The sequence below is a fragment of the Sphaeramia orbicularis genome, chromosome 1 (assembly GCF_902148855.1).
Source record: "Sphaeramia orbicularis chromosome 1, fSphaOr1.1, whole genome shotgun sequence".
Classification (NCBI taxonomy): Eukaryota; Metazoa; Chordata; class Actinopteri; order Kurtiformes; family Apogonidae; genus Sphaeramia; species Sphaeramia orbicularis.
This window is the reverse complement of record NC_043957.1, coordinates 32,273,022-32,345,110: the sequence shown is the minus strand read 5'-3', so window position 1 is coordinate 32,345,110 and position 72,089 is coordinate 32,273,022. Positions and strand designations below refer to the sequence as shown.

The window sequence follows — 72,089 nt, the reverse complement described above, 5'->3', positions numbered from 1 at the left end:
ACAGCCTTTGCCAAGCGGGGGTATTTTATTGACTTTTCTCATTTGAAATAGAAACAAGAACAAGAATAAACCCTCGATGATTATTACCTAATGCTATTGGAAAAATTACTCCACTAGTGTGTTGGACAAATCGTATGACAAAATTTATGACTGTACAGGCTTCTGTACATGACAACTGCACATATGGACCATGCCCATGTGCACATATACTCGGTGCAGTATACATAACTATGCATCTGCTAAAGATGCCTCTCTGCTCAGAAAGCAACTGGCTCTGTGCACTTAAAATGTTCCAGGCACGTTTTTTTTTTTAAATCTCAGTTATCTGATTTAATAAACATTACAACTAATCAATAAAACTGTTCAGTCGTGAACATATTTTTACAGTTGGAGTACATTTTTTTCCATTTTGTGTTAATACAAAACAACAGTAATGATAAAGGTGATATTCTGGACTCTAAATGTTACCAAAACAGTTTCATGCAATACTGTATGTCACTATTGATATAGATTAAGTGCTGAAGCTTCTGATATTATGGCTGTTGTGCAGATAAGAAGACAAAACAAAGGGAATTTTAGAAGGGTATAGTTCTGTGCAGGTTTAAAGAAAATGCAAAAGTGAATAATTAGCTTCATCAATGCTGAGAAGCAAAATAGGGAATAAAAATTTTGTAAAGCCGTTACTGTACATTTATTTATCATTGAACAATAATCACAGCCACAAAAGGAAATGCATCTCAAATCTAATATGGATAAGTAAAATAAAATAGATAGAAAAATGTAGATGTATTTTTTACATTACTGGCTTACAAATACTGTCCGGCAGAGCAGGAAGCACTAAAAAGAGCAACGATTCAACAAATTCCATCCAGAGTTAAAAGTCTAAAGGATCAGATAAAAGCTAACTGATTTAGATTTAAATACTTCAACCACCAAAGCAACAAAGTAAATAAGACCTGACGTGACATGGCCACCCATGGATGCCAGTAGTCTGAATAAAGGCATTTGACTTCCACGGCAACATTGCAGAAAGAGGTCAAAGGTTATTACAGTGAAGCAGCTGCAGGAGTTTACGCTCCAAGAATCTTTACTGAAGTTTTTAAATAAAACCGCAGTGTAATCTAAAAATCTATAAGAACTACTAAACACTGTCTGAAGTATCGTGAAAGTAACTTTGTATGTGACATGTAATACTACAGCCTTTTTTTTCTCTTCTCTTCCCGCCCATTGCTATTTCCTTAAAAAAAATAGATATGAAGCTAACAGAGAACAAGGAGCCTCCTACTCGTGTCAACCCTGTCAGAGGAAAATAGCAGCACAGTGGCAGCAATAACAGCGTCTGATTCACATATGAGTCATGACAGCAAATATGGGGATTAATTATGCTGAAATGAAACTGCCCACTTCTCCAATCTACATGACCTAAAACCTTGAATAAAATATGAAAGAACTTGAAAATTCAAAACAGGATTGATGAGAAAGGATGTGTTTTTGTCTAAATTCAGTTGATGGCATATTGGCAATTTCCTTATATCTGTCAGCTTTAATTCAGATTTCAGTGTTTTGTTTACATTCAGACAAATGTACACATTTCACTATAGCCTCTAAAAGTTATAAGGAACAGCTTATCTTTTATCTCCCTCCTGTCATTTGTTTCTTCATGCTCTACTTATATTTATTGTACATGGGTAAACCAAAAAGTATTTAGTCATTTAAGGTGCATGAATGACCTTTTAATTCTAGATTGTATTTATATTCAGACATTTAAACCCTGCCAGGACTTGGGACAGTGATGAAAAGTTGATCCTGGTGGACTTGACTGATCGTGTCCTATAGTCTGAGCTACGATGAACTCCTGCTACAAGATGGAGACAGTCGGCTTTTTTTCATCCTTAAAAGAGTCACTTGAAATAAAATATTCAGAAATTGTCAAAAAATGTTAAGAGAGTGAAGAAGCAACCCATCGGCTATAAGATACACACTGTCCCATAACATTTCCTATTATCATTTTGTGCCTCATGATGTGTAGTAAGTCCCTGTAGCTTCCAGTCTGCCCTCAGTCTGACATGAGACAATTTTTTTTAAATTTTAACCTTATAAACCTCCTTTTAAATTAAACAAGTCCTCTGCCCTGAATGGCCACATAGGTATATTCTCCCTACTCTGTATTAAAACCAAAAGTAGCATTTGATGAAGTAGAAGCTCCACTGGCTGTGAGTGAAATGACAGAAAATGCCAGCAGCCTTATGAATGAATTTTTTGTTTGTTTGTCTGTTTGTGGGATAACTCAAAAAGTTAAGGATGGATTTGGATGAAATTTTCAGGAAATGTTGAAACTGGCTCAAGGAACAAATGATTAAAATTTGGTGGTGATCTTGGGGGGGGCTGATCTGCCTTGGCGGAGGTCTGCGCTCTCCGAGTGCTTTTCTAGTTTATTTTTAAAATGTGACAGTTTGTATTAATGAACGTATTAATGAGCAATACGGCTAATTTCCATCTCAAGTCCCATTGGCAGTTGGAAAAATAAAAAAACAGCATACAAATAACATAATACCATAACTGAAGTAAGACATACAAAAAAAAAAAATAAGCAAAACACATAGTTTGCACATTAATTATATTATAAATATCCCATTGTCGCCACGTTTCCAGTGACAGTATCAGCTTGTCTTGCCTCAACTCAGCACAGCTTTTGTCAGAAGACAGACCACCAGATAATATTTCCAGTTTGCCAAGGTTCAAAGTGAGCCAAAGAGACACTAAACCTGATGTAAAATCATGCAGATCACAGACTGGCGGATCCAGAATCATCACTGTGTCAGTATGTATGTGTGTAATCATGTCACAACATGGAACACCAAGCTAAGGAGGTGGGAAACATTACAAGTTTTCAAGTAGGCTCTAACTTAGTAGAGGGAAAAGGTGTCAGTAGTTCCATTCAGCTTGTGAAAAATCTCCAACCAGTCTTAAAGTGTGAATCAAACAACGCATAACTTGTCCTTCAAAATCATGTCCTGTCACTGAATATATAGTTTTTATGTCACTGAACAACAGAAAGTTACTATGACTGATCAAATGATTGTTTAGTATGTATATGCAAAAGGAAGACAGTCTCCTTGGAATGGATAGAGAAAAAATATTATTACAAATATTAATTCTGTTATATTTAATGGTTTCTATTATTATCTGAGAAGTGACACACCTGCACTGACAAATAATGTAATTATGATCAAACAATCAAAACTTATTAGTATCCTAAAATGCATTAACTGTGATTACAGAACTATGTGTTAATAACCCTGATAATTCAGCTTCTTAGTAGCCATCTTACCTAACAATGTGAAGAAGATGAACTAGTATTTACAAAAGTGTATGAAATCTAGTATCTGTTTGCTGCCAATAAAATGATTCAAACAATTGTAATTATTCCTAGTAAATGAAGAAGAAGAGGAAGAAGGAAACACATTAGAAAACCACCACCACACCGCTTGACTCATATTACAGTATCATTTATATTTGGCCCCCAAAACTAAGCCCTGAATCTGTAATGATTTTGGGATTAACTGACGTGTCTCCATCAAGGCTGTCCGAGTTATGCACAAATCCCATGGGTAAATATATTCAGAGGAAAACATTTGACAACTTTTTCTCAGTGCTGTGTTTTTAATGTTGACATAGTGTATAAAGTTATTTAAGCCTGTTTAACTGTGTCTGTTCTCATTGTTCCAGATAGTTAGCCCTGCTAAGTCTACCAACTCAGCACCTGTAAATCCTCTTCCAGTGAAGTATAACTTTACAAGATCTGAAAATGAGATAAAAAGAGCAATGACTGCAGCTGTATGTTGACATTGAATTATAAACACATTGCTTAATTATATTTGCTAGGAATAAACACAGCACTAAATTTTGATTTAAACTGAAAAAATGCTTGTAACTTATATTACACATTTAGGCAGAATTAGTTGTGTCATTTACCTTGACTTGACCTGTATTACCTGCACAAGTGGAGGTCCACATGGCCATTCTAACTACGAGACCCCTGCCTGGTGCCCTGCAACTGTCAGCCATTTAACATTATATTAGGCACAGTTGGTGCCACGTGTCAACACAGTAATGAACACATGCTTAAGGTGCTGCTGCTGGAGGCACACGGCAGTACGACTGCAGGAGGTGACACATAAACATACATTTTTACATAAAAGAAAATGAAGAAATAATGTTACTATGAAATAAGGCTATGCCATTATTTAACAACCTAATACTGCTTCAAACTGTAGCAAAAAAAACGACGTGATCACTGTGAGCTATTTGAAGCTGTCTCATTAAGATATTCCTGGTGTTTCTAAACATATATTTTCAGTGCCAACAGATGTATATGTCACACATTTTCTTTTCTTTGTGATATATTTTCTTCTATATTAACCACATATCCTGTATGAGTGAACTATGAACTACTGGGGAAATACAGAAATTGTTTTAATGTCTTGAAATGTGTCACGGTTGTTTTGCATTTGTCAAAACTGCACATCACAACTCAAGCGTAACTCACAAAAGACCATTGAAGATGTGATGCCAATGATTATATAACTGCAACCTCACCGTACAACATAATTCCTGAACTGGATTAAAGAAGGGAGAAAAAGGTGGAAGGAGCACAAAGTTCAAGTTGCAACTGTCAAGCAAATTAGCAGACAAAAAAAAGTCCATATTATGGTGACTATATTTAAACATGCCTGACAGATTTTCACTGAATGACTACTGTACATGTGTTGACTTACACAATCAAAGGAATCATATGTACTGTATGTTGGAAACAATTAAACTGAAGAAAGATTCAGTTTGGATCAGCAAGATATTTTCAGTTGGTGTAAATACAAACAATTATACTTTCTTGTTTCAAAGATGTGCAAAACATTTGCATTTGAGAAATTCATATCTGTCCTGTGAATCTGTGAATACATGTCCAATGCAAATGTTTGCTTTGAAAAATAAAATCATTATACTCCAAGAGGAGGGTCTAAGGATGGGGGATGCCTTCATCGACTGTTTATTTGACTATTGTTTATTTTCATATTCAACAAACTCTGTAAAGCCCTGTGAGGACACCTTGTTGTGATATTGGGCTCTACAAATAAAACTGAATTGAACTGAATTGTGCCAAAGAAATTGTGGGGAAAACCTAATATCTCTCCAAGTAAAATACTCCAAGCAATTATTTTGGAAACTCTTGTTCAAACAAATGCCAGACATAGATCTGACAGATGTCAAAGGGGCCCTCCACTGTCTCAAAGCTGTAAAGCCCGCTCACTAATCAATCGGGAAATCTAAGTCTAGACAAGAGCCACACGAAGAGCAGGACAGCCCAGCAGATTAGCTTTGTTAATGACATTTGGTGGAATAGACCTGAAACTGTTCACTGATCAGGAAGTGAAGTACATGACTTTACAGCAAGAGGAGCCACTTGTGACATTCCGTGTGAGAAAAGTAATAGAACATTTGGTGCATTTATGTATTTTCATGTAGCCGTGGATTTGCAGACGCTATGATCTAAAAAAAAAAAAAAAAAAAAAAGGGCTGTAAACTCATTATTAGTAAAGCCAATAAAGCAGAATGAATAAAAGAAAGACACAACTCTGCAGGTTCCATCTTTCCTGTGGTACTTTCACATATTCCTGTTATTGATGTGGAGCCGCAGAGGCATTATGTAAAATATACTAAGATCAAATTCCTGCTAAACTGGGAATTAGAGAATTTTCAGTGTGTGCAAAATGCTGGGGTATTTTGTTGCCATCACTGGAGCCTATAGGAGGTCAACTTTCCCTTCTTTGACATGCTGACAGTGATATACAGCTAGCAGATGTGAAAGAGAGTGAGATGAGCAAAGTTAGGGGAAAAATAAGCAAAGGCTTCACCTCTTTTGAGAAATTTTTAAAAAAAAAAGTTTAACTATTTTTAAATTATGTCGTCAGTCACAAATTTGAGTTTCTTTCCCTAAAAGAAACCTGTAAGAAAATCCCTAGATGCTTGAGTTTTGTCATTATTGTGTATTATTAATTTATTTATTTGCTGGGTATGACCAAAGATTTAGCAGATTTAGATACAGTAATTGTAAAGCTTCTGGGGGTCTCATGGTGTTTTGGGGGGGTGGGGTGGGGGTATAAGTTCCTCATCATGTACGCAAAGAAGGCTTTTATTAAAAAATACGGAACTGGCCTGATAAAAATTATATAATATATGAAGGAATGAGTTTGCATGAAAATGTTAACAATTTTTATCATACAAACTATAGTAAAAAACTGGATTAAAAAATAAATAGATGTTCCCACAATTTATAATTACTTCCTCTTCAATAACCGGATCAACAAACTGTAAATTCTCGAGGTGTTTGACAAACCTTGATTCCAGCGTCTGAATCCTCGAGTGTCTTGTCATAGGTGAACTGTTACTGCATTTGTAATGTGACAAACAGGGGGACTTGTGGGGAATTAATTGTTTTATAAATGCAGTTGGTGAGAATTGTTCCCAGTTAATGAGGTCTCCTTTCAATAACATGTGCACAGCTCTCTGTCAAGTTTCAAGCAGCAAAGAATACTGTGTAATTTCCTGCCTATTGAAGTGTTCCAGCTGTTGTTTCAGTCATGCTATGGTATAGATGTATATGGAAAACTCACACAGAACAGGAAATTAAAACCAATACACCAGTTCATCTGGTACATCGCCCTGGATTTACCAAGTAGTTTATGTACTTAACCGTGAAAAGAAGACAGCTAAGTGCACACTATGTCATACTGAGGTGCGTACACATCAAACTATTAATAAAACGAGTCATAGAGAGAGTTTTATATAACATTTTGAGTGTGACAGGACTATATTAAATTTTTGCTGAAACGAACTGTCTTAAATTACACACTGACTTTACATTATCAGAATTTTGATCTTAAGTATTGAGGCATAATGTTGGGACTGTTGACTGTTGCTGAAATATACTGCATTTTTCTATATACAAAGATATAGATTTCAATTTAACCAATTCAGGATTAATTTAAGAATTAAGGATTATATGGACATTAAGGATAAAAAAAACAAAAAAAATAAATGCACAAATTCTAATATAATAAATTGCTAAAAGAAAGACATCTTGAAAAAATGTGTACATTGAAGCATTGCCTACTTTAAACAGAACCTCGGAAATCTTCAATTTTCCTACTTGGTGCCACACAGTGTACAGATCTTTCCCTTTTTTGTGACGTCTAAGGACTTTTTTTTATCTTTCATCTGAATATATTTGCCTACATGTGCGCACTTTTGGTCTCTCTATGCTCAAAGGAAGACCAGCATGAGAGGGATTTTATTGCATGTATATAAGCGGAACATAAAACACCAGCCGAAAACAATGGATGGGTCAACTCATCTGAAGTCCTGCACTTACGAAAAAATAAAAAACATATTGAATTTAATCAAGTAAATATCAGTTTGTGATATGTCTAATATTTCTTATTAATGTAAAGGAGCCATTAGGATTGATTTCATATCTAAGATTATGCTACAACAAAGGTTTTTAAATGGATCACACCAAATGTGCTAAAAATTGGTCCCAGAGTAAATTAATTAATTTTCTTGGATTATGGTTTTAATGGTGATAGATTTTTAGTGGTCCTTAACCTTACCAAGCACTGCAGCCACACGGTAACGGACTTGTTTTCTCAGCAGCAGCCCTGATATGGTTTAAATTACTTTACCAGGTGCATTTTTGTTAATACTGCACATCCTAAAGAATATCTAACTTTGTATAATAATTGTTTTTACAAATGAAAAACGGCTTAACATAAATATATTTTCACCTAGCTGTTAAGAAGTTGCCTGTACTTAACAACTACATAAATTAAGTTCAAAATTTTCAATATATTCATGTAAATTGTAGTATGATAAGAAAATGCCCTTATGGATTAACATTTTTCAGATATTGGAGTTACCAGTTAGTGTTAGCGTAAACTACATTTAGGCTACTACAATTCATTATCATCTGTCATTAAATATGTTTTCATCTTAAAATAATATTTAAAAAAAACAAACAAAACATGCTAGTGAACATTTGACATTTAAAGGAATCGTTTTAATATATGTATCTGTATTTTGTCATTATTTAATTTCAAGAAGGTTGTGTAATCTGTACCTGCATCTGTATCTGAAATACAATCAAGTGTATCAAGACACTTCATTTTCAAGAAAATATAACCAAAGATGTGCTTTAGTTTCAGACAACAAAAAGCACTGCTTTGTATAGAATCTATTAACTTTCTATTCATTTTTTTTTCATAATATCTTAAGTGACGTAGTGTGAATGATGTTTAAATTTTTTATCTCATTGAACGGAAATAGTTAAATTATATAAATACACACAACTAAAACGTTATAACTTTATATCTTGTTTAAACTAAACCAAATTTATCCAAATTTTACACTTTCTGTATATAATTCTATGTACTTTTTATTGACTAAAGACTAAGACTAAAAATACAGTCCTGCATGTAAAACTCATCTGAAATAGGATTATATTCATGTAAGAGGAAATGCACAGTTTAACCTTTTGGAACAGTGAGCGATAATAGTTTTACTGACATAAAATTTAAACCAGATGCACAGCAGAGATTTCATGCAGGCGGACATTCCTACACAGATATAATGAATCTTCCAGCACTATTTCCCATCAGCACAGCAGTAGGTTTGCAAACGCCATAAGTCAAAGCTACCCAAAACAAATGAATTTCTCACACAGCCATGTGCCCACTCTCAATACACTGCCTCATTTTATGGTGGATATTAATTTAATCTTACCTCTTCGCAAGTTCACCAGATGTTTCAGGGGGGTATCCGCCACTTTGTCCTTTCCCCAACATTTTTGTATGGCTTTTCTTGACTCTCTCAATGCAATTTGTCTGTTCCTAAGCTTGTTGCATGACAAAATAAACTCCCCAGCACCACCTGCAGCCTTAGCACCCCTAACCACCCCAAACACCCCCCCTTCCTTCAAAAATAACTACCACAGTCCAAAGACAGCAAATCCTGATGAGGCAACTTTCCCTAGCCTGCTCTCTTTTTCCCCCCTCTTACTGCAAAGGGCAGATGACAGGAAGGCCAGGCAGCAGGAAGAGGGAGCCGGCTGCTGAGCCCTTTAGGAGGGGCTCCACCACTTTGCTACTTCTGATCAACAGCAGCAAAGACAGCAAAGCCCCCTTTAGCCTCTTCTATTGCTCTCTCACTTCCTTTAAAACATGCTACATGCGTTTCTAAGACTTTTCCTCCATTTCCGCCTCTCCAGAAGATCAGGGAATCAGAGCACAGCCTCTCCACAGGGAAACAAGGAACTGACTGAGTGGAGGTTTAGAGGGGATAACAGAAGAGGTGGGCTCAGGGGACAGTGAGAGGGGGGAGTGAGGGGCCAACTGGGAGTCCCTGCCTGGGACAGCTCCACACAGCACAACAACAGGGACAAGAAAGTCCCTCTGGCCACTGCTGATTATCACCTCCACGTTCACACACAAACACATATCCACAGACACACACAGCCTTACATAGTCTGGCCAGAGACGGGATACACCGGAGTTCTGGGAATGCCATCAGTCACTCAGTTGGTGTTGGGATCAATTTAGCTGCTGAATCACTGGAGGGGTCCAGTCTCAGATTATTCACATTTTGTAATGGTCTACCAGGCTGGGATTTCACATCTGTGTGCCAAAAGGTAGGGCATGCTTGGTAATAAATCACCATTAGGGGTAGAGGAGTACTGAGTGAGAGCATATGTGCGGTCTTTGAATCTTTGAAGAGTAAAGCAACACCTCGAAGGAAGAAGAAAGAAACTGCTGTGGACTAGGTGGATTTTTTTTTCTCTTTATTTTGTTACCAAATTTTATTATTTTATACACACACACACACCTACACACACACACACACACACACACCTACACACACACACACACACATATATACACACACACACACACACACACATATATATATATATATATATATATATATATATATATATATATATATATATATAATGGCATACTGTTTGAGAAATTGAAATTACTACATATATAATACAAAAATCTGAATATATGGAAACTGGTGTTTGTACACCTGAAGTAAGTTACAAACAGGAGCTCAGAACAATAGAAAAGTACAACAAAGTGTAAACAATAAGTGTGAACAAAATTAAAGACATCCCTGAGATAATAAAGCAGTGTCATCCTTTGTGGGTTCTACTGCCTCTCCTTCTTATCCTTTGGCCAATTTGAGATAAGGAAGACAACTGATCTAATTTTTGCCGTCATGAGGCCACTTCTCTCTGATAATATTAGTCCTGTCTTAGAGAATACTCTTTCAGATGGACCCGAAGTTCCCACTAAACACTAAACCGAGTCTCTTAACCATGGCTTTGGTAAGGCTGGGGTACACAAGGGCCCGGCTTTATCACCTCATAGGGGATCTGCATTTTTAGAGATAAGATGCTCCTCCAGTTAATCCTGCATCTCCATTTTTTCCCCTCCCTATCTCCTCTTCCCTGATACAGTAGTAAATGTGGCTTCAGTCCAGTCAGTCAGACTCAGGCAGCGCTTCCATTACAGTTTTCCACAAAATAAAAGCGATATTTCTACAATTTTGACAAAGTACGTTTGCAACTTGTAGGTGTTTCCACTGAAGAGTGTTTGACTTCTGATGTATGATTCTACAGTAGTAAAGTCCCATCTTGCGACATGTCGAAATTCTCGTAGTTTCATGCAAAACCTCCACGGTGTTGGCACTGCAGTGTCAGTTCATCTATTGCTATTGCAGTGACTGTCTGAAACAAAAGAGGGGAATGCATAATCATACCAGGAAAAGTCTTTATTTACGGCAGTGGCCATGCAGAATGGATTTCTGGGAGAGAACTGTACATCAGGAATTCACCAACGAATTGTGGATCCAGAATTTCCGAATGACCCCAGCTATGCTTAATGACTTGTGTGATGTTATTGAACCTCTCATGGTACCAGACTTGTCATGCCCTCAGAAAGCAGTTCCGACACAAAAGGAAGTGTCTATTGCCCGATACAAATTAGCACCTGTTCTGAGACCAGGGTCATAGGTGAGATGTTTGGTCTGAGCAAAACCACCATACACAGATGTGTGAAAATGTGCAAAAGGAGTTTCCATTACACTTTTGCACTATACCTCTATATCGATACATTTCAAAAAACACCTAATGAGAGCATAAAAACTCTTTTGTGATCTTTGACAGTTTTCGTGATATTTCGGTGTTTCCATTACCAGTTTTCTATTGCGTGAATTTTACATTTCTGAAGGTAATGGAAACACAGCTACTGATAACTTTTCCCGTAAGTTAGCTGCGCATATAGCTGCACTCAAGTGAATAGGGTGTGCTGTGGACAACTCAAACTTGGAGATATCATTAGTCATTCAAATGAAGGCAGCGTGGACAACCCAGACTCAACTGGCACACAGGTGACACATGAAGACAGCATGGGCAATTTGAATTTAAGAACAGCATGCAAATGAATGGCTCATCACTGTGAATCGTTCCCCCATCATTCACTTAAAAGAGCCATTCAAAAGACTCGACTCGTTCACAAACGTCACATCTCAACTTCATTCAATATATTCAGACTTTCAATCCATATATTCAGACTTTCATATTATCTATATAATAAGTATGTACGAGTATGAGTATTTTACACACACTCAGTATCAGACCAATCATTCCTAATATATATCCCTAATATAATATGCATCCCTAAAAAAAAATTACAAAAAAATTACAAAAAAAAAAAAAAAAAAAAAAAAAAAAAAAAAAAATATATATATATATATATATATATATATATATATATATATATATGTATATATATGTATATATATATGTGTGTGTGTGTGTGTGTGTATATATATATACATATATATATATATACATATATATATGTGTGTGTGTGTGTGTGTGTGTGTGTGTGTGTGTGTGTGTATATGCTACTAGAACATTGCTAATTGTCAAAACAGCCATCCTCCACCAACCAAACTATCTTCAAACTGTACAACACAAGGCCATTTCCCAGTCAACCATGCTCTATCTTCACATCATTTCTTTTACTGACAAATGGCGAACTTACATGTAAGATAATATGTGAAAGATTCTTTGCTGTCAAGCAGTAGAAAACTCTAGCTACATATGTGCGTGTGTGCAAGCACATGCACATATTCATGTGACAACTCTACACAACAATCCCTCCATTTATTTTTGGCCCCGCGAGAAAGCAGATACCACTGTAGCATGAAGTGGTTTCTATAATGGTGCAAGTCCAGATGACTCAGTGTGAAGCATGGCAGTAACAGAGGTGGACTACAATTAAACAGTTTGTCCATTGAACTCCTCTTGTAAAGCCATCAAAATCAACATCAGCAATACAACCGTAACATCTACAACTGTGACTTCCAAGTTTTTTTTCAATTCAATATAGCAATACATACCGTAGTCCTGTTGCTAATCCATCTTTAAAATTCACAGTGACACCCATGCATCTGAGCATTAAACATTAAACAGTGAATGTCAATGCAAACATACTTTCTATCTTCGGCTCTGTTTATGGAAGTTGTGGTCGATCTTATAGAGCACCAAAGTCCTGCTCCACTGTGTTGCACCCAATGAGACTTTATTTCCGAAAAAAAAAAGTAGTGTAGTAAAAGGAAAGAGACAAGTAATTTTTTGATCCTCTTCATATTATGCCATAATTTACACATATGATGTTTGTCAATTTAAATGATAATTTTACAAGTTAAGAAATTCCGTAAAACATCACAGTGTAAAAATATATAAATATAAAGACTAAACACCCAAACATTGTGTGGGTGATATCATGCAACTGTCTCTCCACAATTTGAGTCAGTGAAAATATTGTCATAGCTTGAACATCACTGGACTTGTGATTTTCACCTCTTGTAATGCTTTTTCACTTTGCCCTCAAATATTGAAGCAAACTGTGCAGAGGCAGCAGCTGTTTTGGTGTTGGTTATGTGTATCACATATGACAAGTAATGTACTTTACTATCTCTGCCACAAACTGCAACTTCCTGTCTTTTAAATGAAGAAACACCATGTGTAAACAATGGCAGACAAATGGGATCACAAAATCACCTGTCTCTCGCCATTTATTACAATACAATTTTTTTCTGAAATAACATCCCATGGGGCAAAATTGGAAGGAGCTGAGATTTCTCTCTTAAATAATCCCTTGTATTTACATTGTAGTCAAAAAGCCTAATGATAAAAATGGGTGAGACGTCTTACAAGGAACAGATCATGGTAGCTCTTAGTAGCTAAAGTGTTTACCAAAGGGCTACACTGGAAACGAACGATTAAATGAGTATTTAATATCTGATAGACTGGTTTTAGCTGTTTCAGTCAATTGCTACTAAAACATTAAAACCCTTTTTTTATTTGGAGAAGCAAAACTTACACACTATGCTATGCTATGTTAAGTCACATTGCTAAAACACAAATTTACAACAACAAAAAAATCTGATCCTGAAAAAAATTAAACAGGATCTGGTTCTATGTGGTTCTCTTGGCCAATCAAGCTCACTTTAAGCTGAGTTAACTTGTAACTTGGATATTGTATTTCTAATACTCAGCTTACTAATGACATAAGCAAAAGTAGAATAACAATATTTTTATTTTTCGTTAAATTTCATTCACATTTGACTTTGTACTAGTGTAAATGCAAATGAGGAGAACATAGGCCATATATTTTGTATTAAATACTTGTATGTAGAGATGTAGCTTTGGGCTATGTTCTTCTTCATTCATGTGTACATTCAAGCAGCAACTACAGCTGACACATCTATGCTAGAACAGTGTTTTACCACAATAACTAGATTTGGCCTTACTTGATTCCTGAATATACTTTAGTACAATATTTTAAAAGCAAAATAACAAATTTGTGATATATTTCCACATATACCCTGTCCTGTGTTTGGGTTAAAATGTGTGTTCACATTAGCATGTGAGGATTTGAAAGCAGCACAGTATATCTTACCATACATGTAGTGATTATAAGGACATTAAGCGGTATGTGCAAAGTGTTCAACCTCACAGGGGAAAAAGCACAGGGAGATGGTCTGTCCTTTGTACTAATCTCTGTGGATGAGTTATGTGGTGGCACCATAATGTCTGCTTAACAGTATCAGTATTATATTTTGTGACATAATCATTCAGTGAAACAAAGACAACCATAAAAATCCATTTTGAACACTGAAGTGAGAAGCAGCTCCATTTTCAAACAATATGTTTTCCAGAAAATGCTCCTAATGCAGCTGAGAATGCCTATCTGGAGCTCAACATTCCCATGGAGAAGGGAATGTTTATTTTGTAGAGGATTTAAGCTGACATGTGTGAAGCCATTAAGCAGGCTTAGTGTGTTAATTAAACCACTCTAATATTCTACCTTTAGCCTCATTATACTGGACCTCTATGTTGAGAACTGAGCAGGCTACAGTATGTGACAATCCGAAGCTCAGAGAGTCATTCATGAACACATGTGTCACGCTACATACACACAAAGAGAAGGTCAAATGTGGTTATGGCCCTTGCATGACAAGAGGGTATCCATTTCATCAAGCCGCTTTTGTGGTGTGGACACACCGCAAAAGCAATGAACACTACAAGCTTGCAATGAACACTACAAGTTAGCAATCGATGTATACACTTATAAATAAAGGCATTTTGGGTTGAATGGTAAATTCATTAGCTGATCATTCTTTATGCTGATAAATAATCGTAATGTTTTTTTTTTTATTTTGATTACTTGTCAACTCAGATGTCACTGCAGGTTTTAGAGAGGGACGACCCTTTAGCTCTACTCACATATCAGCGGTGCAAAAACCCTAATTAATCAGAAAAATAAGTTAGTGGTAGACTTACAGATCTGTCCGGCCCTCAAATACACGTGCACATGAAGACCACAGCCCACATTCAGAGATCTGAACTCTAGAATAAGCACAAATAAAGACCTTGCCAACTGCCATTTGCAGAGTAAACATTCATGCCCTTGTGGCTAACCCAGACTTCAGAGAAGTTATGACCAGCCATCAGCATTTGGCCGAGGATCTGGAGAACATATGACCTCATAAAACAAGCTTAAAAAAGAATTGGGGCACTAGCGATTGCCGACAGCAGCCTGTAAATTCCATTGTTCACAAAGGGGCAGCAGTTGCATTTTTTTATTGTTGAACTAAATTTACCCAGTGACACACAGCTGACACACAACGCACAGAAATGTCCAATCATGTCACTGGAGAAAAACAAAAAAGGGCATGTTTTATACAGCTTTAAGTAGGAGCAAGTTTATTAACACTCCAAGGTTTATAGACATGAACGACATGAAAGATGATTAAGAGATCTATATCCAATTTTATGTTAATAAAGTCCCTAACCCAAGACTTACCACAAAAAATTTTTGCTCAAAGTTAACAGATTCTAAATCTTAACTCTTAAATGCATTTTGGTAGTTACAGGAAATTATAATTTCTAAATTTACACATATTTGAAAATGCCAAAAGTAATGGTAAAAGAAAAGTGGTGACAGTTCAGTCATCTTATCAGTTATCAGAGCAGAAAGGAACGTTAATGTCAGGCCAAAACATCTTATTTGAACCAATTATCAATCAAAAGGCTCTAAAATGATTTTGTGTGAAAAACCATTCATTGCGTTTTCTTAATCACAGAATGAGCTCATTAGAACAAAATTGAGCCATGTAGGTCATCATGCAATCCTATCATGTTTTTACAGTAGCCCAAAATGGACAGATCAAACATTAGGTATAGGGAAGGCATTTCCTGTTGTGGCAGAAACGGTATGCTCTCTTATATGTTCAGAAAGAGATGGATGAGGCGGGGGTATTTGGTTCACTGTAATCTGCCATTTCACCACTAGATTTCATTAAATCCTTCAGTCTTTTGGTATTTTGCTATAGTTGCTATTTTTAAGCTTGCCGTTCTTCACTTCCCTGAACCTCAGTCAAAATACATTCTCAGTTGTAACTCAATGTTAGTACCAATACTGGAAGCTCTAACATTTCTAACATACCCATTTGGTTTTGTAACTTAATCAAAGTCTCACATCCTGTTTACAGTCAGAAACACTATAAGAAATGATTTCACTAAATGCATATGGATTAATAAGATTAAGGTCATGTAAAGATAGGCAACATATACATAAATTAGATTAATCATATTTTCACTTTTTCATAGCTTTTTCTTGCTCAACAAGAACTCAATAATGTTTGCTTGTTGTAATATATTCATTGTGAATAGGTTTCTCCACTCATTGCATACCAATGAGGTGTTAAGTGATTTTGAATTATTTTTTGATATATATATTTTTTATATATCTTTTCTTTATTAACAGATTTAATATAGCAAATTCCTCGTGAATTGTGTCACCTTGAGTTCGTGTAGACAGAAATCCTATTAAAACTCTGAATCATCCATTGCTTGAAAAGTGTAAAATCTATATAATGCATGCATTGCCACTAAAAAGTAATAAACAAAATTTTAAAGATGTACCACTTAGTAAAACAAGCATTACATAGTGTTTAAACACTGTGCAAATCAGACAACATGCTATTAATACAACACAGTCAATCTCAAGTATATAACACCTTACCTATCTCAGACACCTTAGGTCATGCAGTGAAATCAGGGTCAGGGTCAGCTGGTGACATATGGTTCCACATTGTCTAAGCCTGGGCCTCCTGCAGGGCTCCAGCGGCTCAGCAGCAGGCACTCTGCAGTTAATGTGTCAGCCTGTCAGCCAGAGGGGTGTCAGCTAAATAAACATTACTCTGACAAGGCCTCTGGAGGTCTAATGCTAATGTTCTTCATTAACTTTATCTAACCATAATTGAGTTTGTATCTGTTATCACACAAAATATCATAATTACAGTGGTGGAATAAGTTCTCATTTAGTAAAAGTACCAGTACCAGTATGGCAAATACTTTTATTACATCAGAAAACACTATGGTTGATACATAATATTTAGTAAAAACACTCTTTGTACAGAATCCTTCCAAAGAGGTTTTGTTTTTTTTGTTTTTTTGTTTTTTTTTTATCACCAGTGAATACAATGAAGGATATTTTATAATGTAATGCTAGTTCATGAATGTGGATCCTATTTTAGATTTTTTTTTTTTTTTTTTTTTTTACACTGCATAGGCTTATAATATAGTATAACATCATATAACGCTAAGAGTATGACTTAAAGTTAATAAGTAACTAGAAACTAGAAACACTGTCTTATGTAACAGAGTAAAATTTATAATAAATACTGTAATGTAAATTACCTCAAATGTAAAATTACAGCACTTGAGTAGATGAAGCAAACTACTTCCGAACACTAGACTATGAGCACAATGGAACTTTCAGTTAACTTTGGTGGGTACGCTCGACTATTTCCGGTTGGTTGTGCTGTTGTGGAGATTTTCTGGAGACACAAGTTTTGAGTAGCTGCTAATATTTTGATTGACAAAGTTTCAAAATGAGCAGATTTTGAGTTAAAGAGAGGCAGTTGGCATATCAATGCATGAAAGAGGCTGCACTCCATTGTTGTATACCCCCTTTGAACCAAATCGTCGAGGTACAACAGTACTATAAGCTTCCATAGCTTTCCAGTGGATGTGTCTGTATTTGTATTTTAATCTATTTCTGTTTTAATCTGTACTTGTGCTTTAATTAATAAATTATTTATTTGAAATCTATATCAACTTGGTCTCCCTTTATGTTGCTTAATTTCCCTCAAGTGGGCCTGACTCATTGAATATTAGTTAAAAATCTACTAATACACTGGTGTGGGTTCACCTTTGTGTACACTTTAAGTCAAGTGGTCAATCCTAAAAATGTTACAACTCTGTTTCGCTCCTATTTTCTGATCAATAACTTACTTGACAAATGTAAAACAACCCACTTGAAGGCCTCACATTATAATGCCAAATCAACAAGAACAACACGGTTCTCAGAAGTCATTGTTTACTGATAATTCATTTTGTTACAGCAGATATTTATGGAGGTATATGTTGGAAAAAAAAGAAGTCTGCCCTCTTATTTTTTGCATCACACCACTGTCCTGGTATATTGCAATCTTATGCCATCTTCCACAATCAAAATCAAAATAACAATGCAGCGAACTGGAAAAGGTCGAGCACACACACAGTTCAGTGGAAGTAGAACTCCTGTAGCCTATTACATTCTGTAACTGTATTAGCTATGGCTAGCATTTTAGCTTGCACAGCTGGCTAGCTTGAGCTAATTACCAGCAAGGTTTGGAGCTAGCTACTTAAGTATAAATAATAATAACGAAAGGACAAAAGGCTGAAGCTAAATACAAGATACTTACAGGATATTGTGGTGAAAACTTGCTAGGTGGTTCACTCTAAAATCTCCAGCATCTTGAAAGGCCATTATTAGTAGCTCTGCACTTTCTCTAAACAGTTAGCTGCTATATGCTAATGCTGTGCAACCGCCAAATCTACTTGTCAATTAATGATGCATTCACTGAAACACTGAAATGGGCTACCACAGCAAACAGCTCATTGGGGTATGTACTGTATTTATTAACTGACATTGTTGAAAACATTTTGGTAATTGTATAGTAGTGTACTGCTTATTACCTCCGCCAAGGAACGGCGGAGGTTATGTTTTCATCTGGGTTTGTCTGTCTGTCTGTCTGTCTGTTTGTTTGTTTGTCCGTTAGCAAGATAACTCAAAAAGTTATGGGCGGATTTGGATAAAATTTTCAGGAAATGTTGATACTGGCACAAGGAACAAGTGTTTTAATGGTGATGGGGGGTGGGGGGATTTGTTTGTGTGTCTGTTTTTTTAGCAAGATAACTCAAAAAGTTAAATATGGATTTGGATGAAATTTTCAGGAAATGTTGATGCTGGCACAAGGAACAAATGGTCACATTTTGATGGTGATTGGGGGGGCGGGGGGGGGGGGTGTTGATCTGCCTTGATGGATGTCTGCTCTCTCCGAGTGCTTTTCTAGTTTGTTAATTTGATAATGGTGATGAAATGATTAATGAATTTAGTGAGTTCTCAAAAACTGCGTCTCAGAACAAGTCCCTGAAGAAAATTTATTAGCACAAGTGTCACAAAGATGAAAACATGGCTGTGTCTGAAAGGTGACTTTTTACAGATATGTGGGTCCTATCACAAACATATGATGATCTTCTTGAATAAGGTGAAGATTAAACCAACTAGTACTAAATAAAGTAGTTGTAAATGCAACATACTCATGAAGAAATAAAATGAATCCACTACATGTCACATATGATGGAAAAAACACTGACACTTCATACTTAATGTTGATGATAATGCTTACAGCAGTGGTTTCCAACCTTTTTTGGCTCCTGACCCTGTTTTAACATCACAAATTACTGGTGACCCTCAGACATTCAAAACAGAGACTTTTTTTTTTTTTTTTTTTTTGCTAAAATTAATTTGTTTTTGATCATGTAATAGTTTACTATACTATGTTGCAAATAAAGGTTAATTTTAGATGACATTTAGTCTATATAATGTATATTATTATGGACGGAGGCAGAAAAGCCAGGTGTAGATTACTGCACAAAGTTAGAATTATATTATTATTATTTAACTTGTATTTACAAGGCTGCAAATTAATACTGAACAAACAATAAGTCAAACTATGAATTATGAAAGAGCTGCAGCATCTGAAACTGACCACAATGAACATTTGAAAGATAAACAGTACCACAGTGTGTCAGTTTCAGCCTCACAGTTTGTCATGTCTTTTAAGTATTATGATTGTCTCTCTCAACTTACCATATATTTTTACTAGTAAGTTTATATTTTTTATCAATGACTAGAAATTTCAGGCAACCCCAGTTGAATTCCAAGCAATCCCACGTGGGGTTCTGACCCCAAGGTTGAAAAACACTGGCTTACACACTTGTATAGAAGTAAAGTTTGGAATATAGCGCTTTGATATTTAATGGTGTATTTTCAGTGTGGTATTAGTAAGTTTTACTAAATTAACTATTTAACCAGAACCAAGTTGACAGGGAAAAATAGTAATGAGAGAGCAGACAAACAGCAGACACAGTGATCAGCTGATGAGCAGTGTAAACATACAGATATAGAAATGACTTTGGAGCAGCACAGACAGATATCCATGAAGTCTGTCAGACCATCATGGCAGATGGACCACCATGAAGTGCAAAGACAGAGCCAGTCTGTTCACATTGCTCCCTCCCCCTCCTCCTCCTCCTTCTCCTCTTCCTCCTCCCTCTGCTGTTGCTCTCCTGTCAATAAACACCTGTTAGACAACAAATTAACTTGTTGACCATAGAAAACAGGACAGACAGCTTTATGCCTGTTTTATGATAAGGAGCTTGATTATGGGAGCAGGTATTATCTGTTCATTGCTGTACTCCATTCTCATAGTGCAGGGCAAAGGGGCCAGCAGACAGTTGAAGAGATATGGTGTTTATTGTCTGAGAATGGAGGGACGAGGGGATGCCAGGACTGAATACTTACAGGAGGGCACGGTGGATTAGGTAGGATGGCAGAGGTAATCGTATACAGTATGGCAGAATGGTGTGAAGACAGGAAAAACACTTACAAACTAAATCCGATATTTAACACTATGGGCCATCTAGTTGAACAGGCTATTAAAAAGAAAACATATTAAATCTTTCCATCAGATTAAAAAAAATATAATGACTAATTTATATCTGTAGGAAAAAGCATATTATAAAACAGCACAAAAAATGTAAATGTAAACATATGAGTGTGTAGAGATGTGGAATGAAACTGATGTTGCTAAAGGCAGGAATGATTATGTTAACTTTGTTTAAGCTTGAATACCCCAAAGTGCAGGCAATTTCTAATGTTTCTTTTGTTTGTTTGTTTGTTTGTTTTTGTTTTGTTTTTTTTAAATTTGTTTAGAATATACATTTTTATATTCATTATATGTGGCTGCAAGGCATCTAAAAAAACTCAAGAAAGCCATGAGGCAGGAAATTAACTCCATGGGTTTTACTGGTGAATTAATATTGTAGAAGATGACGGTGTTTCCATGTTCACTACAGAGCCTCTGAAATGGGTCATATCTGATGATCATGAAAAGATGACAAACTATATTTTACACCAATTATTTACATGGATTGATAGGATTAATGGGTATTGGACATTTTAGATCAGTAGATGGTTTTGGTTAACAGTAGAGGTTTGGGTCTTTATGGGTTAATTTTTGTTTTCATTCACTTTTAGGGTTGTGTAATGTGGGCATTCTGAGAACTCTAGATGTGTTATCAAATCAGTAAGTAAGTGAAATTTGGTTAGTGTCTGAGCTTTGCATAACAAGTCTGCTTTGCATTTTGCACTGTTGTATTTGCATTTGCTTGTGAATAAACTGAACTGAAATGAGCAAGGACACCTTCTAAAAATGTTAAAGCACAATCAAACACTACATTTGTATTTGTTGGCTTACTCTAAATAGAGAGAGTGAAACACAACAGAGCCATCATTGTAATCATCCATGCTTTTTTTGTTATGATTTGCCAAAACATATACTGGCTACACAACAATTTGTGATGCAGATGGCGAAAAACAGAAACTCCAATTCGAGCTCAAAGTGGGCAGAGCAAGTTGGAGAAAGATCTAAAGAGGTGAAATCTCCATGGCGGAGTTTGGGAATAGTTTGGCCAGACAGACAGCAATATGAAGCGTAGGTCTTAGTGTTACCCATCTGTCAGCTGATGGGGTACCTGATAGTGTGCAGAGCTGTTAATGTGTGGCAGATAGAACCTCGGATCTGCTCTCTGCTGGCAGGCCTGTGCACCGAGGGGTGAGGTGCGCTGCCAGTGTCACACCAGACTAGACTCGCAAATGAGCTGGCATCACTTTTGTGATCAACAGCCGTTAGGGTCAGCACAGTTCAACGCATTTACTGAAGATCAAGAAGAACAAGTGAATGTATATGGCCCGGTGGGTCTACAGCAGTGATTTCCAACCTTTTTTGGCTCATGACCCCATTTTAACATCACAAATTTCTGGTGACCCCAGACATTCAAAACGGAGACTTTTTTTTTTTTTTCTAAAATTAATTTGTTTTTCATCATGTAATAGTTCATTACACTATGTTGCAAATAAACGTTAATTTTAGATGACATTTAGGCTATATCAGGGGTGCCCAATCCTGGTCCTCGAGAGCTACTATCCTGCATGTTTTAGATGCATCCCGATTCCAACACACCTGGTTCAAACAATAAGGCTATCATCATACTCTGCAGAAGCCTGATAATAACCGTCAGGTGTGCTGGAAGAGGGAAACATCTAAAACAAGCAGGATAGTAGATCTCGGGGACCAGGATTAGGCCCCCCTGGGTTATATAATGTATATTATTATGGACGGAGGCAGAAAAGCCAGGTGTAGATTACTGCACAAAGTGAGAATTTGATTTTCCTTGCTCAGGATATGTATAGTTAGTCCAGCTTGGATTTACACGGCTGACAATTAATACTGAACAAACAATAACTCAAACTATGAACTATGAAAGATGTGCAGCATCTGAAACCGACCACAATGAACATTTGAAAGATAAACAGTACCACAGTGCTTCAGTTTCAGCTTCAGAGTTTGTCATGGCTTTTATGGATTGTGATTGCCTCTCTCAACTCACCATATATTTTTTATTTGTAAGTTCTGGTCTTTTTATTTATTTATTTATTTATTATCAATTACTAGAAATTTCAGGTGACCCCATTTGAATTCCAGGCGATCCCAAGGTTGAAAAACACTGGTCTATATACTATTTACTATGGGGCAGCAATGGCTCAGAAGGTAAAGCGGTTCATCCAATAACTGAAGGGTTGGCGGTTGGAATCCCGCTCTATCCTAGTCATGTGCTGTTGTGTCCTTGGGCAAGACATTTCACCCTCCTTGCCTCCAGTGTCACTCACACTGGTGTATGAATGCCTATGAATGTTTGGTGGTGGTTGGAGGGACCGTTTGGCGTGGATACAAATTTAGTTTACCACCACTAGAGAGTGAATGAATAATGGATCCATAATGGATGCATCCTAAATAGGTAAAAAACAAACAAACAAACAAAAAAAAAGAGCATATGACATCCTTCGTGTGTGGGTTTTTTGTTTGTTTGTTTTTCTCCTGTTGTGACTGCGTTTTGTCTGGTTTTGTTTGGTACGTATGTTATGTGCATATTTATTTATTCACTCATCTTCCGTTTCCCCTTTTGGGAACTTATAGTATATATGTATGCATCTCCTTGTACCTCGTTTGAAATGTACTTGTATTTAAAAAAAAAAAAAAAAAGGAAGTGTGGAAGAGTTAAATTATTTCCATAATGTATATAATTCAATTCAAAGAGTGAAACTTTCTGGACTATCTTGCCTGTCCAGATCATCCTCTGTATCCCATTCTCACCAACCTGAGAAGCAGCTGCAGTGGGTGACAAACCACATTAAGATGCAGGACTGAGAGTTCTAGAGGATACTTCAAGCCCACTGCCATCAGACTCTACAACACCTCAGACTGATGATTCATGGACTGGTTACTTGTTGATTAACCCATAAAGACCCAAACAGTCACTGGTGACCAAAACCATCTACTGATCTAAACTGTTTAATACCTGTTGATCCACTAATCCTATCAATACATATAAATAATTGGTGTAAAATACAGTTTGTCATCTTTTCATGGTCATCAGATATGACCCATTTGGACATTCAGAGGCTCTGTAGTTACCGTAGAAACACCGCCATCTTCTACAACATTGATTCACCAGTAAAACCCATGGAGTTGGATCAATGACAGTGAATGGAGATGCTTGATTTTATGTTCAGTTATTGATACATTTTGCTAGAAAAAGTCACTTTCTCATGTACAGTTGGAAATCAGGGTCCAGGTTTCTACAAGGTAAATTTAAGACTTTAAGACCTTTTTAAAACTACTTAGAACAGTATTATTTTATGGCCATATTGGCAAAAATTCATGACTCCTAAAATTTAGGAAAATGTATTTATTTACTCCAATGCCATGATTCTCACTGTTCCAAGTTATTTCTCACCGCTAGCTGCAAAGTTACCAATTTTTGGTTCCTAATTTCAAAACACATTGTCAGGTTGGACCAGGTGGAACTGAGTAGAATAACATTACTTTCTTTGCAGTTTGGACATTTCCCAGACACATTTAAACACATTTATGGCAACATAACTAAAGACCTACTGTAATGTAATACCTTCCAAAGACTTCTTTAAGATATTAAATGCAGATTTGTAAATTCAAGACTTTTAAGAATTTTTTTTATGCTTTATTTTTATCTCCATATTTTAAGACAGACAAAGTAAACAAAGAAAACAAAACAAAAGACAGACCACAACAATTAGAGCAGTGTTTTTCAACCTTGGGGTCGGGACCCCACGTGGGGGATCCTGGAATTTAAATGGAGTCGCCTGAAATTTCTAGTAATTGATAAAAAAAATTTTTAAAAGTAATGAATAAAAAATATATGATGAATTGAGAGAGAGAATCCCAATCCACAGCAGACAAACTGTGAAGCTGAAACTGAAGCACTGTGGTTCTGTTTATCTTTCAAATGCTCATTGTGGTCAGTTTCAGATGCTTTCATTATTCGTAGTTTGAGTTATTGTTTGTTCAGTATTAATTGTCAGCCTTGTAAATCCAAGCTGGACTGACTGTACCTATCCTGACCAAGGAAAATCCAATTCTCCCTTTGTGCAGTAATCTACACCTGGCTTTTCTGCCTCTGTCCATAATAATATACATTATATAGACTAAATGTCATCTAAAATTAAAGTTTATTTGCAACTAGTATAGCAAACTCTTATATGATCAAAAACAAATTAATTTTATCAAAAAAAAAAAAAAAGGCTCTGTTTTGAATGTCTGGGGTCGGCAGAAATTTGTGATGTTAAAATGGGGCCAGGAGACAAAAAAGATTGGGAACCACTGAATTAGAGCATTCAGGTAAAATCTCCAGACAAATAAAATAAAGACAGGTTCAGGACCAATTAGGATAAGGTTCAACGATTTCTTTGATTAACATTCACATTCCATTTTTCCCAGTATTTTTTTTACATTTCTCAGCAGTGAGTCTTATTGAGAAAGTCAGTCTGTCTGTGTCATAAATTTCATTCACAATAGTTGTCCAGTCCAGAAGTGTTGGGGGATCTTCACGCAATCTTTTTCAAGTTATGGCTACTTTTAAGAATTTTTAAGACCCCGCGGGAAACCTGGAAATGGAAATTGTCATCTGTATAATGATTAACAGCAGACAGAAGAAGGACATGCTCTAAAAGCTTCATCTAGGTGGCTGTGTTGACCTTGAAATGAGTAAATCACAGTGGACCAGCACTAACAGATGACATGTCCTCCCCAAATCTGCACTGACTGTGAACATTTCACACTGGACTTGAAGCAGCTTGGATTCTGTGTTCCTCCACTTTTCCTCCAGACTCTTGGACCTGGATTTAAAATTGAAATACACGTTTCTTTTATTCTGAATAGAAGACTTTGGACCTCTGAGCGGTGGCCCACTTCCTATTCTGTTTAGCTCAGGTAACAGGTTGCCACAGGTAACCCATTCCCAGGCCTTTCTGAGTCGGGACTCTGATGAACTCATTTCAGCTGTAGTCTATTCTTAGTGAAGCTCTGACGTTCTTGAAACAGCTTTGGTTGACAGCCTCCTCAAAACTGTAGTCATTCATGTATTGATACTGTATAACCAGAGATGTCCTCAAACTTGAAATGACATGCTCTAAGATTTTGAGATGCTCTTTTTGTATTATTATTATTATTATTATTATTATTATTATTATTATTATTATTATTATTATTATTATTATTATATGTTTGTGTTGTTATTATTATCATTATCATCATTATGCTGCCAACCTAAACTGTTTCTAATGCACATTGATGATATATGTAACGTGTCTGAACAAATGAAATTTATATTATTTGCTGATGACACAAATATTCTAGGAACCAGTGAGGGTTTACAGCAACTTTTGGAATTACCCACTTTAGAGCTAAATAAAACCAAGTTATGGTTTGACAAAAATAAGTTGTCAATAAATCGGTGTAAAACAAAAATGAGGATTTTTGGTAAATGTAAAACAAATGGTACAAATAGAGGGTGTAGATATAGAAAGAGTGAATCAAAACAAGTTTCTTGGAGTGATGATAAAATTTGCTGGAAACCTCACATAAAAATATGTACAAAACAAACTATCCAGAAGCATCTCAGTCCTGGCCAGAGCAAAGGGGATATTAGATGAAAAATCACTTCAGATTCTGTATAATTCATTGATCTTACCTTATTTAACCCTTTCATGCATGAATTGTGAGAACCTTAGTCAAGATTTTTTTCTTCAGTGTTTTTATTCCTCCTTAGGCATGAAAAAACAATGCGATCAAGTTTTTTTTTTTTCCCTGTGGAGTTACAAAACTATCCTTGCATTTAATTTCTGAAGTAAAGAAACATATGTTTAAAACCCAATATCAGAAAGTGATATGAAAACAATGAAATAAAAACATTTTTAATGCTGCTAATCTGATGTCTTCTCACATTTTAACATATTGTAATGCCAGTAATTACTCACTTCATGGAGATAATATACAAAAAAAACTTCTTGTCTAACAAATAACAATTGATTTACACTTAAAAATGTTAGTGCAGATCAGGTTTATCAAGAATAACAAAGTTACAGTAATGGTCTGAATGTCAGTGTTTGGGATGGTGCGTAAGTGTCCACTGTGTTGGCTGATATGGAACTAAAACAACAAAACCCATGAATATACAAGAGAACAGCTGGAGAAGAACTGTCTACTGGAGTGACCACTGTGCATGAAAGGGTTAAGTTACTGTTTGGAGGTATGGGGAAATACATATACAAGTTCATTACAAAGACTTTTTCTACTGCAAAAAAAGAGCAGTAAGAATTGTTCACAATGCTGGTTTTCGTGAACACACAAATCCACTATTTTTACAATCTAAAACTTTAAAACTCATTGACCTTGTGGAGTTCAAAACTATTCAAATAATGTATAAAGCAAAGAATAACTTACAACCGGGCAATATTCAAGAAATGTTTTGTGAAAGAGAGGGAGGCTATGATTTACAGGGAAAATTAAATTTAAAGATTCGTAAAGTACGCACTATGTTAACCCTTTCATGCACAAATTATGAGAACCTTAATCAAAATTTTTTCCTGAGTGTTTTTATTCCTCTTTAGGCATGAAAAAAAACTATGCGACTGAAAATTTTCTTCTGAAGAATAAATACAAATAAATAAATAAAATAAAAATAATTGAAAAAAATTAAAAAATACATAAAAAAAAAAACAAAAAAAACAATGAAAAAAAAAATTCTTATGAACCTATTTTTCATTAAGTTGCAAAAATGTCCACTCAGCTGGACACCACATGTTTAATTTTTGACGCACAGAAACATGTATTTACTGATAAATTGTATGAAAACTATGGGGAAGGCTTTTGATTCTGGGAATTTATGATCAGGAGAGATCTACATAATGTTACCAATTCATGTCAGAAAAGATATGTAGTGTCTTAAAACTTTAATAAAGATATGTTAAAGAAAAAAGAAAAAAAAAACATGAAAAGAACAACAAAATCCATGAATATACAAGAGAACAGCTATAGAATAGCTGTCCACTGTAGTGACCACTATGCATGAAAGGGTTAAAAAGTTTCTGTATCGCCATCTGTGGAGTAAAACTGTGGAACAAATTGTGTGTGGAGATAAAACAAATATCTAACATAATTCAGTTTAAAAAAAGAGATAAAGAATTGATTCTTGAGAGGTACAGTGTTTAATAATGACTACGAGGCCTGTTTGTTTATGGATAATGTTGTATTGATAAATCTGCTGTAATTATTGAAGAAAATTGTTGAGTCTGTTTGTATGACTGTACTGCCATGAACATTTTGTTGTGTATAATTCAGGTACCGCATTATGTATTTCTTGTGGTTTGATGCTAAAATTAGGAAAATTGTATTGTTTGATTTTTGTATTAAGTTAGTGATAAAGGTGTAAAAGCACTGAGGCGTAGGATTAAATAAGTTTATACTTCTTCCTACTCCTTTTTGACCATGCAAAATTCTGACTTGTATGTGCTTGAAGATAGATTCTGTTTGTTTAAATGTTATTTTGTTTTTGCCTTAATTTGCTTCGTTTTGTTTTATTTTGTTTATTTGCATGCTCGAAATAAATAAATAAATATTACAATAATTATTATTTTCCCCCCTCACCCCCCTCACTTTCATTCACACTCCCCTCTTCCCCTTTTCCCCATCACCCCTAATAAATCTATATTGTTTAGTTGTTCTTTACATTTATTATCTTTTTCATTGTAATATGTTGTCATTGTTGTTGTTTATCATTACTCTGTAATTGTTGTTGTTTTTGGTTTGTTTATTTGTTTGATTTTCCTTTTGTTTACTTGTATATGTTGTTGTTGTTTTTCTGTCCACAATGTCATGTTAACTATCACTAATAAAGGGGGGGAAAAGAAAAAAACAGAGATACTATTTTTGTTATTTGGAACTGCTTGCTGTCATTATCCAAATTAAAAAGTACTTTACATGTAATGGATCTAGAATGTATATACCTTATTGAATGATCAAAATATTGTTGTTGTTTTCTCACTTGTATTTCTAGAACTGTTTATAATTATGTATATTTCTTTCGCTACCGCAGTTGCTCAAAGAACATCCTCTAGTAACTATTACTCTTCATTCCTCTACTTGACCTCCCAACTTGTCTTATTGCCTGTTAACACCTTACTTAAGTGACTTTTGTTGTCAACAAATACCTTACCTCCTTCTCAGTCCTATGTACTTAACAGTTCTCATAACTGTTTAACAGAAAAATGAAGCTTTTATCTCTAATAGATTAGACTGAGTGATTCAATGTTATAAATCAAACACTCATGGAGAAGTAACACAAACCTCCTAAAATAGCTCTCATTCACTCTTTAAGCGCAAAAATGTGAGAAAAAAATTCCTTAAATACATGCATAACAAAGTGCCAGAGAAGTAACAGCTAAGATGTTCTAAAACTGAACAATTTTTCTATTAATTACATAAGAAGTGAGAATTAGTGTGAAACCAGTGTGATTTTTGGTGGAGCAGTAAAAGAAGCCATCCAAATTTTAGTTAGACTATTACAGTCTGTTGTTTCCTGTGTTTATTTCTCACAAGTCTCAGTATGAAGATCTCCTGCTGCTTTGCAGAAACAGAACTGGTGTCATACAGTGGAAGATAAAAGCACACGAATGTGTCATAATCTACTTACAAACCTCTGATGTCAGAACCCATGCAAGTTCTGGCAAACCAGGGAGACCAGGATGCTTTGGAGGTCTGTGGTATTACAACAGGGGTCTACGAATCCATCTGAGGAGGTCAGGACCTTTCAAGTGCACTGCCTGTGCAAGGTGATGTCCCACTGGAATGACAGGGACACATCTGACATGTGGGATCTCCCCTGGCAGACTGTAATCCTACAGGAGCCCTGATATCAGAACCAGTATTTAACCCATAAAGACCCAGCGCTACTTTTATGAGTTCTCAAATTACATTTTCTCTATATCCAACCTATTTAGGTGACTTATCACCATTCATTTCTAATAGTGTCCTCTGTTTTTTGTATTTTAGCTGTATAATAAGATATTTTCCTGTGTTTAATTCACTGATCACGTAGATGTTCATAAAAGCTCAGATTAAAGTTGAGGGTTATTACATCAAAAACAGAGAAAACTGAAGAAAAAGTTACTTTTTCAGTCAAATATGTCAATACCTGAATACAACATCCACTGTTATATGTCAAACTCCATGGGTTTTACTGGTGAATCAATGTTGTAGAAGATGACGGTGTTTCCATGTTCACTACAAAGTTTCTGAATGTCCAAATGGGTCATATCTGATGATCATGAAAAGATGACAAACTGTATTTTACACCAATTATTTACACATATTGATAGAATTAGTGGATCAACAGGCATTAGACATTTTAAATCAGTAGGTGCTTTTGCTCGACAGGTCTAAGGCCCATTTAATGCTGTGGTTACTAACCTCATGTCCACTGTGACTCCACTAGGAATCCATGGAGTTTCCTTTCATAGATTTTAAGAGTGTACATTATTAAATAAATTACCCATGATACTATTTATTTTGAGGGTGGTCAGGTGAAATAAAGTGCATCCATAGACTGTAAGAACACATCAAGAATTTTACAGTAATAGTCGTTAATCAAAGTTTAATTTCATAGAATCTGAGACTAAATGTTCAGTATATATCACAGAAACATTTTAAGGAGTGTCATCTATTTTCTCATTTGTAATGAAGGTTAAATACATCTCCTTGCGGCTGTTTACCTCGCCATGTTTGAATCAGGTTAGTAGCACAGCACCACCTAGTGGTCATTAAAAGTGTGAAGTGGCACAGATGCAAATCGACAGTGTCGGTGCTTATTTATTTTTTTTATTCAAATTCAGAGGACTTGGTTAATTTCCAAAATAGATACAGTGTTGGAATGAAACCTTTCATATGAACTAAAACAGGAAATTACACAGTACTGCAACAACCATAAAAAGGAACCACAACCTTCTTAAAAATAAAAACAAAAGTAAGACAAACATCTTCAGACAGATACATGTTAGCGCAGTTTCAGAAATACAAAGTATAGATTACAGAAACCCCAGAGTGAGCCTGGACTCTGGTCAAGCTGCATTTCAACGGTGGCAACGACGACAACAAAACTCTGAAGTGACTCATCTCTTCTACTGAGTGTTAGGGTTTCAGTTTAACAATCACTGACAGTCATCTCAAAACTGTCTGAACTGTACACAAGAATATCTGCTTTCTGCAAAGGTCCTTTAGAGTTTCGGACAATCCTGTCAAATGACCTTGATGAGAATTTTACCAAAGTAAAAAAAAAAAAAAAAAAAAAAAGAGGGAAATGAGTGCTTTATACAGGGCTTCTTCAGGAAAAATTTCTTTTTTTTTTCAGTGTGAAAGAAAATTGTTTTAAATGATTCTTTGAGGAGTGACTGAGGCACACAGCTATAGCTGCACAGGAACATGGGATAAAGTACATTAGTAAAAGCAATCCTTTGAAAAGTGGGTTGTTTGTATGCATCTAAACATTTCCAATTCAAGTGGTTGGTTTCAGTACTAGTCTGAGCATCTCATATCATCTGTATCTGTGACAGGAGACTAAAAAAGGCTGCTGGGTTGACTGAGATATTTGTGTCTTTTCAGGCCAGTTGTGAGTCGTGAGCCACACAGTGCAGTGTAGAGGCGGAGGATGCAGGAGGAGCAGGAGCTGAAGACTTAACCATGGGTAGTGTCATCCTCCACAAAGTCTTTGGCCTGCTCTGCTGTGATCACATCGATGTGACTCACCTAGAACACACACATTTAACAATCGATCAATGTCCCTGTTTTAGCTGCTCTGACTAAGCAGTAATTATTCATGTTATGAAACTCAAAACTCTGCAGTAATTTTTTTTTCCTTTTTTTTTTTTTACTTAAGCAACCTGGCCAAAGCTGGGTTATTAGGGGAAACTGTGGAGGAGTCAACAGAAAACAGCAAACTGAGCATATTTATAGTCTAGTCAATGCCAAAAATTTATATACAGGACTTCATAACCTCAGGTGCATTTCCATCAGCTGTTTTACTTGCTTTTTCAAAGCGTGCATAAAAATGCTCCTGAGTGTATGTCACAAAAAAGATATGACACAGGAGAGGGGTAGGGAAGTTTGAAGACACAGAGGCTTATGCTACAACTACTACACTGTGGTTACATATAAGCAGGTCCTGTATTTGATGACATGAGGTCAAAAAAGCCTCACCTTGTTTCTGAATTTGACACCGTAGAACTTGTCAGCAGACTCCAGCAGCTCAGGCCTGAAGGTGGTGGTGATGAACTGGGCATGACCCGCCAACTCCACAATCATGTCTGAAACAAACAGGAAAAACAATTATACTTATGATCTGCTTCAATTTTCTATCCCGATCTTCTAGGAAATCATCTTAGAATAAATCATGTATTATATTTACAGAGTAATCTATTTATATATCAGCCAGAAGTACATCTAAAACTTCGATCAACAGCTAAACTAAAAACCATTAGTACCAGGGGAATCTGTGACTGATTTTACTGGGGTCTTCATTTTACTCCTTAACAAACACTACTTTACCTGAGACAGCCTTCCTGTGTTGGGCGTCGAGGGCCTGGTCAATTTCATCAAACAGGTAGAAAGGTGCGGGGTCACACTTCTGGATGGCGAAAATCAGAGCCAAAGCCACCAAAGACTTCTGACCCCCAGAGAGCTGCTGCATCTCTCTCATTTCACCCTGTTTCCCTGTGAATGACACCTGCACGGGACAGAAGGACCATCATCTTAGAACTAGTGACAAAAACACGCTCAAACATACTGCACACGAAGGTTTTATGAAGGAACATGAGAACTGGAGTCAGGTAGGTTCATCTACATTTTAATCTACAAGGTAAGTGCAAGTATGGATTAAAGAGACAATATTAAGTAAAGTTACACAGGGTGTCCATAAAGTCTCTATAATTTTACAAATGTATTACAAACCCAAATGAATAGACAAATCTGTGGAAATTATTACAAAATGAAAAGTAGGTATTGAAGTTATTTTGCCTCATTTAACCCATAAAGACCCCAACAGCCAATGGTGACACAAACCATCTACTCATACAAACTGTTTAATACCTGTTGATCCACTAATCCTATCAATACATGTAAATAATTGGTGTGAAGTACAGTTTGTCATCTTTTCATGGTCATCAGATATGACCCATTTGGACGTTCAGAGGCTCCATAGTGAACGTGGAAACAGCCAACTTCTACAACATTGAAACCAAGGGAGTTTAATCAGACAGTGGATGGAGACACTTGATTTATGTTCAGTTAGTGATAGATTTTGCTTTAAAAGTAACTTTTTCTTCAGTTTTCTCTATTTTTGATTTAATAACCGTCAGTTTTAATCTTAGCCTTTATGAACATCTACATGATCAGTGAATTAAATACAGGAAAAATGACAGTTTTTCATGAAAAAAAACAAAAAAAAAACAGAAGATAATATTGCAATTAATGGTGATAAATCACTTCAGAAAGGTTAAATAAATAAAAATAAAAATTAAATATAGAGAAAAAAATCATTTGGGGACTATCACAAAAGTAGCACTGGGTCTTTATGGGTTAATACACCTCTATATGGGTACCATTAGTTGCACGAAGCATATCAAGACGGTACTGGATTCCTTGCTATGTTGGTTGTAGCATAGCCTCATCAGTGTTGTTAATGACATCAGTGATCTTTTACTTCAGGCTGTTGAAGCCTCGTATCTTTGTTCGATATAAGATACCTATAGAGCAGGGGTCAGCAACCCTGGTCCTCAAGAGCCACTATCCTGCACGTTTTAGATCAGGGGTGTCCAATCCTGGTCCTCGAGAGCTACTATCCTGCATGTTTTAGATGTGTCCCTCTTCCAACACATCTGATTCAAATGATAAGCCAATCGCCAAGCTCTGCAGAAGACTGATAATGACCATCAGGTGTGCTGGAAGTAGGATACATCTAAAGCATGCAGGATAGTGGCTCTCGAGGACCAGGATTGCCGATCCCTGCTTTAGAGGGCACTTAATCTTTATCCAAATAAGAATTCCAGACTTTTTCAAAACTGCTATTTTTTCTCCAGACCTTGACTATATGTACTTTTATACTTGCGTGCCTACTTTTTTTTGGTTGAAATTGTACCTGTTGTGTGTAGTAGAAAAGTTCATTTTAATGAAAGTATGAATGACGAATGAATGCATAATTTGCAGTAAATTATGTTTCACTGAGAGAAATGTTTTCAAAACATATGAAAATCATAAAACTGCATGGATATCACGCGAACAAGTTTCACTAGAATCATTCCAGTACCGACTGGTTATTGAAATCATATCAAGTTTTATGAGTCTTTGAGGATACTCTAAAATTCAACTATAACAAATTTTATTCCATATTTTATTAAGACTGTCACACAAAATTCCAGACTTTTCAAGGTCTGGAAAACAGTGTTTAAAAATACCATACTTTTTAAGACTTTCAAGACCTGCACAAGCACCCTGCTTTAACAAAACCCCATAGAAAGAAATCCAGAGGAGTTATATCTGGTGAACGAGGTGGCCAGGGAATTGGACCATCCCTTCCAATCCACTGGTCTGGAAATGTTTGATTTAGGCACCTACCAACATACAGTCCCCAATGTGGGGGTGCACCATCTACCTGGAAAATGATGGTTAGTTGTAGGTCATCCACTTCTGGTGTCACATATTCAGTCAAAAGGTCAAGGTAAATATTTTGCAGTAATTGATCTCTCATTGAAGAAAAACGGACCAATGATTCGATTGCACACGATCCCACAATGTGATTAAAAACTTTCATAACCACTGAGTACATAGAACAAATCTGATTAACATATCTCATTGCTTTTTGTAAAAAAAAAATTTTTTAATCCTTTTCTTAAATTGTAAAGAGACTTTGTGGACACCCTGTAGATCTAAAGCATGGGATTCCCCTGTCAAAGATTTACGATTTTTTTTCAAAATTTGAGATACTTCCACACCTCTAATATTAGCAGAGACATGGTTTGTTCTGATCTTGCTCTGATCTTTAAATAATTTTTTTTTTTTTTTTTCCCACAGCTGACCCACACATTTTGTGTGGATCTGGGGAAAACGTATTACCCTGATGCCGACTCCAGTGAACTGGTCCACTGAGGGCACGCTGCTCTGCGAGCCGGACCCCCTCTCACTGTCTGCACCGCCCTCGCCCTCATCCTGGGACTGGCTGCCTTCTGTGTCACCCTTCTTCATCACCAACGTTGCTTTGCCTCCAGGCACCAGCTTCTGGAAAACTTCACTGAAATTCTTGGACACCTATGAAACATAAGAACATGTTTCTGCAAATAAGTTTCTTTAGCGGTAGGGTGACTTCATCAATGAGCTGATTTATTTTGCATGTAAACACTGTTAAACACAGTCTAAAATTCAGCATATAGAGTCCAATAACAAAATATCATCATATGCCTGAAGCTCTCCACAAAGTGGAGTCCCCAGTGGAACCCAGTAACTTTTACTAAAACGCAATCATACCTGTTTGAAGGTGAGCTGGATGGCCTCGTACTTCCGCAACTCCAAGACGTTCATGAGTTCCATGATGGATTTGTAGCCACGGTCCAACTCATCTTGACGCTTGATGAGCTTTTCCTTCTGCTCAGAGAAGTTGACAAACTGGTCCAGAGCCTTCTTGTTGACATGACTGTATTTCTTGAGCTCTGTGTTGCACTGCTCCAATTTTCGGAACAACTGGAGGGAAGAAAAGAGTAAATGTTTAAAAATCAATGGCCACTGCGGGTATTACAATACTTAATCTCTGCCTCTTATTGCAGTTGTTAAAATTGGCAATTAACAGCTAATTAACAATTTCACACATATACACTGGATGGCATAAATGAAAAATAATGATCAAACCAACACCTTTTTTTCCCCACTAATACGCTCCAGCAAATATCTCCCTACAGATATCTGTGTAATCTTGGCAGACAAGGTTTTTAACGCTAAAAAGTTATATGTATCTTGCCAGCACCAATAACACTTTAGAAACGTAACAAAGAAACGACTCCAAATTCATTATTCATTTCTGCCAGATTCTATTCTTACCTGAAGACAGCCTGACCCGCTTAATTAAACCCAGCTTAGACTGGTTCAAAACTGACACTCGCTCTCCAAACTCTTGAACTATAAATGCATCCATCAGAATCACTAATGACCAGTGAAATTTGAGCAAGTGCCATTATTACTTGGCCCACTCAGCCACTTCTGCAATCAGAGGCACCATCTCATCCCTAAACAGTGACCCAGAGAGAAAGATTAACCATGTTGAGTGTTTATGAGAAAGTGAGAGGCTATTTTCAGCATTGTCAAGGAGGGGAGATGACACATACGTACACACATACACACACTGAAAGTTATGAAAGATCCTGCCAAGTCCACTCAACATACTGTCTGTGATCCCAGAGGCAGCTGGCTGAAAAATCAGAGACAGTGCACTAACTAGTGTCTGAGTCACTGATGAGTAGGTGGCATGTGATGGCGCCGTGCCTTATTCCTCAGGAGAGTGGGGTCTATCAGTGTGTATGAACGCACACACTCACAAGTGTGATTCAGGTGAGATAGGATGCACAGAATAACTGACCTTTAGTTGGTTTATGCAATTATTGTTTCTGTTACGTCACATCTTGCGTTTCAATTTAAAGTGAATCACTTCATTAAAAGGTCATGTTACAGCAGTAAAAAGGGTATTCAGCGGAATAAAACTAAAAGAAAAATAAAAGAAGAATATAGTGGAACCCTGAGGTAGCTTTCTTCTTATTCTACTAACCTGACACCATATAACTATTAGTACTGAGGGTTATGACACCATTACTGATGGGGTTGTTGCAGCGTTGCCCAGTATTTTTGTATTTACACTAAATTGAATGACTGTACTCCTAAACCCACGCAGAATTATCACTCAATGATGCATCTCTATTTCTGACTGACTTATCTTATATTTCTGACACCCACAAGCACAATTGTTTTGCTTCAGTCTCGCTGCTTTCAGTGCTGAAATTAATTTCACTGCAGCGGATCCATAAAGTTGTTTATATCCATCTTAATTCACAAACCACATGAATGAGGTGGTAATTTCCCACTGTATATATGTTTCCACACCTGTTTTAGTGTGAGGGTCTGGTACTTCTCAAAGGCTTCCTGGGGTAGCGAACCCAGCTCTCTGATCTTCTTCATGCACTCTTCCTTTTTCTTGAGCAGCATGCCCTGTCTGTTGGTCATCTTTTCCAGCTCCTTGGTGTCATGGTTGATTGCATCATTCTGCTCTTTCTCTATGTTCTTCCAGCGCTCCATGCTCTTTATGTGGTCCTTGATCTCTCCTTCTGTCTTGTCAATCAGAGAGTCCAGATCTGGAGCACAGCAGGAAAAAAATTAGATGCAAAAACTTTGGAACAATGGACTATATATTAGAAATACTTCAGCATGAGGACATGCTGTGAATATGTACATTAAATTGGCAAGCATGACTAAATATGAATTCATGCAATTTAATTCTACTTAGGAAAATGCACTTGGTATTAAACCGTATGACTCATAGCACCACTTGAACATTTATACCACTCTAAGGACATGGTCTCCGAAATGTGAGTCAAGCATAAATGGTACTGCTCACCATCCACAGCTAGAACTGACCTAATTAAAACAGTCTGCAGTTTCTCAATGTACGGATTCTAAGTGGAATTTTTTAACATGATTATAGATAAGAGTTATGTGCCAATATCCAAAATTGCATCTTTTGCTTGTACACAATACATTCAAATACGTAAGAACGCTAAAGTAAATCCATTTTATAAACATAACTCATCTGTCTCTCCCCTGAGAAGCAAATGGCCAGTATGTGTAGTTTTTTTTTTTGTTTTTTGTTTTTTTTAAACACAAAATGTCTTTAAAAAATTCCTTTTTCTGTCTTTAGTACCTTCTGATCGGGCCAAAGTTTCTTTGACACGTTTGTTGATGCCATCCAGCTCTGAGGTTGTGGCTGTGAGCACTGTGCCTCCCTCAGTCTCTCGCAGCTCATTTAACTCCTGTGTTGATGCAAATATCAAAAAACAATGGTCATGCAAATGTATACACCCCTGCTCTCCCTAGTGCAAATCAAACACTCAAACCACTGGGACTAAGACTCTTCAAATACAAGATAGCACACTTGTTTATTCTTCATTAAGTCATCTAGCAGTTGTAAAATAGGACCTAAACTTGCCACTTACACAATAAATGGCCTATAATTTACTTTAAGGAAAAACAACGAATTAAGCTGTTTTACTTAATTGTGACTCATGTCACAGAATGTTCAGGATGTATGACTAATATGTAGGATGATTAAAGGTAAAGTGTACCTGTTCTACTTGGTCGAGACGCTTCCGTAAGTTTTCATTGAGATAAGTCTCCACTCTGGTCATGATGCCCTCCAGCTTAATCCTCTCATTCAACAACTGCCTGTTATCCTGTGGGCAGAAAACACAGTTAGGCATGAATTTAGGGCTACCAATAAGACCTTTACCAGTTAGTTTTAAAGTTTTTTCTTTGAATATATTTCAAGTAAAATCATACACATAATGGTTACCAAATGTTTGTAGGCACGTATTTTTCTTTATATAGGCTTTGCAGGAAAGTAGCATTGAAAACCTTTTAGATAACAAAATATTTAGATCAATGGCATATAAACAATAATATGTGAAAATTACACTGTTAAGTGCTACCTTGCAAAAATTTTACAGGACCAATACAGTAGAAGTAAATATGAAAAGCTCTGTGCTGTGGGGGTGGAGATCTTGCGCAATGAATAATAGCGAGAATGGCTGAGAGTTCATTGAGGTGAGAGCTGAGAGCAGCTGGCAGTGAAACAGAAAAAAGGGGGCAAAACTGGATCACAGGAACATCCCACACACAGCTGCTGCGAGGGAGAGGTGAATAGAAAGAAAATGTAGGAGAACAGCGTATTGTCATAACTACATGTACACATACGGCACGATGTGTTTCCACTGGACAAAAATAAACAAAAAAGTCTACTACTCTAACAAAAGATATCACCTTCTTTTCACAGCCACATTAATGGCATATAATGTGAATAAAACGTTCTACATTTAAAATAGCACGTGTCAACTTTGATTCCAAACACAGCTACTTTTTCTTTTTCTGGTTATAAACTTAAAATTGTTGAGACACATTAGAAAAATGATGTAGACTGAAATCTGCTGCTCTCCATTTTTGCCCAACTTCTTAGGGACTGAGCCCATAGGGCAAGTCCCTCTCACCTGAAAGGCAAGGCCCGTATTGTATTTTGTTCTTTTTAATATTATTATATCTACTCTGCTCCTTTAAACTGGAATTTGACCCCCTCAACATGCTCAAAAACTCACCAAATTTGGCATGGATGTCAAATCTGGCAAAAATTTTTATAGAATATAAAAGTTAACCCCTTAGGTGTCAAAATGTGCTCTGTAGGGCCACCTAGGTACACAAAAACAGCCCTAGCAGCCAGTGGGAATGTTGTAGGCCCATGAGAAAGAAAAAAAAAAAAAAAAAAAAAGCTAAAATTTTTGTTGATGGTAATGGGAGGGGGAACCGGGCCAGGGCGTGAGGTCCTGCCCAATGCTGCTTGCAGCTTTAATTTCTATTTTAATATTTATTCATCCTTTAACTGTAGAAGAAATCTTGTATCTCAGTGGGACCTTTACAAAGTTCTAGTCACAGTTTCACATGTAACACAGTAAATGCATAAAAGCAGCATAAAAGGATTGAAAAATATGAATAAATAAAATTTAAAAAAAAGGTTAAACTTTGCAAACTGTGCCACAGACATTATTTGTAATAAAAAAAACAAAGAGATTATATATTTCTGCATTATTTTCATCCTGACCTGTTGGAGCTGACGGATCTCATCATTGAGGTCGTCAACACGCCTCTGGTCCTCCAGACTGAGCTGAGAGAGCAGATCAGTACCAAGCTCAGCCTTCAGGGACTCCCTGGTAGACTCCATAGCATGGAGGCTGGCCTCCAGACTCTGAAGACTACGTTGCTAGGGAGAAGAAAGACATTAGTACAGAAGGATAAGAAAAAGCTGCACACCATTATTAGATCACACAAAAAAAACTAAACAAAAACAGAGCTTTCTCTTCACTCCTGTGTGAAGGGCAGTAGAAACCAGGATTACCTTGGGCATGAACGTCTTCTCTGACTGCTGTCTCTTCTCCTTCAGCATCTTCATCTCTGACAGAATACTATCTCTGGACGCCTTAAACTTCCTCTGTTGTGTCTCAATCTGCTGCATCTGATTCATTAGTTGATCAATCTCATTGTTGATGCGTGGAGGCAGATGTTAAGGAATCATGTTTAGAGTAAATGGGTGAAAACTCACAAAGAGACAGTCTTTGAAAATTACTGAATCTGAGAAATTAAAAATCAAGCAACAGTCAAACAGGTTTTGAAGGCTGCAGATGTAGCGATGAATAAAAAAAACTGCATCAATGATACAGACATTACCTATAAGGTGATACACTAATATTTTAGCTGTTAGAGTTGCTGTAAACAAACATACAAAACTGTTACACATTTAAATGATTTTGGGTAAATTTACAATGGCACAAATTAGAGTAAGTTAAAAGTTTATGAAAAAATATAAAAATAACTGAGTACAGGGTTCCTACAGGTTTCTACAAGTTAAACTGAAGACTTCTGAAAACCTTTTTAAGACTACTCAGAACAGAATTTAATGCCCATATCACAGCCTCTTTCACAACCATACTGGCAAAATTTCGTGACTCCTAGAAATGAGGAAAATGCATTTCTTTACTCCAACGCCTTGATTCCCATCCTTCTGAGTTGAATTGATTTCTTACACAAGGTGCAGCAAGCTTCAAACACGTTCCCCTCCACTTCTGTCAACCAGGTCCAGAATGATCTCTCCAACCAGCCATTATTAAATTTGCACTTCCACCTGCTTACTTTTCGCTTGCGAGCCGTCCCTTGAAGTTCCAAAAATCAGCTTTCTCTGCGATGTGCGAGTGACTAACAGCTCCATGTGTGTTTTGCTGAATGTTCTGTGATCATTTCTCACCAGGGGCTGCAAAGTTAGTGATAACTGGTTCCTGATTTCAGTATAAATTGTCAGGTTGGAACGGTTGGAACTGAATAGACTAACGTTACTTTCTTTGCAGCTTGGACATTTAACAGACACATTTAAACACAATACAGCGAGCAAGTTTATGGCAACATAACTTAAGACCTACCATATCAAATTAAATACCTTTTAGACTTTTTAAAGGTATTAAAAATAGATTTGTAAATTCAAGACTTCAGACTTTTTAAGACCTCGTGGGAACCCTGTGAGTAACTAAGTGCTATTTCTGGTTAAAACTCTCGGCCAATCAAATGTTCAGGGACAAGCATTTCCCATCATGCCATGAGCTCTTTCATTCCCTCAAGACCAACTGCAGCACCTGGGCTCATAAACTGCAGTCACCTTCATCTCACAACACTATTGTAGATGCACAGATCAAGTCAGACAGAAATCTAACATGGCACGCATTGTGTAGTAATCGTTGGCTCACCTTGAACGACTCTACCGTTACTGGCAATAGCTACCCAAACGACTTATGATGGATTGCTTAGTATATAAATAAATACCACATTTATCTCTGAGAGCACAATCAGAAAACATCAGTGTAGAGAAACAAATTAAGAAGCACAGGAACAGCTTCACTTAAAAGTCCAGAATCTACTGAGCTTCAGAGCAATGGAGTTTCGAATTGAGGTTGAGTGTCTTCACTGACCTGAAGGCAGAGGATTACAGAGGGCTGAACATACTCATCATTAAGCTAATTTAACAGGCAGTATTATTGATCCTCCAGAATGCCACCATTGATCCGGGTCTTCTGGGCTTAATGAGACTCAATAAAAACCAAGAAAATCAATCTGTAAGTGGCTCAACTGATAAAACAGTCAACCCACTGCCCTGTGCAATCCAATAGTTGACAAAAAAAAAAGTGGTAATTTTCTTGAATATTAACAGCTGATATGAGGCTACTAATTGTCATGAATAAAACAAATACTTAAGTGGCTGCAACTCTTACGGGCATTAAAGTGATGCATTACAAATAATCAATCTGATATGAATGAGAGCAGTACTAGGAATCACAATCCAAGTGCACGATGCAACTTCCTCATACCTTCAATATTGCCAAAAAGAAGATGACAAGTTAAAATACAATGGATGAGAGAGGTACATCGATGTAATCTCATGCTTATCGACAGGGCAGTGAACTTTTAAATAACCGGTCTGTTCTGACTCATCGCTGCAGGATTGAAGGACAGGAACCATGTCATTGGCTCAGTCATCCGTGCTCCCTGCCCACTCACATATATACGCAATAGCCAGGTGCACACACTAACTCCAAAACCTATTACTGACTCTGAGAACCTACACACAATTACACAGGTGTTCAAACACTGTACATGTCCATAAACATATGGTGCATGTAATCACAAATCCGACCTGATCCCTGTTTTTCCTTTAATGGGCACCAGTGAGTCATGTCTATGAACAAGATGACCTAACACAATCTAATCCTTCTTGACCTGCTTAGGTAAACTCTTTGCATTCAAGTCAACCTCATACATAACCCTGATGCAGCTATTGCACCTTTTAATACTGACTCCTTTATGTGCAATCACCCTGTAACTGAATGAAGGCAGCACTCAAAAGGTCGACTTTTAAGAGGAAACACTCAGAACCTTTTAGGGCACTTTCACACTATCCTTTTTGGTCTGAACCTTCCAATTTGATTTGAATCAAATTTACAGATGTGAAGCCTCCTCAGGACCACAGTGCAGACTGAACAACCTCTTTGGTCTGAACATACGAAGGGTTGTCTACTAACTGAATCATGGTACAGTTCATGTACAGTGTGAAAACCCCCTTACCTTTCATCTAGACCTTCAAACAAATCAATGAAAGGAACACAAGGCTATCACTGACAAAAACAAAATAGTAGTGGTTAACAATGTGCTTGCATTAGACGCACAACTGTCTTCATGATTATACAATTGAGTCACTTCAACTGAATGACACCCCATTCATTTTCATGTACATCATCACTGTCATGTATAAACAATCGGAGAGTCAATGACAGTTTTTGTTTGCTGCTTATATTTCTGTGACTCCAACCATTTTGTTATAATCAATACTCAGCATCCAAAGAAAAATCACTTTCCTAATTTTGTGATCATTTGGTGAATGACTCATTTTAGAGTAAACAACTGTGCTCAAACAAAAACCAACAGAAGGAGCATGACAAAGACTTTCCTGATTCATATTTAAATGTCAATACTGGAAAAAGATGTAAACAGCAAAGCCTGCAGCCTAAAAATAAAAATAAGTTTGATCAGTAACAGCCTATTTTTGTGCTTTGTACTGATGTTGCAAAGTTAATGAACTTTGACTTGAGTGAGTGCACGAAAATTTCTCTTAAAAAGATCTTTACCAGGACAACCAAATGTTTTAAATGATTAAACAGAAAGGATATGTTCTATGTTCCTACGCAGGTTTTCATTGAGCTTGGCTTCCAGCTCACCCAGTTCCTCTTCAGCCTTCCTCATATCTTTCTGCAACTCTAGACGAGACTTTCTGGTATCGTAGTATCCTCCTGTCAAAGCTCCACGGTGGCTCACCTGGTCACCTAAGAAGTCATAAGACCATGTACCATTTGTGGACTTTAAATAGATCTTTGGTAGTGGTCTGTAAAGCATTTAAAAGGGATGCAAAGTTCTGTGTCATAGAAAAAGCTCAAATCACAATGTCCCACTTACTGTAAATGTGTTGGCAATAGTCTCTACAAAACCTCCTAACATTTACTAGAGGACAGCAAGCCAAATACTTATACAGCTCATACTCTAAACTTGTTCCACAGGCTGTTTTCACTCTTGGCAGCTCTGGAGAAAGGCTTTACACAACAGGTCAGCGATAAAGTATTACTATTAGTGCTACTATTTCTCTATATTACAAGATAAGTATAAAGGAGATTCCAAAACTTTGTTATTGTCATGAAAATGTTACTTTGAGAGTTTCACTGTAGATGCTACATAAATTTAACAACAACACAAATGCCTAAAAGCATCTATAAAATCACATAACATGTATTATTCACATGATGCATTTTGGAAACTGGCTGCCATGTGTCCTTTCATCTTGTTTGCTGGCAGTGCTGCAGACTTAAATAAGTGTTGCAGATCAACTTACCCTCTAGGGTTATACAGTCCATAGTGAAAGCTCTGGCCAACTGGGTGGACACCTCCATGCTGCGACAAATCAGTGTCTTCCCAAACACATGCTTAAAAGCTTTGTCAAAGTTGGGGCTGTAACGCAGCTTGCTGATCATGGGGATGGCATCCTTTGAGGAAAAAACAGTACATAGGGAAACAATTACTCAATTCTGTCATCGCCACACAAACACTAGAGGCATATTATGCTTTTGTACACCATATATCCACCAATTTTTAGATGCATCAATAGATCTGTTATTTCTTACAACTTATGTTTACTTCTTAATCTGTAAATATACATTATAACTACAAAGTCCTCACATTGGTCTCTGGGTAGGCAGTGTCCCTGACATCGAGCTTGCTCAGGGGCAGAAATGTGACTTCCCCAGGGAGATTCATTTTGTTGAACTCCATCAGTATTTTGGTACTGACTTCATCAGTCTCCACAATGTGGTAGAACAGCCTGAAAAACACCAGTTAGAGGAGGACATTAAGGAACAAGAAAGACAACAAGATAATTAAGATATAAAGAAGATGAGGAGGAGCCAAAGATGAATACACATCTATAAAATCTTTAACTTTAACAACTAGGCATGAAGAAATAAATCTGATTAGAATTTGAGTGTCTTCTTTAATCACAACACAGTAATGACAATCTGCAGACAGAGGAAAATATGGTGTCATTACACTTTGTCCATTTCAAGTTATGTGATACAGGAATCAGGAACACTCTACTCACTACACAGCAGTGAAGATGCCGTGTCAGTGCTTTATTGTGGACGAGTACTAATGTTCTTGTGAAAAGCTCTCGTATAAATCACAAGCATGACAGGTGTTAACATTTTTAATGAAAACCTGAAGGACACAGCAGTGTAAACAGAAAAAAGCCTCACCTGGTACCGGCAGTCACCTCCACACAGGTGTAAAAAGCAGGCTCGCACTCAAAATTATTCATCACAATGCCGTGATAACCATTGATTACATGCTGATTGATGCCCTTTCGACGGAAATGCTCAAGGACTTTGTTAATGCTGTCGATACCATTGAGAATGGCCTGAAAGAGAAGCAGAAGAAAAAAAGATGATTGTATCACATATTTCATCATAACAGTAGTATGGTTATAGTAATGACTCCATGCCTATTTGATCCCTATATGATTTAGACACTGTATACATATCTCAACACATTACAATATTAGGAATACTAGTAGTACAAAACACAAAACAAGCAAACTAAACCTATCATAAAAGCATTACAGATCCCAAGACCTAAAAACTATATAGTTTGAAAGAATTTCACAGGTTTGCAGTGCTTTGACAACACAGCATAATATAATTCATGAAACTCAAGCTGCATTATGTAAACTCAAAAAAATGTTGGTAAATAAGGGCAGAGTCAAAGTGTAGAGACAGTACGAGTAACCCACTAGTAAAAGAAAAATAAAGCAGGGTATTTGCCCATGAAGGCATCAACAACATTTCACCTCAACAGACATTATGCAGAGGTGATGTTTGATTGATGTTTTCTACAGAAGAAATGAGCAACAGTAGGCCCTGAATGAGGCTGAGGAATGAGTCATATGTTAATTTAGCTTGATATGATAAGGTGCCAGCAGCGAGGCAGATGAATGACTCCATTTGAGTGACAAACTGAGTTTTTCACAGAGCTTAATTGTGCTCTTATGGAAATGAACTGAATTTGTATACTTTGATTTATTGTCACTTCACTTTCTTTTCTCAAAGCCAACTAATATGTGAGAAAGTTAAGAACACGTTCAGTGGTTTGGAGAAAAACAGCTGTGTATATCCGTGTTCACACAGACAGGTATTGCACATGTACTTAGATAACATACGGTATCCTGTTGTTCTGTTATGCAAGTCCCTAATTACTCAGTCATGCACAGAGATACGGACCTTCCCAGTGGCAGCTCGAAGGAGCTGCTGTTTCTTCTCCAGGTCCTCTCGTTTGGCGGCCAGAGCCTGCTGTTCTGCGTTCTCCTCACGCCACAGGTAGCTGGACGGACACAGACAATCACACACTGTTACACTTATGTCACTAGATACCAAATACTAATACCAAAACGTACACTGCAGCCAACACACTCACAAGGAGTGTCACCGGAGTAAATCAGAAGTTATTTAAAAATAAATGAATAACTGCTAAAAGAAAGAAGACAAACATTTTTCAGGTTAATTATGAGGAATTATACAGTAAAGGGCATGCTTCTTGTTTATTTAAAAAGTATATATTCCTTTGACTTGACCACATACTACCAGAATAAATAGTAAGTTGAATGATTACTTCCAAAGCAGTTTCCATCATGCCTTAATATTAATCATTTCTATATGCATAAATAACTTTTGATAGCACACTACTAACAGCTTGTGGACATTGTAGATGTATTCAACAGATACGTAGCCTTTCCACCCACTACACTTGAATGACACTTTTCAGTAGGCAGACTTTTTTTTATGTATATACACACATAGTGTATATATTTTGCCTGTTTAGCAATAGATGGACAGTTACAGTAGATGGAAATGCACCATTTGTCATTCAGGCAGCTCAGTAGGCGTCTTCATTGTGTTTTCCAAGTAACCTGCATCCTGAATCATCCATCTTACTTTCCTCTTAAAAGCAAAAACATGTCTGTCATGATTAGGTGTTATCTCTAAAGTATATAAATAAACCTGATTTTTTTTAAGGAGATCATGACAGCTTGATGACACTCATACGAGACAATATAACTTCAGGCTGGCAGACAGAAAGTGTACTTTGGTTTGAATGGAGGCTGACCTGTTCAACCTTTCAGCTTAATGGAAGGTGCAGATATGACTCATGTAAAGCTTTGTCTTAATCGAGTTATACTGTACTATCTGCAGCTACTCAGACAAATACAACAGATAGCACATGGCTGAACCTTAAGTCAACCAAAGTCAAACATATGAGGTTTAAAAAAAAGGGGGCAGAGGGGAAAAAAAGGATCTTACTTTCTTTCACTCTGCAGTTCATCTTTCCTGTTCTTCACTTCATAATACTTCTTGTCCAACTCCTCCACACGGGTCTTGACTTCGTTTAGATCTTGATCTAGTTTCTAAACAGGCAAGTCATATTAGCAGCAATATTTACATGTCACAAATAAACACAATGTTAACATTTAAAAGTATGTATTCAATAAAAAGACAAGAGAAACATGGGGCAGGTTCGAGAAAAATAACAGCACATTACAATAATGTAGCAGAATGTTACAAGTGTTAGAACCAACCAATTTTCATTATTTCGTTACAACTGACTCCTGACTCAAAGGCCCACACACCTGTAGGATATAAATAAAGCCGATTTTCACACATCTATACCCCATAGTATTTGTGTGTGACTGTTGTGGGTTGTAGTGACGTACCATTACAAAAAAGCATTAATATCCAAAAAATTCTGTGTTTTATCATTTTTCAGTAGTTGGTAATTAAATAAAAGTGTAATTCATTCAAAGGTTAGAGTGGAATAATGGTCCACAGTTTATCCAATATAATTGATGATGGGTATCAACTACAATGAGCAAAAACAAAACACTCCACTGAATCCCAGATTTCATCCTGGCTCTCCAGCAAAAACCAGAATGTGTACAATCTGTTTGGCCTCCTCCTTTACACACAAAAAGGTAGACAAAGGGGCTATTGTCATGTGGAATCTGCATTTCTATGAAACGGCTCCTGAAAAAAGATCTGAAAGCCAAATCTCATCGAGCACACTTCTAATATTAACTGGAGGAAAATTAGTCGTATTTCCAAGGAGCCTTACATTGTACTGCTCCAGATTCTTCTCCTTGTTGGTCTCCGTGTCCTCCAGGTCTTTGTGGATGGCTGCAATCTGCCTCTTTTTGTCATTGATAGCTTGGTCCAGAGACTTCAGCTCCTTCTTAATCCACTTGTCCCTCTCCTCCTTGGAGGTGAACTGGCTACCACGGCCCTGTTTGGCGTACAGATCTGTCCTCTCCTGTGTAGCCTGGGCCAGTCTAAAGAAGTTTTAACCACATATGGAGTCAAATGTTTGGAAACCACAGAAGTTCACGAAAGATTGACGAGAAATTTCCTCAAGGAAAAAAACTACTCTAAATGTTTCTATTTAGCCAACACACCAAACTACTCTCTAGAAGGCTCCATGGACCAGCTATTTGCATCTACCATGTGACATTTCGCTATCAAACTACACTGAAAATGTGATGACTGAATCAATTCTGCCTGGTGACCAGCTGCCTCAGGGAGCACAGAGGGGAATGAGTCATCCCTACCTGGAGATCCCACGCTCCTCTTTCTCCTTCACCATATTGAATTTGGGCTCAGTCTCCTGCAACTCTTTCTGCTTTTCTTCAATTTTCTCCAGCAGCTTCTGCCGTTCCTTCAGCAGACGTTTCTGAAAGAGCAACAACAGCACATTTTGCATATATCCTCATGTAAAACTAGATTTAGGGGGATTTTAGGATACAAGATGATCAGTTATGTTTACTTTGGAGCAGTCTTTTTTCATTAACCATTACCAAGTAGTACTATGTATTGATCATAACAATACTTTAGAGTAATATGTAAAGTGTGTGTAAAGAACAGGGCAGAACAGTATCTCAATCTCAATTTTTTGGACGAACCATGATTTTAAGATTTTTTTCCTATTTACATGAATTCAAGATAAAGCACAATTCAAAAACTGTTTTATGAAGATATTTGTGATTCATGCTCAATATCAACAAACTACAATGATAAAACAATGTGTGTATATTATTTGTTTAAAAAAAACAACAACTTTAAAATAAACCATCACTGCATTCACTGGAGAATAATGTTCACAATCCAAACTATAAACAGGCTGCATCGTGAATTTCTAATGAGCAATAAAGGTCTCCTGATGCAAGACTAATCTGCAATTTTATCATTCACAGTTTTCACAAAGCAAAAATTTGAGTCATTAAATTAATCTGACTTGTGTGTAAATAAACTCAGTATCATGATGTAGGACATCATATTCATCTCAGCTATTGAAACCTCCAGCTTCCTTGATCCTGATAAAATCATGACCATGAGCAGCTAGTGACGCAGTTCTGCTTCCCTTGCTTTTCATTTTGCTCCAATAACTCTTGGCCGATGAAGTGCCAGCCTTAGCCAGGTGGGCTTAATCCAACCACCAGCCGGTATGCTGCCTGGGACCCATCATGGCTCACACACAGACTGAGCCAAAAAAGCAGATACATGCGATTATCATCATGCTCACACTCACATGTATACAAAAAAGCACACAGAACAAGAGGCCATACGGGGAGTGATCTGCGCCAGCTTAGTACACATATCCTCATGCCAAGATTGATGTATAGCCGCTGTGATGTCAAGAGCCTGATACGCAAACAGGTGTACCCTCTGTGTGTTTTCCCAATTCATCCCTGTATTGATTATAAAATCTAAAAACCTTCCCAAAATTCAACCTTAATACTGCAAATACTAAATATCTGGTTAAGCGTCAAATTTTTCTGGGGCAGTTCCAATAAGTAATTCCAGCAGCACAATAATATTCATCAATTTAAAAACAACACTTACTAGTTCTGTATTGATTGTTCTGTCATTTGGAATTCTTATATCGGAGAATTTTCATTTTAATGTAGTCAGCCTATGAAAACTGGAGGTTGACTCCATCTAAACCATAAAGACAACCTTTACACGTTCACAAGCCTTCATTCCCTTTTTTCTCATGTTTTAGGTTTTTGTAACACAAACATTAATTTAAAAAACCTGTACATCAAAAAGATCTCCTTTTAGAGACAACACTTACAATATTAAACTTGTTAAGAAGCTGAAGCCAAGTGAGAAATTAAGGAACTGCAGATATTACACTTATTAGTCTGACAGTGATGACAGAGTGAGGAGAAAAACAGACCCTTTGTGTTGATACACACAGTGATAGTGCAGGAAAAAGGGGATGGAAGTGTTGTTGGTGCAGTATCACGTGTGCAGAGTGACGCAGATGGGAGGCTTCCGTACCCTCTGTTCACTGTTGCCTGCCAGCTCGTCCTGCAGGTCCTTGGCCTTCAGCTCGAGCTTGGTCCTCTGCTTGATCTGCTCCTGGCGCTCGGCCGACAGCTGCTCTCTTTCCTCTTTCATGGCAGAAATCTTGGACTTTAATTCTCGAACAACACGCTCTGTCTCCTGCAAAAGTGAATCAAAAAATAAGAAACAACCTGTAGGCATCGCTCACTCAAAAAGGTGCAATGCCAATAGAAAGTGGCTCATCATTTATGGAGTAGAGATGATAATATCAGCAGAAATGGATACAGTAGTTCACTTTAAGTGTTTAAATACGCAGCATTTACTCAATGTTCATATATGACCAGAATTTTAAGCAGACCAAAAAGGTTTCTAGGAAAATCCTAAGTTGTCATTCACTGTTTCTATATGTAAAACTCAACAATTCATTTTCAGTTCTTGCATATCATGTATAAGTTACATATTACTCAAGTTAGAGTATGAGACATTTTACCTCAACTTTGTCTCTGGCATCTTGCTGAGCATCACGTAGCTGTCTGGATTTGTCACCACAAGTCTCTCTCTTTGAGGATAGCTGTTAAAAAAAAAAAAAAAAAAAAAAAAAAAAAAACAGAAAATTGTTGACAGAAGAACATAAATTTTCAGTACATCAGCCAAAATCTATCAGAGATTGACATGTTTGACATTCTATTTATTGTAATTTACTTCCAAATGACTGTTTACAAAAATCATCAAAAATTAAAGTCAGTAAATCATTGCGCATTTATATGATATTCTTAATCCTATCCACACAGATAGCAACCGTCAAGTTTAATATATTCAGACTATTGCACTCCCTGTACATGCAGTACTTTCCCCTCTTTGTGTTATTACCTCATCCAGTTTGGCACGGGTTTCATTCAGCTCCTGGTTGTAGATGGTGTACTCTAAGGCTCTTCTCATCTTGTCCCACTTCTGGTACTGTGCCAGCTCCTCCTTCTCATCCTCAAGGGTATGCAGACGCTCCTCAATGTATTTCAGGAGTTCATTGATCTTTTCTCGCTTTCCCTCTGTGAATCACCAGATATCAAATATGCAAATAACTATTAAAAAACATACTTTTATTTTGACCGGACAAAAAAAAAACCCTGATTCTTATTTTTAATTTCTCTTCAGACACTTTCTAACCACTGTATGCAACGTTTACAGTTAATACTTCACTTACTTAGCCTAAAGCTCATGAAAGTAAGTACATACTGTGCTAAGTACTTGAACACTGTAGCAGATGAAGAGTGTGGAACCTGTTTAAGAAAATGTAATTTGCTGCAAGGGGAGTCAACATAGTTGCGTCATGTAACACCAAAAACAGTAGCACTCTTTACAGTCTGTAAAATAATGTTTACCCGTTTCCTTCATGAGAGAAATACTCTCCTCTTTGCGCTCATCGTACACTCGTGTCCCTGCCACTTCACGGAGTAGTTTCAGACGCTGAGAGTCAGGGGCCGTTGCCATTTGGTTGATCTGCAGGAAACATTTAAGTGTCAAATCGAACAGCCCAATGTAAAGTGTACTGATTTTCTTGCATTAAAAATGTATTATTTAAATCTATCAAACTTCAATATTCTGATGTGCTTATAACACAGCATGCTTTAACAACATTATTTGTTTAATTATACGGTATCCCCTCCTTTCTCACCTTTCCCTGCTTGACAATGTAGTAGGGGTTACTGCGAGAGAAGCCAGCACTCTCCAGAAGGTTCATGACATCATTCTTACTGCAACAATCACAGGCACCGTTCAACAAGTGATTACATTAAGTCACTTAAGTTGTTATTTCCTATGATTACAAGGGCATAGACAGTTGGTTTACAGCAGTACTTACGTCACCATCTTCTTGTCCAAAAAATACTGGTCTTTCTTTGCGCCAATGACACGTCGAAGGGAAACTTCCTCTTTGTCAATCTTAAGGAGGAGAAATTTCACACTGATAAATATACCATAAAATCCTAATAGTGTTTAACTCTTTCGGTGCCAGACAGTTAAGGGGCTAATAAGCCTTAAAAGTGCCACAGATTTTGGCCGTTTTTCAGTATTTCGCGTCGTTTTTATAATATTTGAAGAATCCTGCAGGAAACAGCTCGGTAACATCCGACCGATTGCTAATTAGATTCAAAACGCACCGGACGCAGCCGATTCATTATTGATCGTAATTTGCATAATTCATAATAATAATAATAATAATAACCTTTATTTATATAGCACTTTTCATACATTAAAAACTGTAGCACAAAGTGCTTTACATATCAGTTTAAAAATCAGTACCGCCCCCCACCCACACCCACCCGCACACACATACACACACACACACACACACACACACACACACACACACACACACACACATATACATGCAAGCCCACAAGCTCACACATACTTAAGAAGACTGACTGAGCACGGGTAGACCAGAACAAAAATGTACAAGTAAAAGTAAAACATCAATTTAGGAGGCGCTGTCTCAGGGAGCCATCCGCACCAGGATACAGCCACCGACCCCGGCGACCAGGCACCGGCAACACAGCCACGCATCCCAACTAGTGGGAGAAGGCCAACTGGGACCCCCACCCACCAGAAAGGAGCGGACCCCAGTGAGAGAAGGCGCCACAGCCCCCGGAGTCCACAGCTGCCCCCCCGGCATGGAGGGCTCCCTCTGATGAAACACCGGAGAATAAGAAACATTAAAAAGATATAAAAATATTATTCGGTCGCGTGACCTCAAATTCCCATCTGATTGGTCTCAAAAGGGGGACACAGAAAGAACGTCATCGAAATGTGAGAAAGAAATGGGGGTGGATGGTTTGTTTGTACACAAATGTGGTGTGTTCTCCAAAGCCGATCTGATCGACCCATGGCACTTTAAAGGTTGTATTCGTAAAGCCGATTTAATTGGCCCATGGCACTGAAAGAGTTAAACAAGATCTAGCATTTGCAATACATGGCCAATTAGGGATGTAAACAATTAATTGACTAACAATCAATTGTCAATAAGAATTTGCTCGATTAAATTATTAATTGTCCTTTTCCGCCCGTCCACACCTGTCCGAAGGCTGCCAGTTTGTCCACACTGTGACACCGCGGCTGGGATAGCCGGCGATTGAACCGGATCATGGCGTTGATGAGTTAGAATGTCTATATGGACATGATGCAGCCAAACACAGAACTCTGTCTGTTTGTGGGAGCGGTACCCCCCAGAATAAATACACACACAAATGCGGGGTCGGTATCGGAGCGTTTTCCCTGAAGGTTGGTCTAGTCCACAGTCACTGAGACAGAAGTTGAAAACATCCTCCAAGCTCCTGATCTGGGCCACAGGTATGTAATGCATTTGCGAAGCTTCAGGAGGTGGGGAAAAGATAAATGAGCTAAAAGTTTCACTTTCACTTCTGTGGGGGCACGGACTGCACCGTACCCCCATAGTAGTAGAAGTTGGACGGAAAGTGACACACGCACGTGTGCGGTTACCAACCAACACACACGCACGCATCCCCCGGCCGTACTGTGCACGTCCGAGTCCTCCCCGACGAAACGCACGCGCGTGCACCCACCCATTACACACCGCCACATCAACAGATGAATTCCACAGGAAACACTGACTGTTTCCAATGGTTCAATAAACCAAGCATTAAGGAATATGACATGCTTTTTTCATGAAGTGTATAAACAATATTTAGCTTTTATTTTTATGGACCGTATTGAATAAGAAATTCAGGCTCTCAGGAAAATCGCCGCTTATCAATTAATTGTTAATTGATCGATAAGGGCAATCAACAAACGATTAATGAATTAATCGATAATTTGCATCCCTATGGCCAATACAGATGACATATTGGTCACCACTGGACTTTTCTCTAAAGTTTACAATAATAGACTTATCACATGAACAGACAGGTAGAATTTGAAGTTCCCAATTTGTTTTACTGAAAGTTAGTTTATAAGTCAATATCATCCTTACCTCAAAAACTTTGACACTAAAAACCCATTATGTATATTTGAAATTAAACACTTTCACGTTAGTAAAAACCAATGTGACTATTGAATTGAACAAAGTAACAAATGAATAAAATTCTAATCCAGAATGACTGACTTTAAAGCAATTTCTGCCAATACAGAGAGTTTGAAAAACTCACCATCTGCACTGATTAATTGGCCAAGATGACAAATTAAGCTGTATTCTGTAATTAAGTGATAAGACAAATATGATATATTTGTAATTTTACCGGCAGTCGGTTGTCAGAGTTGTCAAATATAATCTCCACAAAAGCCGAAATGACACGAGGCCCAGTTCCCTCCTATAATAACAACGAAGAAAAAAAATACAAGTTAGTGCTGAAGCAGTGAATGAATGAAGATAAAAATGTATTAACCATTTTGGTCATATCTAATATTTTCCACAATAGGTGAGTTTCTCTGGAAGCTTGTCTATCAATGGTTCTTAAGTTACATAGCCAGACCAGATAGATTCTTAAATTACTGAGCTAACTAGTCAGCAAAAATAGTAACTAGATTCTGACATTTTCCTGTACTTACGTGAAGCAAGGCCAGGCGCTGTTCCGGTCGTAGGTGACTGAACTCATCACTGAGCACAAATTGGATGGCTAAGGAAACAGGTAAAAGAAATCAATTTCAGAAAAAAACCAACAATAACGCCTTTACCAGAGAGGAAAATGATAACAAAATCAATTTAGACTTCCATACCATAAAAGAAGTTACTTTTTCCTGATCCATTTCGTCCAACTGTAAAATCAGAGAGCACATTAAATGAAAGCAATAATTCCCAATCATACATTAAATACTTACAACATCTACACGACTGTAAGATACATAGATAACCTCATATCCGTTTAACTCTAAGCACATACTCACCGATGACGTTGTGCTTTGGACTAAAAGGGTCTACCACTGTTTGGTCCCTGTAACTTCGGAACCCTTGGATAATGACCTACGGTAAACCAAAACACCACTGTCAGCAAGACACTCATGACATCCTTCAAGTGAATAAAACGCTGACAACTCATCTAGGTGATGTTGTCTGCCCAAGATCCCACATAACTCAACATGCATCCACGCATCCGTCTGTGTGGGACAGACGTAGCAACAAATGTATCACCAACCACAGGGCCTTAGTGTTAATTCAGACCATGAAAGGGCTTATATGTTTAACACTGATGGCAGACTAACCGGTATTTAGAGACCCGCAATATTGCACAATTTCACACTCAATTATCAGGGGATGAAATGCACCGCAGAATGCTGCAGCAATGAAAAAGTCACAAATTGACGAATGTAATACTAGCTGTAGCGTTAGCATTAGCATCTCTGGTGTAGGGGGCGGGCAGTTCACAAGATTTACAAACACTAGTACTGCCAAATAGCATCAGTGAGCCACCTAATAACTTCACGCTAGCCTTCTGCTTTGTGTCTGTAAAGGTATTTACACTGCTACGTGGGTCAAAACGTGGACTTAAACACAATTAAAAGGCAAACTCTAAACAGGCCATTGATAGTCTGCAACACGCACAAGTCGGCTGCCGCCAGCTTACCTGTTTGATGTACATGGCGGTCAAAGTAGAGCGTCTTCACGGCAGAATTTGGAGATAAACTCCCCCCCCTCCACTAACCTGGAGTAGTCGGGAATTTATTAACCAAAACTTTGCGGGTTAATTAATATTTCTGCATTAAATATTTTAGGAAACACGGTGAAGCAAAAGAGAATAACATGGAAAATGGCGGCGGGGGCGGGATAAAATGGAAGGTTCCATTATCTTCAAACAGGGTTAAACCAATAAACATACACCCAACACTATATTTTAGTGAAATAAAGTAAGCGTACTTAAACGCTGTTTTAGTAAATTAAATATGGCATGTTTAAATAAGCTTGTGTTTACTGTATCTGTAGACGAAAAAAATATGTTTAACGCTGTTCCTTTAATATTGACCTCCCTGTTATTGTAGTTGGTATAATCTAGCTGGCAGTTTTCTAGGCGCCAAAGACAGAAGAAAATGTATGTCAAGAAAAAGCATCAACTCTACCAGACACTCGGAGAATATTCACTAACCACAGCTATTATTTACATGTATTCATAACAGACAATAAATATTCATTATCTATAGAACAGACAAACTTCTTCAGTTTGTAATGGGATTTATTTATTGGTGTTTTTTAATCTGACATTACCTAAATATTAATTTACCCATAATCAAGCAAGAGTTTGCATAAATTATGTGTAAACACCAGACCAGGACTTTTGCACAGTCTAATGATAACTGAATATACGCAAGATACCTCCCGATTCTATTTCTTGTGACAAATTAGCAGCTCCAGGTCACTGCAGGTGTCACTGTTGGGTCTTAGTTTAACTGCAGGCTGGTTATTTTTAGTAGGGTTGGACAATTAATGAGTATAGGAAAAAGATCAATCACTTTGTCGAGTAATCTCTTTTCAGTCATAATGGCCATGAAACACAGAATTTCATCTAAACTTGTAACTTGTATCTCAATCGCAATATCTGTCAGAGTTGTATATTTGAAATTAACTAAAGAATAGGCACATTGTTTCTGCAGTTATGTAACATGGATTCTCCTTTGTACAGTGTTGTATAAAGTACTGGAAAGTCACACTTGAGTAAAAGTACAGGTACCAAAAAATTACTTTGGTAGACGTTCAAGTCACCAACTGAAATGCTACTCAAGTTAGTGTTAAGTGTCTCCTATTTACTGTACTTGTATATCGAGCAATCTACAATTAAATGTGTTCAAGTAATGAAACAAAAGCACAAGTAAATGTTAACAACCAAAGGCCGTCAGAATTTTCAACATTTCACTGTTGCTCACATCAACAGGTTCAGTGTGAACCATTGTTTGCACTTTTGTATTATATGATTAGGCCCAATGACTAATCATCTTCCTGACTTTGTTGCAGTCATCGGTCATCTCTGGTAAAAACATCAAAGTTCCTTTAATTTTTTTTTGTAACAAGTAACAATACTGGGCTGGATCTACTAAGATCCCATTTTGTTTGTACTAATTTGCATGCACAATCTAGAATTTTGCATGTAGGGCTGAACCGCCATTTGCGGATGATTTACTAAGATTGCTTGCGCAAATGACAACAGATGCAAAGTCTTGGAGACCGCCTTATTTAAATGAGGATTTTGCGTGTGCTACTGGAGACAATATGCTGTAAAAACTGCGCCAGCACTAATGGGAACAGTGCGCTGAATGATACAGATGCACGGAAATGTAAAGCTGGAGGAATTTTGTCATAGAAGGTATGGCATGACTCATTCATTCATGTATTTTTCATTTTAAAGGTGGGGGCAGCAGGATTGGATTGACTGTCAGGCGCACATTATTTTGTTACACTGTAGCCTAATGTAGGTGCGTATTTTTAATCACAACCATCAGTTATGGAAAAGAGTCCCGTAAAATAAGTGTGTGTGTGTGTGTGTGTGTGTGTGTGTGTGTGGGGGGGGGGGGGGTCACTCCAAAAATGTTCACACAAGGGTGAAAAAAACGTTCTCTGCATCTCATTTAATCATTTTGATGTCTCCAAACCTCAGCCATGAGTGCGCAATTACACATCCAAACCATTTGCACCTCCTTTAAAGACGTGTTAAATATAGACGCAGTTTCCATGAGCAAAATTGCTTTTGAGTTTGATAAATCCCTTTGCATGTGCTAAATTAATATATTTACATTTTTCCCTTCCACCACACACACAATTGCGTGTAAACGCCCCATTTTGCATATTCATCGTGGCAAATGTACTAACTGGATGCAGACGCGCTATTTTGCACCTTTGAAAGACGCAACCCTTACTGCACACTGTTCATAAATCAATTAGTACATTTTTTTTCGCAAGTGCAATGAGTTGGCACACATTTTAATACACGCAAACCTTTAGTAGATCCGGCCCACTGTGTACTAAAAATGTATAGGAGTAGAAGCATGCGATTGAGTTAGGAAATGTAGTGAAATAAAAGTGAAAGTAAACAGGACTAAAAAATACTCAGTAAAGTATAAATTCCCCCAAACAATACTTGAGTAGTCAAGTATTATTACTTCAACAATACTATGCCTTTATAGTTACATCCTCTTACCATTGATTTTTCAGGTATCGGCTTCGTAGGCCTAGAGTATATACACTGCAGCATTATAATGATTACACAACTTCATTTTGTGATGAAAACATTTATTCAACACACATAAACATCCACATTATTAAAAAAAATTCAGACAGACTGTAATTCTCAAATAAATTATTTAAATGCCAGACAGGAGGCAAATCACAATATCAACCTAAGGCATGTATATTCCAGTTTAGGCTATCACTGTGCTGTCGCTTCATCACACCAGTTCAGAAGACAGGAAAAGAGCATTATTGTATGAGGTCCCTATAGGACAAAAGTTCCATAACACTTTTTCTTTAGTTTTTTCTCTTTCTGATCTCCAGTGTATCTGCTCTGCTGGTTTCAACACCAGGCACACAGAGTATTATTTTCTTATTTTTTCAAGTAAGACTACAAGCAGTCACAGTTCATTTTAAGGCAGTGCAGTTATTGGGCTCAGTTTGAACTGGTGGTGGACAGGGGACTGCAGGCAAGAGGTAGGGAGGGTGAACACAGGTGGCTCAAAGTTTTTGGTGTTAAAGGTGGTGGCGAAGTCGTTGGCAAAAAAGGAGGCTGACTCCGGGACGCAGGGTGTAGCTGGTTCAGGTGTGGCTGCATGAGCTGGGGCTGTAGAGAGGACCTCTGACTCAAACTGCAGCAGCTGACCCATGAAGCTGAAGTTGGGGGAGATGACTGCCCGACGCTGCTTGATGATGTCGAAGGCGGCATCTAGTCGCAGCTGCTGCGTCTTCATGATGTACGCCATGCAGATTGTAGGGGAACGCGAGATGCCTGCCTCACAATGGACCAGGACCTTTCCCCCTGATTGCTTCACATGATCTGAAATGAGAAGATGAAGCCAATATTATTGATTAGTAATGAAATGGAACAGGCTTAATTAATTACATCATTTTTCTAGAATTTTAACATCAGTTTAGTCAAGTAGTAGAGAGATAATAATGAAGCCTAAAGGATTTTTAAAACAATCAATAACACTATAAGAAAAAAATCACATTGTTTGTTTTTTATATGATTTTTTTCAAACTTTTTCAATCCTAAAAGAAAAAATGAGATTTTTTTCTAATGTGATGTTATTGATTGTTTTAAAAATCCCTTAGGCTTCATTATTATCTCTCTACTACTTGACTAAACTGACGTTAAAATTCTAAAAATAATATCACATTTTAATGGTTTAATCATTGCCAACTCTTTGCACCTACTCAGTACTTAAAGTGCACACACGTCAGCACTTGTATTTCTTTGTACTGGTGTCTCACATGCACACATAGCAGTACACATGGACAAACAGGAACATTAACCTTGTCCGCATCGTACACCTCATTTGTGGAATCATTAATGTACATCCTATTCTGGTTTCATTTTCACAGAGACATTTGGGGGTTTTATCTGAGTCACAAAGCACAGCTGTACATGAGATGTTCATTCTCCTACACTGCTGTGGGGGCGCTGGGTGCTACTGTAGAGTTCACTGTGGTGCATAGATGTATGCGTTAATTTAGAGCTGCAGCACTCCTACACACTTATCTGAATCTGTTCAGCACAATAATCTCTATTCTCTTATCTGTATAAGTGTCGCTCACATCACATTTTGAAATTGCTTGTAATTTGTAGAGCTACCGCAAACACCTACATGTCTCTTTTTCTGTCTGCTTGTGTAAGTTTGGTCTACCAACAGACACAGACTTCAACAAAGCCACTGCAGACACCTACACATTCCTCTCTCGCAATTAAATTGCAATATCAAGGGCCACTTCTATGTGGTCCTAAGGGCTGTAGCAGAACAATGTTGATTTCTGACAGCTCTGATTCTCAATAAACGGTATGAATGAATCATGAACATCCCATCTGGAGTGGAGGATGCAATGAGGGAGAAAAGATGGGCAAGAAAAAGTACTAACAGCAGCGTTGGGGGTGTTAATGATCATGCTATCTAGCTGGAGACTTTGGCAGCTGTTTGCATCCAGGTGGTTGTAACATTCATTACATCCCCCCACAGTGTGTATCCCTCTTCAGGTTATGGGGTTTTCAGATTCAGATTTTTTGATGAACCAGTTGTGGCAAGACAAGGATTTGTGTTGCACCACATTTCTAATCACCTAGAGTGGTCGATGATTTTTGGAGGTTGTCCCTGAATGTAGGTTAAACCTGCCACGGGAAGTATTAACTGTCTTATATAACAGCCTGCTTGCAGAGAGACACCTCTAATGTAGGCTGCATCCCCAAACAATGCACAATACCAATGATAGCTGCCACCCACCACTGGTCAGCCAAGCTGCTTGCTGGTGAGGTTTGTCCTTGGTTATGCTGGACTATAAATAGACAGCACGCTGTGTACATATATTGCCAGTGCTATTATCGAGCACTTCTTCCCTCTAAAACAGTCTCTCTTCCACATTCACTGCCCTGCTGCCTCTGAGTCTATCAGTACTTCCCACCTGCAAGCAACCAACAACCACTGTCTAATTCTGTGTCAGTCATCTGGATTTTATCCTCCCCCAACCATCATAAACAACCATGTGTGTTTGTGTCAGTAAGCCCCCAACCTCCCCGCCCAGCGATTACTAAATACAGACAGCTCACCCACTTTTCACACTGGCTGGCCACACCCAGCAGAGTAAGCCATTGAGATTAAGCCTTGGAGGCAATGACGGCATGGTTAAGATGGGAGGAGGAGGGTGTGGGGAGAGGAAGGTCGGAGAGGGGAAGTGAGCAAATCCTGAATGAAAGCAGACTGGCTGGATATGTTGGCAGGGGATTGAAAGCAGCCGATCAAGTTAAACTGATTACAGCTGGGTCTCTTTTAGCCCTCTATTTGTGAATGGCAGCAGGTGAGAGACTGTGATAAGTGAGGGCTTATTCAAAGACCAAGGAACTATTGCAAAAATAAACACACCAATTTGAGCATCTTCATCACCATTACCTTACTCAGCTTGTATATTTGTGACACTCCTAACAGTGAAGTTGCACCAAAAATATACAGGTGCTAATGCTGATCGTATTCCGGGAAAAGGCTCACTCTGTGTATTTATTTTCTTACCCAGCTAGTTTGGATATTCTGGGCACTGGACTGGATGAATCACCTTCTTCATAAGATAAGAATACTGAAAAAACCCTGCTGTGGCAACTACAAATTTAGACCTCTGAATGAAATCTCAGTCATCCAAAAATAACATTCAAGAGTTGATCCCAATGGCTTCAATTCTGACTTGGAGCAGTTGCGGGCATTATTTTCTATCCTCTCAACTCACCAATAAATTGTATGGCCTCCTGGAAGTGCGAGCTGATGTCGGCCATGTGGCTGTCCTCCACTGGGATCCACTTGTAGTCATAGTGGCCCTTTGCTGGCTGCAGGTCCCTGCGTGACACATTAAGCAAGGCTGTGATGTGAAGGTCGCTGAGATAGTCCTGTCTGGAGGCGTGGTAGGCACTACCGAGGTAGAGGAAAGGCAGGATCTCGACAGGTTTACCCTGAAAAAAGACAAAACAGACATGTAAACAAACTAGATAAGGATTATGCAATGTCAATTCACGCCTCACTGTCAAGATAAACTCCAATCTTATTTTCACAGATCTACCTTAATCCACCCAAGACAAAGCATTAGTTTTATCTGCTGACAAAATACACATGCTTCAAATTGAAAGGATGGATTTCTCCTCATAGATTCCCATATTAAAGGATGGTCTTTCCCCTATTTCCCATGTGTTCTGTTGGAGATAGAGGAAAGGTCAGAGATGAAAGTGTGTGTTTTTCTCCAGGACTTTTGCTGTCAACTGGGCAGCAGCGAGTGGCCTCTTTCTTTTTGAACCAAGTACAAAGGTGGAGGGTGAACGGTGAAGGTCAGATAATATCATATATTTAGAAAATGCAAGGGTGGGCTGATGCCAGATATAAAACGCTCTGATGTCAGCAGGGGAGTGTTGATGTTTTTCCCCTGTGGATAAGGTTAAAAATACACACTTGCTGTAGATGTGCGCCCTTTGTCAGGGATATAGGTGTTGTACTGTGAGGGTGTTTCCATACCTGATCATAATCTGGTTTGTGGTGAGAGAGCTTCTCATTGTGGCTGCTGACTCGTTTCTCAGTTTCAGTTCCGTTCTGGTCGATGGTTTTCACCTCAGTGCAAAGTTCAGGGTATTGAGAGTGGAAGTTCTCATATCCGCCTGAAAGAAGTGGGGGAGACCATGAACACTACTGTGATAAATAAAGAATAATCCTACAGCCTACCTCCCGGTACATTCACACGGATCTTGCGAAATGGCAGCGTTTATGAAACGGTTTAAGCATCAGATTATAGCATTTATAACCTGACTATAAAAGCGTAATTAATTACAGGAGCCCTCAGATGAAGGACCGGTAATCCTTTTAGGCCAACATCCTGAGGACTCAGAGGTGACAGACGGAAGTGGATGCGTATCAACACATTATCACGACTCCAAGGAATTACCTCTGACAAAAAAAAAAAAAAAAAAAAAAAAAAAAAAAAAAAAAAAAAAAAAAAAAATCATACGGGGATTCATATATATTTTCAACTCCTATCTTGTTCTTCTCTCTTTTGTCACTATATAAATCGTTGCACTATACGAATTTCTCCCGCACTGACTCATCCGCTCCGTTGACGCACGCAGGACATTTATCTCTCCAAGAAGTGAAAGAAAAATGTGGTCTGCTCTCAACTCAGGCAGGAAGGATAATAAAGGATATATGATTTGGCCGTAACAGTATCAGGAATACTATAATAGAACAAAATCAGATTATCCATATTGTAACAAATGAAAAAATACGCACGGAAGGCCTGATCAAAGTGGAGGTTTCTTTATTATGACTGACACAGATATTATTTATTAAGTATTGATATCAGTTTTCATCTGGGAATAATAAAAGACAAACTACTGTTGTAAGAATTTTCATTGTTTTTATGATATATTTCACCATATTTTGATCTAATCTAATCCTTTGCGTAAAAGTTTTGAGGCAAGGATAGTCTTTTTTTTAAAATAAGGATTCGTGTATTTTCTTCCCATTTCTGACCTAAAACAATTTAAATCCTCAAAGTACTCACCTTTAAGGAAACAGATGTTCGCCCCGCTCGTCAGGTGAGATAGAGTGTTTATTACTATTTGTGCTACACTGTCCTTCTTCAGTTTTTGCCAGTGGGACGTCCGGTCATCCAGAGCTACGATCGCCGATATGCTCCCCTCCCGCAGCCGAAACAGTGCTCTCTCATCCGGTATGACAAACTGCAGAGGCACCGGTCCTCCCCGGGACCTCCGAACCACCACGGAGTTGAGATTGACGTTGACAGAACCTTTAATATTGGAGTTCGTGAAAGAGAAATAAGGTCGACAATCCACAATAAGGCAGCTTCCACACTCCTTCCTGATGATTTTCCGCAGACGCCGGCAGTCTATGCTGGAGACTTTCATTTTGGACGCCTAGGAATTATTATTATTGCCTAAAGAATCAAACTGGTTCAGTCCTATAAAAGGAACGGAAACGGACGAACGAGAAGTCCCATGCGCTTCTGTGCCTACATTTCCTCCAAGGGGATTCCGGCCGATCAGTTTTAAGTGAATGGAACCTCCGGCGCATGACGTCACGAACCATATATGGACAGTGGCAAGGCGTGATCGCAGTAAAGATACCCGCCCACAAATATGACTGGACTGTGACTCCGCCCCACCCTCGGTCTCTGTAAGTAAAAACCTCCCCACCAGCGCGTCTGTGTGCTCTCATCAGCTATTACTCACGACGTGTCCTGAGCTCCTACACCTGCTCTTTCATTTTCAGGTTCCATTTCGTGTTCAGTGGCCATTTGAGTACATTCAAAATACCCAAAGAGCGATGAATGCAGCTGAATGGAAAAATGATTACAATAGCACCAATATACCCTTAATCCTCATGGAACAATCTTAGACTATTATACTAAAAAAGCCTCTTAACATTTTTGAACAGACCTACACAGCCTACACCAGTGGTTCCCAACCTTGTTTGGCTCATGACCCCATTTTAACATCACAAATTTCTGGTGACCCCAGACATTCAAAACAGAGACTTTTTTGTTTTTTTTTGCTAAAATTAATTTGTTTTTGATCATGTAATAGTTTGCTATACTATGTTGCAAATAGACAACATTTAGTCCAGGGGTGTCAAACTCATTGTAGTTCATCGGCCACATTCAGCCCAATTTGATCTCAAGTGGGCTGGACCAATAAAATAATAACAGTGAAAAAAGAAAAATTATATTATAATCAGGTTTACATCAACAAAGTTTCCTTAAAAATCTGAATAACATAAACAACTTGAATTGTCTTAAGAAAAGCAAGTGCAAGTTTAACAATATTATGCCTCGGTTTATCAGTTTATCCTTTACACACGTGCATTACAATCACATAAAATATTTAGTAACAGGCAGAATATGGTAAAATTGCATTTACTTTTCTTAAGACATTTCCATTTGTTCAGGTTATTCACATTTTTTTTCAAAGTATAGTTTGGTAATGTAAACATTTTCATGTATTTTTACTTTTTTACACCAAAAAAACCAAAGAGAAAACTTGGGGTTGTCATAGGTTATTATGATAATATTTTACTGGTTCTGACACGCTTGAAATCTAACTGTATAACTGTAACTGTAATTGGACTGTATGAGTCTGTATGTGGAACCTGAATTAAAATAATTTTGACACCATTGCTTGTTAATATCCTCAGTGTAATTTTTGCATTTCACAAATTCATCCCGCATGCCGGATTGGACCCTTTGGCGGGCCGGATTTGGCCCCCGGGCCGCATGTTTGACATCTGGGATTTAGTCTATATAATGTATATTATTCTGGACGGAGGCAGAAAAGCCAGGTGTAGATTACTGCACAAAGTGAGAATTTTATTTTCCTTAATCAGGATATGTACATTCAGTCCTGTTTGGATTTACAAGGCTGGAAATTAATAATGAACAAACAATAACTCAAACTATGAATAATGAAAGACAATAATGAAAGAGCTGCAGCATCTGAAACTGACCACAATGAACATTTGTAAGATAAAGAGTACCATAGTGCTTCAATTTCAGCCTCACAGTTTGTCATGGCTTTTATGTATTGTGATTGTCTCTCTAAACTCACCATATATTTTTTATTAGTAAGTTTTTTTTTTTTTTTTTTACATTTTTATTAATTACTAAAAATTTCAGGTGACCCCATTTGAATTCCAGGCGACCCTGTGTGGGGTCCCGACCCCAAGGTTGAAAAACACTGGCCTACACAATGACATATTCCCAAAATGTCATGAAACTGATGTCAAAGTGTTGTTTTTCACGACCACACATCTCGTATTATAAGATGACAATTGACTTATAGTGAATCCTTCAATTTCTTCTGACCCGGTAGTGGACACAGTTTCATTGTTTATTGTCTGTGTGTTTGTTGGTGCTGCAGCTGCGTGGAATTCCCATTACCGCAATGCACTTTGCGACAAAATTTCGAAAAGGCCCGAGTGACGTATCAGTTTGGTATGTAAACAAAAGGACTGCTTGTGATGGAGTCAGCTTCGAAGTTGTTGACTGTGAGGGAAGAGATTTAGCTGCGTAAGCACGGAAAAACTAATGGATTAGTGATAATTAGGCTGTCACTGGGGTTTTACAAATTTGAAGAAAAATTAGTGATGAAAGTCATACGCTACTTTAAATATATTCTTTAAAAACCCCTTTTGGTTTCGCTTTGTAAAACATGATACATTGCTGTAGATAGACTATACACAACAATATGAGCTCAATATTAAAAATTTACAGATAAACAACACCTTTAAGAAGCAGCACAATGAGTCCAAAAACATCTATATAGATCATTTTGATGTTGGTAAATGGTGATGACATATTTTGTGGGCGGGCCCTAACTGGTCGCAGAAAGTGACAGTTGTGGAGTCAACAGTACATGGAAGCCAAATGTTAGGAATGCGAAAATCAGGAGGAAAAAAAGAGTAATGGAAGATACAGAGGCCTTCTCTGATTGTTTTAATGGTTTGTTAATGAGAGACAAGGTGTCTTCCAGAGATAAGTTGACCATTAGCAGCAGGATGAGGTTTCTAGATCTATCCTCACTGTCAGCTCAGTGGGTCACATAGACAACAAAATGGCCGAAGCTACAGTGGCCAGACATCTGTTTATATCTTGTTGAAAAACCCAGAGTTTACACCAAAGAAAAGCTCAAGGCATACAAATCCCTCAATGCCTATAACTTTGCACTTTGCGGTCATGTCCAGGATATTGAATACCAAGATTTGTGTGATGGTTTTTGTGTGTTGAGGACCGACGCGCTGCCTAGTCAGCAACAAGGACATAAAACTCAGTTTTACAAGACGTGGGTGATCATCGACAAGTCAACCAACTATATACTGACAGCCAACTGCACTTGCATGGCTGGGTAAGTGTTGTTTAATGTACAGTCTGTACGTTTAATGGCTTCAACCATAAGCGTCTATGGTTTTTCTCAAATGGCATCTTCAGCAACGATATTTGGTAAAAGTGAAGGTTGCTTTTTTAGGATTTGTATTCTGACAACCTCTAGCACAACAAGAAATTTTTCCTCCTCTTTTCTCTCTATTCTCTCTGTTCTCTTAATTTACCTCCTTTGATATACAGTGTTTTTCTGCCACCAGATTGCGTGTGCGATGTAGACCATGAGGTCGACTCCAAACTGGTCTAAATGATATTAAAATGCTCACAGTAATGATACTTATTTTAGGTTCATTTTTCTAATATTTCTTAGGTAGGTTTCTTTTGGTTTTGAGACCTCTGGTTCTGTCATATTTACTCTGCTGGTCTCACACTGCACGTAGACACAAACACACATAACTGCTGAGATGTTGCTTAGTGTTACAGGAAATGAAAACTCACACACAAAACACAACCCCATCACCAAGGATTAACTTTTCCATGACAGAAAAAGAAAATGAAAAATATTACCACATGTTCACACATAAGCTCATCAATAAATAGGCCAGCCAAATCCCCCAAAGGTGATTTTGTTGTTGTTGTTACACCCACGTACTTCTGTTTTCCATTTAATAAGCCTTTCTAGTACTGTGAAGAGCTGAGCTGACAAAAGCCACCTCTAACTTCCACTTACTCCCATGTATAGCCCAGTGAACCAGATTAGTATCCCTTACTGTATAATCCTAATCTTCCAAATTAATTAACTGGTTTTAACGTCACACTGCACATGACATGCAATCAATCCTAAGACACAGCTCAAGACTGTGTTAGTGTTTGTTCGTGTGTGTTATCCTTTGACTGCATCTGAAACCATTTTCAGTTTTTGCCATTGTAGGAGATCACAACCACGTGCACATTTATTGTTTTCATGATATACAACTTCCTGCTTAGAATTTACTGCAAGCTCACAGAATAAGTCCTGCTTAAAATGTAAACATGGTGGGATTAATTCATTTCAATACATTAAATTCCTCTATGGAGAAATTCATCCAACAAATATGCATTAAGTCATGTTGTATTTGATGCCGTAGACATTGGAATTATAACAAAAGAGCAGCAAATGGACTGAGAGTGAAGTAGGTAGGTAGATAGATAGATAGATAGATAGATAGATAGATAGATAGATAGATAGATAGATAGATAGATAGATAGATAGATAGATAGATAGATAGATAGATAGATAGATAGATAGATAGATAGATAGATAGATAGATAGAAGGCCAAATACCAAGAGTCAACTGACATTTCATTTTTTATGTTTTATTTTATTTTATATTTTTTGAATGGGAGGCTGATTAGAAAAAGACAGAAGAGAAAGAACAGAAGAAGAACAGATTGATTGATTTTTAACAATCAGAAGTGGGTGTTAAGTTACTAAGCTTGAACCCCTGTGATAAATGACATGGTTAGGGTTGGTGGAGACATGCCTGGATGGAGGCGGAGGATTAGAGGGACAGCAGGCAGCGTGCCATATGGTCCAGTCTAATCTGGGCTTGTGACATCATGGCTGATGAGCGGGGAGGCCCACCATCCGGTTCTGAGCCTTCATTTCATTATGGGGTTTGTTAATGTCAGTGGTAAATAACAACAAAGGACCCAGATGAGCCAGATCCACATGATGTGTTTTCTATTGACTGCCATGGCTGTTCACTCCACCTCTAACTGTGGCTTTTTCTTTCCGTGCACTCCTTTCCTCTTCCGTGTCCTCCCCTCACCCCTTTCATCCTACTATGGCTAAGCTCATACATATCTGTCTAACAGGATTGCTTTAGTTTATTAGTGTCTCTGTGTATGCTTAATATGTTTAGGAAGTGGGCAGGTTTTAAACCAGTTGCAATCCTGCTAACCCAGACCTCTGTAGGTGGCTATTAGGACTCTGTGACCATGTCTACAACAATATTTACACACAGCCGGTCATATGTGGGCAAGTGTTGTCAGGTCACATGCACCAGGGGTCACCTTCAATTTCTGGTATTATTTTTTTCTATGCACTTGGCAAAAAAAAGTCACACCAAAGAAAATATGTGAAATACGACTATAATATAATACTATTTCTCTATTAGACTGTTCTATTGTGTGGAGAGGAAAATACTAGTTTGCCTGCCAATCTCTGCCGCCACTATTGTATCAGTTCCAGGAAAGTCTATGTCCTCCTACAATAATCCCATATCCTAACTGACTAAGGTCACAGTTATTCTTTGTTTATTGCATCTTAACAAGTTTGTAAAATGTGAATCATCACTTGTATATAATGCCCACATCATTTTCAATTACTATCCATGCTAGAAAGTCATCCTGAAAGAGGCATCTGAATGAAAACATTTTCTTCCTTCGAAACATTTTTCATTCTCCACCAAAGAGCATGGTCATTACACTGGTTTAAACTGCTGTTTTGTTTTGGGTTTTTTTGTATGTTTTCTTATTTCCTCATTTAACTGGAATGTATCATTGATCACCAATTTGGTATGTAATGATTTCACCTATTTCACAATGTCATGGTCGGTTGTTGCCAGTTTTTCTATTGGTCAAGTGTTGTTCATCCTAAAGCCAAATCAGGCAAACAAAGAAGAAAAGATGTTTAGATGTCTGATGATGAGTCTGTCTAAATTTAGCACCCATGTTCTTTGTCAGGCAGGCACCAATTTTCCTTAAACCCCTGTTAATGTTTCACAAATACAAAAGGCTGGTTCTAACAGGTGTTTTTTTATGTTACTGAGGTTTTACAAATGAGAAATCACTATCTCTGTCTCTCCTACACTAGATTTGTGTCTCTTCTTTCTCTGGTTCATTGCTGTCTTCCACTGAGGTAGACATTTAATGGCTGTACTTGGAGTCAAAAAATATAAAATGAAATCATGCTTGTGTTATGCAAAATAAAACGTCCAGACATTTATGAGTGCATTTCAATATGGAATAATAAAAAGCTTTTTATACATGTTAGATATTGTATTTGTTGCCTAAAGAGTCTTTGTTATCTGTTAACAACAATAACTGCATTAGTATGGTATGTGAGTGCGTCAAATAGCTTCCTGTTCAGAATGTCCCTTTTTCATGTAATTTATAAAAAGAAGCGAAACACAATAGGCCGCCTTCACTGGGACGTATGCCCCCCTCGCCGTCCCTCCCTGCTCAGCTGCACAGGTGCTTCCTGGTTTGCTGATGAAGCCTCCAGATCGTGATGCTGTTTCCTAATAAGGCACACATTACTCATCTGGATCACTTCAGCTGACCACTGAGTACAGCGCACTGGAATTCCTCTCGTGCATCAGAAATGACGGTAACAAAAGCAAGTTTTGTTCCTTTTCGTTTTCTCTCTAACTGAAGTGAAAAAAACATTTTTACAAAGACTTAGGGCACTGATTGGAATAACTGTGTGATAACATATTAAGGAAATGGACATTGGAGTGTTGTTGGTATATAAGATCAACAGGATTTTCATAATAACATAAGATCCTTAACTTTAGCTTCTTTACTGAAGACATATTTATATGTTTTAATTTTAGCATTTTAATTTTTGTCCTTGTCATTATTCCAAGTGTAGAAACAAAACAAAAAATAATACAACAAATGAAATTCAGAACACATGCTCACTTGTGTGTATATACACACACACACACACACACACACACACACGCACACACACACACACACACACACACACACACACACACACATATATTATTTATATGTGACTATTGTAAATTATTTTTATTGACTGTTGGTAGACAAGGTAAATCTGTAGCAATAAACTTGTGTGTGAAAAGCAAAATGATAATGCCAAGTAAACTATGCAAATACATTTAAATAATGATCATATATTTCAGCAAAAAACATCTCTACATAAGTAAAGTTTATTTATCCTCTTGATACCCAGTAATGCATATATGTTTTCTGTAGGGGACAAGAGTTTCACAGCTTTACTTAAAAAAAAAATATTGCTGTCCACTGAAAAGGACAATCTATAAAAAAGAGATGTATTACAAATCAACATGCCCAAAATACTTCAGAGTAAATAAAAAACCCAGAATACACACTGAAACATCTGTGATCTTGATGGATTTCTCAATAACTCTATTAGTAAGCATTCCCGGGAATGGGAATGGCATGGTGTCACATGCCGGTGCTTGTTTATGTGGTGCCTAATCATAGCCAGAACAACAAACGCCAGAGCTGTGAGTAAGTAACGGCTCCAATCAAATTAAAGCCAATGCGTAAGTCAACCTGTGGGTGACACAGTGAGTATTGAGCAGGGATGGTTAGCATTCCTGAGTACAAGTTATGATATGATGTTTCTGGATGACACATGCTGAACACACACACTCCAACATGTGCACACACAAACCCTTCAAAGACTTGACTCAGATGTCGTTCCACCCACAACTCACAGTCATGTCATGACCTCGAGGCAAATCAAACTATTACTCAAGACAGTCATGTAGGGAGAGAGAAGAGTCAGTGTGTGACTTCCTTTGCTCCCAGTTTTTGTTACCAAAGAAAAGCCGTCTTAGGTCTCTGGATAAAATTTCCATTGCGTAAAAATAGTCGAGGCCTCAGGTGGTGACAAATTCAGCCTGCTATGTTTATGCTGCAGAAGTAATGGTGCTGTGGGAATTTACTCTGGCATTTAGGGCAGTACCACCCAGCTCAGTGATGTAAAAATGTAAAGAAAAACAAATCCACTTGATCATTTGGCCTTGCTGCTGTTGTGTGTCCAGGTGATCCAGAGAAAAACAACTCCTACTAGCACAGTGTTGTATGCCCAAGGGGAGTGCATGGATCAACCCACGTTTATCACATCTCTTAAAATAATACAGGTGTAAATGGGTGACAGTTGCCATTAACAGATGGTAACCAAAGGAAGTGTGAATGTATGCTCCTCATCTGTAACATAGTCATAAGTCTGGATGCCCCATGGTGCAATGTTTCCCTTTAATGATGGGTTTTTAGAATACTTACTTAAACACAACAAAGGTCTGAAAGTGATCATGACACTAAATGATGTAGTCATTTCCTGTTTTGGAAGGCTTATTCAGTCTTCTGCAACAAAAATGAATTGCTTTATTTACAGCACTGAGATCTATTCCACTGAAAGTAAAGCGACAGTGTGAAGCGCTGCTGATGGGTAGTTGTTTTTTTTTTTTGTTCCAAAACAGTACAACGAGGTCATCACTGGTAGAGAATGATTCAACCACTCTGTGCTGTGTGCATGCTATTGTGTTCTGTGTAAAGATTTTTTTGTACATGTTCATTTAAACTGAATAAAGTCAAAATAGATTTAGCTTTGGATTGTCTGTTACAAAAGGGAACACAAAACAAAGGTTCAGCAAGTA

The 72,089-nt window shown here is 37.6% G+C and overlaps 2 protein-coding genes across 2 annotated transcripts; both read right to left on the bottom strand.

The window, feature by feature from the left end:
• Window positions 1-30,595: 30,595 nt before the first annotated feature.
• Window positions 30,596-55,877, bottom strand: smc3 (structural maintenance of chromosomes 3). The gene is made up of 29 exons (XM_030135727.1): window positions 55,685-55,877; window positions 55,008-55,083; window positions 54,840-54,878; window positions 54,672-54,739; window positions 54,362-54,433; window positions 51,970-52,049; window positions 51,784-51,862; window positions 51,491-51,608; window positions 50,982-51,157; window positions 50,602-50,682; window positions 50,106-50,270; window positions 48,374-48,495; window positions 47,884-48,097; window positions 47,076-47,179; window positions 45,999-46,098; window positions 44,979-45,139; window positions 44,407-44,548; window positions 44,063-44,213; window positions 43,350-43,502; window positions 39,980-40,131; window positions 39,686-39,844; window positions 38,163-38,270; window positions 37,742-37,850; window positions 36,928-37,175; window positions 35,308-35,520; window positions 34,900-35,091; window positions 32,338-32,515; window positions 31,990-32,096; window positions 30,596-31,539 (listed from the first exon to the last, which is right to left on the bottom strand). The coding sequence occupies exons 1-29, from the start codon at window positions 55,697-55,699 to the stop codon at window positions 31,468-31,470; spliced, it is 3,654 nt and encodes a 1,217-aa protein (XP_029991587.1). The 5' UTR covers window positions 55,700-55,877; the 3' UTR covers window positions 30,596-31,467.
• Window positions 55,878-58,318: 2,441 nt separating this feature from the next.
• On the bottom strand, window positions 58,319-63,811 carry dusp5 (dual specificity phosphatase 5). The gene is made up of 4 exons (XM_030135850.1): window positions 63,334-63,811; window positions 62,295-62,434; window positions 61,522-61,741; window positions 58,319-59,092 (listed from the first exon to the last, which is right to left on the bottom strand). The coding sequence occupies exons 1-4, from the start codon at window positions 63,695-63,697 to the stop codon at window positions 58,686-58,688; spliced, it is 1,131 nt and encodes a 376-aa protein (XP_029991710.1). The 5' UTR covers window positions 63,698-63,811; the 3' UTR covers window positions 58,319-58,685.
• Between the last annotated feature and the right edge of the window lie 8,278 nt (window positions 63,812-72,089).

Coding starts and splice junctions, on each gene's coding strand:
- smc3 (XM_030135727.1), bottom strand. Junction 54,879..55,007: donor TCCAAAGCACAACGTCATCG/GTGAGTATGTGC, acceptor CTGATTTTACAG/TTGGACGAAATGGATCAGGA. Junction 37,851..38,162: donor GTCTCGACCAAGTAGAACAG/GTACACTTTACC, acceptor GCATCAACACAG/GAGTTAAATGAGCTGCGAGA.
- dusp5 (XM_030135850.1), bottom strand. CDS start 63,697: ATGAAAGTCTCCAGCATAGACTGCCGGCGTCTGCGGAAAATCATCAGG. Junction 62,435..63,333: donor GAACATCTGTTTCCTTAAAG/GTGAGTACTTTG, acceptor CACTTCTTTCAG/GCGGATATGAGAACTTCCAC. Junction 61,742..62,294: donor ACAAACCAGATTATGATCAG/GTATGGAAACAC, acceptor GTCTTTTTTCAG/GGTAAACCTGTCGAGATCCT.